This window comes from Rousettus aegyptiacus, unplaced genomic scaffold (genome assembly GCF_014176215.1).
Source record: "Rousettus aegyptiacus isolate mRouAeg1 unplaced genomic scaffold, mRouAeg1.p scaffold_m13_p_3, whole genome shotgun sequence".
Lineage (NCBI taxonomy): Eukaryota > Metazoa > Chordata > Mammalia > Chiroptera > Pteropodidae > Rousettus > Rousettus aegyptiacus.
The window spans coordinates 50,296,893-50,368,981 of NW_023416306.1; the positions used below are offsets into that span (position 1 = coordinate 50,296,893).

Genomic DNA, 72,089 nt, shown 5'->3' on the forward strand with positions numbered 1-72,089 from the left:
ACACACATTTTTACATTAATAAGATCATATCTTATCCAATTTTGTAAAGTGCTTTTTTTTTCAATGTATTGCTGTGTTAATCAAGTTTTCATGGCTCCATTATATTCTGTATTATAGATATATCATAATTCATTTATCTAATTCTCTATTAATAGACTTGCAGGCTTTTTCAAATCTTCATTTGTCATCAACAGCATTGTGATGAATGCCTTTAAGTATTTTGCACATGTCTCTGATAATCTCCTTGGGATAATTCTTTCAGGTGGAATGGCTAGGTCAAAGAGAATGTGAAATATAAACAATGAAAATTTGAACACATTTTGAAGACATTTAATATCAGTTAAAATTCTTAGCTATATAAATATACTACACTTTTTAAAAATACTATTTGCATAAAGAGTATGGTTCTAAGTTTCTTACTTGGAAATATACCAAAATTCAACGTTAAAATATCCATTTGAACTTCTGAAAGATTCTGGAAGTACACCTGAAATTAAGTACAGTTTGTTTAAAAAAAAAAAAAAAACTTCTGTAGATCTATTGTAAAATATATTCATATACATGAATGGCATTTTACATATTTGTTTTAGAAAAGCTTTCGATTTGATCTTGTATACTTTACATATCGTGAAATGAAATATTGACTTTTTGGAAGTGTTAGGTTTCCTGTAACCTCTCATGAAAGTATCTTATAGACTTGTTTAATTATCTTATTTATTTTTAAAACTGTTATTTTGAAATTCTGTTTTAGAAAGTTTAGACAGTAACACTACATAAAGAGGATTAACAAGAATGAAGTTGTGAAAATTCAGAGAATTCCTAGCAGTTATTATCAAAACTAACTTTTCAGTGGGTAGGAGAAAATATATTAAAAAGTAAAAGGAGTAACGTCAGAAGCATGGCAGCATGATATCTCCCCTTGAAATTACAACAGGTTTAACAGCTATAATCCAACAAATGATTCCCAGCCTAACACACAAACACTTCTGAGAGATCTGAACGTTGAAATATCTGAAGGTGGGTGAATCAGGTGAATAGAGATGGATGAAAGAGAGAACAGAAACAATTACTGTAGATGAAGCCCGCAGTCCAGAGCTCAATGCAGGACTTGGTGAGAGGGGAAGAATCAGGTTGCTGCATGCACTCTCTGGAGCTACTAGCATTTCTACCTGAGTTATCAGCATATAATGTGGCTGAACCCAGTAATTTATTGGGGCAGAGACCATAATACAAGGGCAAAGAAACAATGAAGACACAGAGCTACCAGAAAACAAAAGATAAAATGGCTATAGGATAACCTAGTATATCAATAATTACCCTAAATAATCACTCCACGCCACCCTGAACAAGCCTTATCCTTTCTGATCTCAGAAGCTAAGCAGGGTCGGGCCTGGTTAGTACTTGGATAGGAGACCACCTAAGAAGACCAGGTGCTGTAGGCATAAAAAATAAAAAATAAGGGATTGTAAGCTGACAAGATCCTTGCAATCTGTGAGGTCAACCAAGGGTTGCCTAACTCCCCAAAAATAAAAAATAAAAAAAAGAAGATGTGGTATATTTATACAATGGAATATTACTAAGCCCCAAGAAAAGATGAAATATTGCCATTTACGACAACATGGATAGACTTTGAGATAATTGTGCTAAGTAAATAAGTCAGAAAAAATTGAGAACCATATGATTTCACTCATATGTGGGATATAAAACTGAAAGCAACAAACAAACAAGACAAAAGAGACTCATGAATACAGAGAACAGTTTAGTGGTTACCAGAGAAAAGGTTGTAAGTGGGGAGGTAGATAAGGGTAAAGGGAGTCAAATATATGATGACGGAAGGAAATTTAACTTCGGGTGGAAACACACAAGGCAATATACATATGATGTATTATCAAATTGTACACTTGAAACCTATGTAATTTTATTAACCAATTTCACCCTTATAAACTTAATTTTAAAAAACAGTAGTAGTTGAAGATTTTAATACCTCACTTTCAATAATGTGTAGAACAAGACAGAAGGTTGATAAGAAAATATAGGGCTTGAACAACTTTATAAACCAACTAAAGCTAACAGATATCTATAGAACTTCACCCAACAACAGCAGATACATATTCTTTTCTCAAGCGTACGTGGAACAGTCTCCAGGAGAGACACAGATTAGGCCACAAAACAAGATTAAAATCACCAAAGTTCCTTCTCTGAGAACAGTGGAATAAAACCAGAACTCAATATCAAAAGGAAAACTGGAAAATTCACAAATATGGAGAACTTACTTTCATGCAACTAATGAGTCAAAGAAATTACAAGTGAAATTAGAAAATAATTTGAAATGAATGAAAATGAAAATGCAGCATACCAAAACTCATGAGATATAGGGAAAGCAGAGTTCAGAGGAAAGTTTATAGTTATAAATGCCTATATACAAAAAAAAAAAAGATGAAAGATCTCAAAGCAATAATTTAACTTTAAACATTTAAGAGCCAAAAAGAAGAACAAAAATACTAAAGCTAGCAAGAGGAAGGAAATAATAGATACAAGCAGAAGTAATAAAATAGAGAATAGAAAAACAATAGAAGGAATCATTGGAACCAAAAGTTGATTCTTTGACAGTATGAACAAAATTGGCAAAATTATAGCTTGATTGAACAAAAGAGAGAGAGGACTCAAATTACTGAAACCAGAAATAAAAATGGATATATTACTATAGTCCTTATAGAAGTAAAAAGGGTTAAAAAGAATACCACGAATAATTATATGTCAATAAAATAAAGAACCTAGATGAAATGAACAAATTCCTATAAATACACAGATTACTCAAAGTGCCACAGAAAGAAGTTAAAAATCTGAACATTCCTATAATAGCAAAGAAAAGCCCAGGATAAAATGGTTTTACTGGTGAATTCACTAATCATTTAAAGAGAATCCTTCTCAAACACTTCCAAAATACAGAAGAGGCAGGAACACATCCTAAATCATTCTATGGGGCAAGAATTATTTTATTGTCAATGACAGATAAAAATATCACACAAAAACTTTAGACCAATATCCTTTATGGATACAGATGCAAAAATCCTCAACAAAATACTAGCAAAACAAATCCAGCAATATATTAAGAAGATTCTACATCATGACTAAGTGCAATTTATGTCAGGAATACAGGAGTAGTTATACAAAAATCAAACTAAAAAAAAAAGTGAGAGAACACATGATCACCTTGATCTATGCCAAAAATTTTTTTTTGACAAAACTCATTATCATTTAATGATAAAAATACTCAACAAAATAGGAATAGAAGGAAACTTCCTCAACGTGACAAAGGGCATTTATAAAAAAAGCTCACAATTAGCATTATATTCAATGGTGAAAGACTGAAAGCTTTTCCCCTAAGATCAGGAACAAGACAGCGATGCTTGCTTTCACCACTGCTGGTCAACATTGTACTGAAAGTTCTAGCCAGTGCAACTAAGCAAGAAAAAGAAATAAAAGACATCCAAATTGGAAAAGAGAGGAGTTAAATTATCTTAATTTGCAGATACATGATCTTATATGTAGAAAATTTCAAAAAATACACAAAGAAAATGATTAGAGTTAATAAATTAGAAAAGTGGTAGGTTACAAGATCAACACATACAAATCAGTTGTATTCTATACCATAACAATAAGTTAAAAAAATAAAATGAAGAAAACAATTATTTTTACAATAGTGTCATAAAGAATAAAATACTTAGGAATAAATTTCATTAAGGAGTGTAAGAATTGTACACTTAAAACTACAAAACATTGTTGAAAGAAATTAAAGATCTTAATGAATCAAAAGACATTCCATGTTTGTGAATCAAAAGGCTTAACATTGTTAAGATGGCATACTCCCTAAGTTGACCTACAGATTCAACACAATCCCTGTCAGAATTCCAGCTAACTTCTTTGTAGAAATTGACAAATCGATTCTAAAATGTATTTATAATTGCAAGGGACCCAAGATACCCAAACAATCTTACAAAGAACAAAATTGGAGGATGTAAGTGAGGTCAAAGACTTTTGGCCTAAGGAAGAGCTAGAAAGAAAGGGTGGTGATAAGGAAGCAGAATGCTTGAAATAGAGATTTTGTTAATGGTATAATGATTGATCTCAAACATGACTTTGAGAGTGAATAACTTCAGTGGGTTGGAAGAAAAGTTCACTGGAGGTAAAAAGGGAAAGAAGTTATGATTTCGATGTTGCTTGGATTACCTTCGTGAATATTAGAATCATCAGTAATGGTGACAAGATGACTGGTGAAAAAAAAGATTATAAGCCAGGTAATCAAACATTTAATGAAGAAGGATCAACCGAGATGAAAGTCTTTTATTTTAGTGTATAAATTACCATTGTCTCTATAATCATCTTAGTTGACCCTCTCCTTTACCTCCATTATGCCATTAAATATATAATGGTTAGAAATTCTGGTATGAAATGGTATGAGGCCCTCCCTGGTGAAACAACTATAAGTAGTAAAAACAATTTATTTTAAATTAATGTCTCTGCAAATTTTCCTAAGGGTATAGTACAAATGAAGAAACATTTATTTAAGAACATCTAGATTTCAAAAAGTACTCTGAGAGTCTGTGGAGCTTGAGCCACATTCTTCTCTCTCCTCCTCCCCACCCCACCTCACAGCTCAGCATAATGGAAGCTCACTCCAGGTATATGCGGCCAAGAAGACAGGACTCCCTTTCCCTCCATTTCCCTTGGTTTTTGTATTTCTCTGTAAGGGGCAGGCTGCCAGCACTCTTCATCCTTCCATCTTTTGTGTTGCAGAGTCTAAATTCCAGGAGAGTATGGCCAAAAAGTTGGGATCTCCCTTCCTCCACTTAGCTCCCATTCATAAGACAGGGACCATTCTCTAGACATGGCAGGCTAAGAATTATGGGACCAAAAATACCCTCTTAATAGCTCACTAGTGGGGTAGAGGTTTCCAAATTAGAGAAGGAAACTTCGAAGACCAGAGGCTGCCACGCCACCCCTCCCCAGCACTCTCCTCATAAAGCAAAGATGCCACTCTAAGAGAAGTGGACCACTGTGCCGGTCCTCAGCTCTGGAGCAGAGGCACATAGATATTGCCTAGAGAGAGAGGCAGGTGCTAAGAACAGAGTTTCAAAGTCCTCAGAGAACTGACTTTATCTAGAACAGAGGATGGAGAAGTTGAAGCCGAAGGTTACTCTTGAAAACAATGGAGATTTTGGTGGTGTGTTAGTAAAAGGAAGACAGTACCTCCATGAAAACAACAACTAAACTGTAGGCCAGGTAGTCTACCAGAGAGAACCAGGAAATGAAATAGCTAATAAGAGATTTCCTAGATTTAGAACAATCTTTCTAGAAAGGACTCAAGGGATACCCCTGCTAAGAGGTCTGAATTTAATTGGATAAGACTGTGGAGCAATTTATGCTCCAGAGACTTGTCAAAAATAGTGGAGCAATCAGCTAACAATTAGTGGAGCTAACAGCTGAGTGTGATATCAAATGAAGCATATAGTTTAATAGAGAGGACAGGAAAAGAGACAAAGAGAGCCCTACTAAAAATCTCTGTCATCCCTGGGAGACTGCATACATGCCGAAGACTGAGGTTTCTTAAGAGTACCATCAAGAATTTCATTAAAATAGTCCTCCCGAATCACTGAACAAATAAACAAACAAACAACAATAACAAGCTCAGGGGAGGGAATACAGTATACAAAATTAATATATTACCTGTAATTTCCAATTTTCAATAAAAAAATATGAAGCATTAAATGAAACAGGAAAGTGTGATATAGAGGAAAATAGTAGGCAACAAAAACTGTGAAAGGACCCAAATGAACTTGGCAGAAAAAAACTTCGAAGAAGGTATTAAATAAAGGAAACCATGCTTAAAGAAGTACGATGCCTCATAAAATAGAGAATATCAATAGAGAGATACACATTACAAACTAATGGAAATTCTGAAGGTGAAAAGTACAATAACTGAAAGAAAAATTAACTAGAGAGACTCGATAGTAGATCTGAATAGGCAGAAGAAAGAACCAGTGAATTTAAAGATATCAATTATGTGATCCTAAGAACAGAGAGAAAAAATAAAAAATGAACAGAGTGGGAGGGAAATGTGGGACATTATTAAGTGTGCAAACATTAATGGGAGTAACATAAGGAGAGGAGAGAGAGAAAGGAGCAGAAAAATGCTGAAAAAATGGTTGAAAACTTCCCAAATTTCCCGAAAAGCATTAATCCATACTTCTAACAATCTCAATGAACTCCAAGTGAGATAAATACAAAGAGATCCACACAACATATCAGAGTAAAATGTTGTAAGCCAAAGCAAAAATCTCAAAGGCATAAGAGAAAAACAACTGATCATGTACAATAGAATCCAATTGGATTGGCAGCTAAATTTTCATAACAAACAATGGGTGCCAGAAAGCAGTGAGATTACATTTGAAAATGCTGAAAGAAAAAGTTGTCAATAGAAAAATTTATATCCTGCAATACTATCTTTCAAAAAAAGATAGTTTCTCAATGAAAATAAACAAATGGTCAATAAAACACATGGGAAGACTCAACATCATTATCCATTAAGAAATGGAAATCAAAACAGGGAGATACCACTTCATACACACACTAGGACGGCTAAAATAATGAGACATCATAACAAGTATTGGAAATGATATGGATAATTGGAACCATAAGAGCCTGCTGGTAGAATGTAAAATGGCTGAGCCATTTAGGAAAACTGTCTAAAAATACCTCAAAAGGTTAAATGCAGAGTTCTCATATGACCTAGGAATTTCACTTCCAGGTATATACTCAAGAGATGTGAAAGCATATGTTCTTGTAAAAACTCATATTCATAATAGTGACAGTATTCATAATAGGAAAAAAGGGGAAACAACCTAAATGTCCATCAATGAGTGAATGGCTAAACAAAATATGGTATATCTGTATAATGGAACATTATTTAGCAATATAAAGGAACCAAAGTACTGATACATGCTATAAAATAGATGAATGTATGAGCGATCTTTTGTGTGAGTCCATCTGTATGAAAGGTTCAGATTAGACAACGCTATAGAGGCGAATGTCAATTAGTAATTGCTAGGGTCTGGGATGGATGAGGGAAGGAATGGGTAGTGACTGCTAAAGGGTGCAGGGTTTCATTTGGGGGTAATGAAAATGTTCTAAAATTGAGTGTAGTGATAGTCCCACAACTCTGTAAATATAAAACATTGATTTGTACCCTTTTAAGTGGGTAAATTCTTTTATGTGAATTATATTTCAATAAAGTTGTTTCATTTTAAACGTGATGGTTAGAAACAGCAATGACTCAAAATGTCTGATTTCTTAAGTTAATTGCTAATGCTGTATCTTCTCTTTCCTTTCCTTTCTCTTGGGCTAGATCCTGTGGTGATGACTTCTCAACATTACTTTTCATCACTTTCAAAGAACAATGAGAGCTAACTTTATTTTCTGGCTATCTCTTTATCCCTCAAATTGTCAAGCTTATTTTTCAAGCTCTCCAGAAGAAGTAGTAATTCTATAATAATCCTTAGAAATCATTAGTGTAATATTAAAATATTTACTTTAAATCCTTCTGCTGTGCCTGCATAGTTTCTCTATTTCCATCCACCATAATTTATACTAAATGACAGGAAATGTGAAATATTTATACAAATAGGTAAAAAAATAATAATTGATTCCATCTTCCAAGTGAGATTATAAAATATCCACAATAGAATTAGCAGCCACTTTTTCTCTTCCAGATGAATATCTAATTTTCATGTTTATGTAGGAAAATCATTTTCTGAGTACAGGTCTATTTTTATGATTTGAATTACATTATCATGTAGTGTGGACTTAAATTATTATTATTATTATTATTATTATTATTATTATTATTATTATTTTGCATCATATTTCTCTTCTAAGAAGTATCCTCTCTGGAAATCCCACTTATCACTCCCTGTCAGCTACTACTTAATTTCCCCTCCATATCTTACTTTCTCTTATAATCCATCTCTATTCTACTCTAGTTCTTGAGATAACCTTGACAGAGGCACAAATCTCTGGAATGTGTTTATGTTCATGTACCCAAACCATGATCAGGCAAGTGCTGGGAGAGGAATACATAGGAAGCCAAAATTTGTTCAGCGCCTACTAAGTGCTAGGTACTTTATATATATCATTATAAATGCAACATTACATCTTTAATCTACATAATGTTCCCATGAGGTATCCTGTTACCTCCATTTTAAAGATAAGAAAACTGAGACATAGTTAAACTACTTGCCCAAGATAACACTGCTAATAGGCGGTAGAGCCAGGTTTAAACACATCTGTCTGACTGCACTACACCTTGCTGATTCTACTTGTGTTTTAACATTCCCACCAAAAGTTTGATATTAAATCAGTTCTTGGGCAGAAAATAAACCAAACAAACCTACAAACAAATAAAACCAGCTACCTTTGCAGTCCCTATTGCCAGGTATTTTCTCCAGTGTCCTCCCTCTACTCTGAATCAATTCTAGATTTCTTTAGGAAACTGATATCCATTCCTCCTCCTTAAGAATTTCAGCACCCTCTCTTAGTGGAAATTTCTTCACAGGAATTTTGCTTGAATGCAAATAGAAGTTTTAATAAACTTAAACTCTTTTTTTTTCTTGACCTGATGAAACCTTCTATAATTCTCTGTATCCAGGACAACTCTCAAAGTGACCCTCCCATCCTCATGGTTTTTTCCAATTTCCCTGAGAAGTGAATAAAAAGCCATGACATTCTTTTTCTGCTCCGGCTACTACCCCTCCTTCTTTCTTTCTGTCTTCCTCCTGACTGGTCTAAGCTTCATTATAAATATCATCATGATTGCCCATATATTGGGCACTTACTATGTACCTGGGTCCTTATATACATTATTTTATTTAATTGACATCAGAACCCCAATGAAGTTCTCATTACAAGAGTAGAAAAATTAAGGCTCAGAGAGGTTAAGTGGCTGATCTAAGGTCACATATCTGGTTAGTGAAGCTCATATTTGGACCCAAGTCTACATGATTCCAAAACTTGTGCTTTTTTTTCATTGAACTATGAGATCTGTGCTACCTCCCACAGGGGATGGAAGAGAAATAAGAGAGCCTATTCAGGCTTCTTGCCAGGATTTTGTTTCAAAAGAGTATTTTAAATAAAACAAAGGGATATGACAATATAAACAGAAATAGAAATTTAAGAGATCCCCATCATTATCATATTGCTTTAATATCAACATTTAAGGCTAAAGTTTTTACACAGTGACCAGATACTTGGGAATTTAGTCTTTTGCCCATTTCAGCTTGACAATAGAAAATATAAAATGAAAATTTAAAAGATTAAAAAAATTACTCTGCAGTACCCTTGTGTAAGATGTTAGTCAGGTTTGATTTAGAGGTAGTACCTTTGATGTTTAGGAGAGATCATTTGTGAACCAAAAGAAATAATCCTCTACACAATTGATATAAATGTACAGAACGCATAATTCCAAGAATATACCATCTGCAATTGTGATGATAACTGTTTTCATTTAAGCACAGCTTTACCATTAACCAGGTACTTTAATCAGCTCTCAGAATTCGTAACACAATCCTGAGAGAGATTTCATAAGAAAGGGTGTTCCCATTTACTGAGTATCTGCAATATTGTAAGCTCTGTCATGGGTGTTTGTTTTACTTTATCTACATTAGATAATTTAACACAGAATGTTATGTACTAAGTGCTATTACTAACTCTGTCTTCAGATTTAATAAACCTCAACATTAAACTCTAAATTTTGGCTGTTCTCTTCCTCAAAAGGAAGGAGGTCAGAATGATGTGATTCCATGGAAATGTAGCAGAAGAGATGGCCTGGTTGGGTCCATAATCCTCCAGCTTGTTGGGGTGGAGGGAAGGAATGTGGAAGCCAGAGAAGAAGAATGATAGGGCTGACTCTAAATGTTGGCTCTCCATTATAACCTACTATCTTTATTTTACTTAGTAATTTTAAGAAGGGGTTTGATAGTCACAGAAAAATACATCATAAGAAAATTATCTTGAGAACCTCAAGAGGTCACCTGTAAGAAGAGACCATGGTGGGCCTTAGTCTTAGGCCATTCTACATATTCTCCCAGGGCCATCTGATCCATGCTCATAGCTACAGTGACCTTTTATAAACCGAGGTCTCAAATCTATATCACAATCCAGACCTCTCTCCTAAATATCTTTTCACATATCCAACTGTTTACTGAACATGTTACTTGGATTACCCACAGACCTCAAATGGAAGTATCTCCCTTGTTGTAGAAAAACATCCCCAAAGCTCCAAAACCCAGTCCAACGAAATATCAAGCAGTAACTCGGAGAGAAGGAGAATTCAGATTTATTACGTGCAGTCCTAGATGAGCGAGTGCTCTAAAGATCTGGGCAGTGGGCTCAGTTGAAAAATTGCTTATATACCAGAATTTTTACACAAGCTAATTGGTCAGTTTGAACTCATACCTTTACAAATGACGGGAATTGCTACGGAGACTACAAGTAGTAACATTGGTAAGGCTGGGAGTTGTCAAGGGTTGCTAACAGATACAAATTGTTACAGAAAGAAGGAGCTGCTAGGGTACAAACAGTTACATTCATGGAGCAAAGTCACAGACAGTTGCAAGTCGAGAAAACTGCACGAGAGCTTTTGCAGGAGCCCTTGCATGCAGTAAGCTTATTTGCATAAAGCAAGTATATTTACAGAAGCAGAAAGCTGATTAGTTTTTAATGAAATTCCTCACATTTTCTCTTCACTCTCATGCTCTGCTCCTGTTTCTCGTTTCACGTTCCAGTGAATGGACACATCATCCACTCAGTTGCACAAATAAGAAACCTAGGCAGCTTCCTTGGATTCTTATCTTCCCTAACTATTCTCTATCCATTTCACTCTGAACCTAAATAATAGCCAACTCATCAATTCTAATATCTCTGAACTCTACATGCTTCTCTCTGTCAGGAGCTCTGCTGTGCTGGAGAGAGCAGAGCTGTCATGTATTGGAGTAGCTGTTAAAAATAAGCCAAAATGAAAGTAGCAGTCAAGTTTTTAATCACTTGCTACAGTAGTACAAGGAAGAGGTTAAAACCGTAGAAAATGTAAGCTCCCTCCATTTCATCTTCTGCCATAGAACGGTTGCAGGAAGCAACACCTGACGGAGGAAATTGGACGCTCAGACAACTTTGTTAGAGGAAGGAGAATTTAATGCTGGCGGAGAGCATGGGGCATTCAACAGACCCAAAGCATGATCTCCCCTTGGTTAGATTTCTTACAGCTTATAATACCCTTGCAGTGTACATGCATGAGATTCCTTGGAGCATGAGATTCCTTTGTCTGAGGTTTCATATGTGCTTCATGACTCAGGATGGGAGTGGGAGCTTCAGGTGGGGGACTGCAAGGGGGGAGGAATTTCTAGACCACTGGTACTTTTACAGGCCATTTTGCTTCGTAGAACCTAAAATCTTGGTGCTATCAACACAGAATTCTCGGAGAGACGAGACACTGAGGCTATATACAGAAAGTAGCACTTACCGATGCCGGCACCAGCTCAGCCTAACATAACACCCAGTTTTACGCAGTCTTGTTATTTCTACACAGTTACAGAGATAAGAACATTAATTGGATAGTAAGCTATGAATCAACAGATGTGAACTGGAGAGTCCTTGAGGTGGGGAAAGTAGCTATGGGAAAACATGGTAGCTGGAGAGCCCTGGGTAGCATGGGGGAGAGAGTAGTTTTAATTGGCTGAGTGGGTTACTTCTGCAGGCCCTTTCCTTTGTATTTTTTTCAGATGCCTCCTCTCCTCTCTCAGAACAGTGTGAGGGTTTGGTTGGCTCACTGTTGAGGGAGCCCCGAACAAAAGGCTCCTACAGTTTTATGGACTTAAGGGTCAAAAGAAAGAAAGAAGGGGGAAGGATTAGGAGTAGAAAAATCCTGAATACTATGTCACAGTGAGAAAAGTAATTCCAGGTCCCTGATAAGGAGTCCCCAAAAGGATAGGAATGAGGATGTAAGTAAGAGAATGGCTGGTCAGGGGGTCCCAAGTCCTTGACTGCAACTCCCTTTAGAGAATGCAATGCATTAGCACACCAGCTGCACACCAAGACTGGGAGGGCAGCTTTTCCCCATGAGGCCTCCCTTTATAATTGTTTGTGGTTGGGCCTGAAAAAAAATCACATTTTGGAAGCCTTTTGTTTCTTTCTCTTGCCTGAGTGCTCCAAGCTTGGACTCCCAATACTATATTGAGTAAAAGTGGTGACAGTAAATAGCCTTGTCTTGTCCTGATCCTAGATGGAAGGGTTTTAGTTTTTCACCATTAAGTATGTTGGCTGAGGGTTTGTCGTATATGGATGGCCTTTATTATGTTGAGGTACTGTCCTTCTATACCCATTTTATTAAGTGTTTTAATAAAAAATGGATGCTGTATTTTGTCAGATGCTTTTTTCTGCATCTATTGATATAATCACATAATTTTTATCCTTTATTTTGTTTATGTGGTGTATCACATTGATCGATTTGCATACGTTGAACCATCCTTGTGCCCCTGGAATAAATCCCACTTGATCATGATGTATAATTTTTTTAATGTACTGTATTCAATTTGCTAATATTTCATTTAGCATTTTTGCTTTGTGTTCATCAGAGACACTGGTCTGCGATTTTCTTTTTTGTGTTTTGTCCTTACAAGGTTTTGGTAATATTGGCCTCATAAAATGAGTTAGGATGTATTGCCTTTCTTCAATTGTTTGGAAGAGTTTCAGAAAAATAGGTATTAAATCATCTTTGAATGTTTGGTAGAATTCATTACTGAAAACTTCTGTTCTTGGACTTTTACTTTTTGGGAAATTTTTGATAATTGTTTCATTTTCCTTACTGTTGAATGGTCTATTTAGATTTTCCAGTTCTTTGTAATTCAGTTTAGAAAGGTTCTATATTTCTAAGAACTTGTCCATTTCTTCTAGGTTATTGAATTTGCTGGTATATAATCTTTCATAGTGTTCTTTTATGATACTTCGAATTTCTGTGGTACCTGTCATAACTTCTCTTTCATTTCTGATTTTGTTTTTTGTCTTTTCTCTTTTTTCTTTAATGAATCTAGCTAGGAGTTTGGCAGTTTTATTGATCCTTTTGTAGAAACAGGTCTTTATTACATTATTTTTTTCCCATTTTTATTCTCAATTTCATTTAATTCTGCTTTAATTTTTATTATTTCCTTCCCTCTGCAGACTTTTGGTCTCATTTGTTCTTCTTTTCCTAGTTTTTAAAGATGTAATGTTAGGTTGTTTATTTGGGATTTTTCTTTTTGCTTGAGACAGGCCTGTAATGATATGAACTTTTCTCTTATTAATGCTTTTGCTATATCACAAAAGTTTTAACATGTATTTTCATGTTCATTGGTTTCTACATATCTTCTAATCTCTCCTTTTATTTCTTCTTTGACTCTTTCATTCCTTAACAGCATATTGTTTAATCTCCAAATATTTGTGGTTTTTCTACTTTCTTTTTGCAGTTGATCTCCAGTTTCCAAGCATCATGATTTGAAAATACACTTGGTCTGATTTTGACCTTCTTAAATTTGTTGAGGCTAGTTTTGTGTACCAATATGTGGTTTAGCTTTAAGAATGTTCCATCTGCACAAAGAAGAATGTATAATCTTGTATTTTGAGATGAAAGGCTCAGTAAACATCATTTATTTCCGATTAGTCTAATGAGTCATTCAAAGCTGACATTTTCTTATTGATTTACTGTTTGGACGATCTATCCATAGCTGTCAATGAGGTATTTATGTCTCCTATGATAATTTTGTTTTAGTCAGCTTCTCCCTTTAATTCTGTGAGTAGTCGCTTATATATATTTTGCAGCTCCATGATTGGGAGCATAGATAGGTGATAGATAGATGATAGATAGATAGATAGATAGATAGATAGATAGATAATAGATAAATGTTATGTCTTCTTGATTTATGGTCCCCTTTATCATTATATAGTGTTCGTTGTCTCTTGTTACTTTTTTTTTTTTATCTTGAAGTCTATTTTGTCAGATATAAGTATAGCTACACCTGCTTTTCTCTGGATGCCATTTGTTTGGGGTATCATTTTCCATCCTTTAACTTTGAGTCTATATTTGACTTTGCAGCTGAAATGTATCTCTTGAAGGCAGCATGATAGCTGGGTTTTGTTTTTTAATCCAATGTGCTACTCCATGCCTTTTTATTGGTGAGTGATCCATTTACAGTCAGGGTGATTATTGATATATGAGGTTACCCTATAGTCATTTTATCTTTTGTTTTCTTGTAGTTCTGTGTCTCCATTGTTTCTTTGCCCTTGTGTTTCTGTCTGCTATTTTAGTTTGGTAGCATTCTATGATTTTTCCTCTGTTCTCTCTTGTTTTATGTTATGTGCCTTAGTTCTAGTATTTTTGTGTGTGGTTACCATTAAGTTTCTGTGAAAGAAAATTTCACATATATAGTAGTCCTTTTTCTTCTGTGCGCATGTTATCTCCATTTACCTTTGCCAATTTGGACCTGTACTCCCTCTCATTTTGGGGTTGTTGTTGTTTTGTCTCAAATTATCCCTATTTATGTGAGTACATTTTTAATATGCAGTCCAACTATTATTATTGAATTGTCTATTTCTTCCTTTAATTATGTCAGTTTTTGCTTCACATATTTTTGGGCTCTGTTGTTTGGTGTGTATTTGTTTGTAATTGTTAATTTTCTCAATGAATTGACCCTTTAATCAATATATAATGTCCTTTATCTCTTGCAACAATTTTTATCTTAAAATCTACTTTGTCTGATATTGGCACAGCCGCACCAGCTCTCTTTTGGTTACTATTTACATAAAATACCTTTTACCATCCTCTTGCTTTCAACCTATTTGTGTCTTTGGATCTATACTTTTTTAGGCAGCATATAGTTGGATCATGTTTTTTTATCCATTCTGTGCTTGCATTGGAAAATTTAATACATTAACATAAGGTAACCATTCATAAGAAAGGACTTACTTCTGCCATTTTACTATTTGTTTTCTATGTTTTTTGTCCTTTTTGTTTCTCATTTCCTCCATCACTACCTTCTTTTTTGATTGATTTTTTCTCTTCGTACCATGTCGATTTCTTTCATCTCTTTTTCTGTATATTTTTGTTTTCTTCTTAGTGGTTGCCCTGGGGAATACAATAAATACTAACTTATTTTCAATATTATACAAAAACTCTTCCCCTTACTATCTTCCTCTCTAATGTTTTTGTCACAAATTCCATGATTTTACATTGTGCGCTCATCAACATAGATTGACAGTTATTGTTTTATGCATTTTTCTTTTAAATTATATAGAAAAAAGAGAAGAGTTACAAACCAAAAAGATAAAATATTGGTTTTTATAAATACCAATGTAGTTATTTTTTAACATTGTCCTTTATTTCTTCATATGACTTCAAGTTACTGTCTAGTGTCCTTTCATTTCAGAGTAAAAGACTCAGCTTAGCATTTCTTGCAGGATTGATTTACTAGTGATGAACTCCCTATCTTGTATATCTGAGAATGTCTTAATTTCTTCCAGATATAGAATTTTTGATTGACAATGGTTTTCTTTCTTTTAAATATGTCATTCCACTGACATCGAGTCTCCATGGTTTCTGAAGAGAAACCGACTATTAAATCTTACTGAGGATACCCCTTACATATGGTGAAAAATTTTGCTGCTTTTGAGATTCTTTCTTTATCTTTGACCTTTGACAGTTTAGCTATAATGTGTCTCAGTGTGAATCTCTGAGTTTATCCTGCTTGGATGTTATTGAGTATATTGGATGTATGGATGCTTATCTTTCATCAAACTTATGATGTTTTTAACCATTATTTTTAAAAATATTCTGTCTCTTTCTCTCTGGGACTCATATCATATATCTGTGTCTCACAGGTCTCTTAGTCTCTCACCATTGTTCTTCATTCTTTTGTCTTTCTGCTTCTCAGACTGGACAATCACAATTGACCCATCACTGATTCTTCTCACTGCTCAAATTTGCTATTGGACTCCTCTAGTGAACTTTTCATTCCAGTTATTTTACTTTTTAACTCCAGAATTTCTACTTTTTATAATTTCATTCTTTTTATTGATATTCTCTATTTGGTGAGACATCATTATTCTGGTTTCCTATAACTGAAAATATTTAAGGCATCTGATTTAAAGTCTTCATCTAGTAAGTCCTATGTCTGGTTTTCCTCAAGGATGGCTTCCGATCATTTCTTTTTATCCTATGAATGGGTCATACTTTATTATTTCTTTGCTTGCTTCACAATTTTGTGTTGAAAACATATAAACATTTTGAATATTATAATGTGGAAACTATGGAAATTTAATTCTCAACATTCTTAGAGTTTATTGCTTCTGCTTATTGTGTATTGTTGTTCTCTCTTTAGTAATTTTTCTAAAGTATTTTTCTAGTCAGTATACTTTGTTGTGTGTGGCCACCGAAACATATGTTCCTTTAACTTAGTGGTTAGCTAGTGCTATGATAGTGATTTCATTAAATAACTACAGTCAAAATTAGAAGAATAAAATTACTCTCCCATTTTTTATAGATTATCTCTGTGTTGGGCATGCCTTCAATGCTTAGCCAGGCCATTAATAATTATACTGTAGCCTTCACTTTGTGCCAGCATGGAGCTGGAAGGTCAGCTAGAGGTAAAAGTATAAGGGCTTCTCAGATGTGTTCCTAATGGATGTCCAGACTTGGGTATGAGCTTTAGCTTCTTCATTCCCAAGTACACATGACAAGTTTTAAAAGCCAGTACTTTCCCATGTATTTCCTTTCAACTTCTTCCTTCCCAGACATTTTTTTGTTTTTATTTGTCTATTGTTTATTCTGATTATTTTATCTCTTGCTCCATTCTGCGGTAGCCAATACTTTTGCCTTTAAGCACTTTTAGAAAACCCTGCCTGGGAAGCCACTCTAGCCCTGGGAACGCTTTAAATCAGATAAAACAAAGAAAAGCCCTTCAACTATTCTTTAGGGCCAAAACATGAGACCACAGATTTTTGAGAATAAGATCCATATTGCTCCCTCTGGCACTAGCACTTGAATCAGGTGTGCAGGTTGCCATCTTCATGGCTGCCATTGATCTGGGAGATGAGGGATGGCATGTGAGCAATTTAAAATACCACAGTACTCTCTTACTGCAATGCATCAGCTTCTTTCTTCATTAACCTTTCAATGGTGGTTGTGTTTATACGAGATTGCAATGTTACATGAAATTTGATTCTAACAGTTTTTGCCAGCTTATTAGTTGCTGTAGTGGAGGGATGGAATCTTGGAATCCCTGCTCTGGTATATTCAGTGATATCAATTGAAAGTTCTGCAACTTAATGAACGAGAATATGTTTAATTTTGTAAATGTTCTACATGTGCTTAAAAATAGTATGTAATCTCCACTCTTAGATGAAATACCATTTATATATACATATGATCCAATTTATTGATTCTACCATCCCAAATTTCTATATTCTTACTTTTTCTTTGTTTGTTTGTTTGTTTGCTTAACAATTAATTGGTAAGATATATGTATTCAATTTCTCACTGGAATAACAGATATGTGTGTTTCCCCCTGTAATTCTATTCATCTTTGTTTTATATACTTTGGACTGTGTTAATAGATGTTCGTTAATTTAGATATATTTCTCCCCAGTGAATTGAACATTTTGTCATTATTCAATAATATTCTTTATCTTTAAGTATACTTTTTATTTTAAAGCATAACAGGAATGAAGCAATATCAGCTTTCTATTGATTAGGATTTTCCAGCATATATTTTTCTATCTTTTAATTTTAATTTACAGATTTTGTATATGTCTCCTAAAAACAGCATATAGATAGATCTTTTTTTTTCAAGTCTAATAATATTAGTTCTTGGATAGAAGCATTTAATTCATGTAATTAAATTAGTGATATATTTAGATTAAATTTATTATATTTTTTCTTGCCTTTCCTATGTTCTATTTTCTCTCTTTTCTTGATTTCTACTGTATAGAGTTATTTTTTTCTCATTCTATTTTTCTCCTCTTATATTTTGGAAATTAGTTATGTGCTCAATATTTATTATTTTGAAAATCCTTCTGGAAAATATAATGTATACTTAATGCATCAGAGCTTAAATTCAAGAATAATTTTATCCCCTTCTTGACTAATGCGTGGTCTTTTGGAACTCTCATTCCTATTATCACTTTTCCAGACTTATGGGCTATTTTTGTCATGTATTTAGTTCTTGCCTATTTTTTTTTTTTTTGTATTGGAAGATGTTGTTATAATTATTTATAGTTAATATTTGTTAGAATTACCTTCATGTTTATCATACTCTTTGCTCTTCAATTCCACTTGAATCTCTGTTTGAAGTATACCCTTTACAATTTTATGTTTAGTCTATTGGTAGCAAACCCTCAGTTTTAGATTTCTTTCTTTTTTTTTTTAGGAACAAAGTAATATCACCAGATCTAATATGTGTTTGTAAGCCAGCAAAATCTCAGTCACCTGTATACTTTGCATCTACCCTGAAAGGAGGCAGTTGGTAGGGCAGATTTGGAATTTGAGAAGGAACAGAGGAGCAGGAAGAACTATATAAAAGTCATAAAGCCTGGCATGACCATATCTCAGTGTTCACCTATTACTATGGCCTAATTATTAATAACAATCTTCAGTCTCAAAAGTTTTATGATTTAGATAATAAATTCTATGGTCACTTGAAAAAGGTCCAAATGATTTGTAGCACACCTGGCTTCTGGAGCCATGCTTTCATTTATATTTAACTAAAAAAGATTGGGACTTTCGCCTCTAGCTGAAATGGAGCAAAATGATAAAATGGAGTAGTTTGTGGCAGTCCAAAGTTGTCACTTGAAAATAAGCAGAAAAGGTATATAAAGTACAAAAGCAAAAAGAAAAAAATATAGAGAAAGTTGGAGAAAGCTGCTAAAGCATTGAGAATGAGAAATCAAGATTCCAAAGGGAGATGAGCTGACAGTCACAGCTGCTTTTCCCCTGAAGGTGTGTGTCAATACTGCATGTGCAGCAGGAGGCAGGGAATTTAAATTTTGTCTGGGAAGAAGGCCGCTGTTAGGAGACAGAGAAATAAGCAAAGCCTCTGGTTGCCTTCCAGGGCTCGATAGACAAAACTGGAAGCTAAAAGGGCCAAGAATTCAGTGGAAAGAAAATGCTGAGCCTGACAAACAAAGAGTTTCCTTTTTGAAACATTTGCCAAATTATGCAACTGCGTGCGGAGAGGCAATTAAAAAAATAAATAATAAATAAAATAAAGTTAAATAAAATCAGGAAGTCTCTTAAAAGCAGGATTGAAGTTCGTGTAGTTTTTTTCATTTGTTTTTTTGTTTTGTTTTTTGTTTTCTAGTTTTACTCTACTAAGGAAACAGGAGTTATGGTGCATGGCTGCTAGGGGGAAATTTTATAGTTTTAAAAATTGACCAATCCAAAAGAAAAGCAAGAAAATGAGACATAAACTGGTGGGCAAAGGGGACAAAAGAAAAAAAAAATAAGATAGTAAAAATAAATCCAAATATATCAGTAATTACAATAAAGGTAAATAGATTACTCCAATTCAAAGACAATGGTAGCCAAACCGGTTTAAAAAACAACCACCACCATATATTGCTTATAACAGACGCTTCCTAAATAAAGAGGGACATTTTATAATAATGAAGAGTTCAGCGTACATGATGAAGTCACTCTATTTATCCCTTGCAATCTCAATATTTGTAAGAATTCCCAGAGTAAAGCACGCCAACATTCCCTTGGTTTCTTCTACTTGTCAACTCTCCTTCCCACTTACTGCACACAGTTCAATTCCCTATCAGCACTGTCATCTTGGCTTTCTGCCTGCTTGTCTACTATCTTCACTGCTTTACCCCAAGAGTGAACACACCCTTCTTTCTTTATTCCTCACAAACACAATACTATGGCTTATAGTAGATAATTGCTCAGGTTTAGGGATGACAAAAGACATTAACACACAGAACAGGAAACAGCTTTAAACTGGATTACAGATTTCAGTGTGCCCCAGATTCCTCGGTTGTTTTTTCCAAAGAGGACTCTACCACAATCATAAATTTCTCAAGCCCTGGCCAGCTGCCTGTTGCCATCTCACCTTCACTTTCCTCTGGATTCCAGAACCCTAAAGCTCTATTCCTCAGTATGCCAAGAATAATACGAAAAGATTCCTTTTATTTAATTTTACAGAACTTTTTATTCTGCCCTTTGTTTCAAGTTCACCCTTTTAAAGTTGTGGGTTGGGTGGTTGTGAGGGCTTGCTAGGCCTGCATGTATATAACAAGCAGCCCCATCACAGCATCTCTCAGGACAACAGTACCCTTTCTTCTAATGTATAATCTTAGGTTGTAGAAGCAGCCCGAGTTTTTAAAAAGCATCTCTTCATCCCTTTGTTTCGTGCTGTGGTTATATTATAAATGCCAAAAGAGAGGGAGAGAGGGGATGCAGGAGCAAAATTTCTCATGAGGTAAGAAGACCTGGAATCTATAGTTTGGGATTCGTTTTTTCAACAAAAAGTAATATCTTCTGTGAAATTTTGGGGACGAATGGAAGGATAGATGGAGAATGGGGAGCAGAGAAGCAGGTCAGTTATGCTGAGATGTATGGAGTATCTAAGAGCTTTTATTTGCACATATGCTGCATGTTACTGATATACAGTAGGGGTTGATCTAATGTATAAAGGAGTTTAGAAGAATAGACTGACCTCTTAGTGAAGGCTGTAAATGAAGAATCAATTGGCCAAAAAGTGAAAATATAAATGGCAGGAGTTTCAAAATAAACAGTGCTGGAGGTGAAGTTCAACTCCGAAGAGAGCCAAGTTGAAATGTGTGGGGGCAGAGGAAAGATTGTGAATTGGAAATGGGGCGGCAGTGCATGTGAAGTGATTCTGATGTAAATCAGAAGGTTTGTTGTTGTTGTTGTTGTTGTTGTTGTTTTAAAAAAAGAAAGAACATAAAATCCAGAATTGCTGGGTTAATTTTAAGATGGAGATAGGGAGAGGCAGGAAGCAAAGGATCTTAGATGTTGACAGAAGGATTGTAACTCTACTGGCTCTTCACATGCAATTAAAAAACTAAATTTTCACCCATTTATATCTTCCTTCCACGGTAGTTTGGTTCTCTGCCAAACTCTGGGTAATAAAAGGAGTCTGCAAGATCTCTAAATACAGAGCTGCAGCTTTACAGGGGAGAAGTCAAATCAAGATAACAAGGTAAGAATGAAACCACTGTTCTGATAGATTTTTGTCAGATTTTGCAGAGTTAGATCTTGGGAACCATGATGTATTTTTATTTGTATAAAATAAAGAATTAGGCTGATTTGCTATTGTTGCCAATAACAGTATAAGTTGATATGATAAATGCTACTAACTTATAATTCTATTTTAATTTACTTTGAGGGATTTAGAAAATTATTAATTGCTAAAATAGATTGTAATAGTCTTTCTAGACTATTACAACTTCTTGAAGGAAGTTGATAATTCTACTTCATACTCCTAATGCTTATCCAAGACAGACTAAAAATTGTTTAGCTGCCATCTCCTCAAAATCATCTGCTCAAAAATAAACCTTTTGTGAAAAAAAATAAGGAACCAACATCCTAAATGGGTAAGTTCAAAAGCTCATTAGTTTTGCTGCTCTTCTTCATTTAGATTTTCCTTTAAAGTTTGTCTCATTCTGTTTATTTCTTGCTGTCTTCCTTGTGGCAATTTTTTGCTCCTCGCCCTTTTCTCTGTCTTGTATTTCCATGCATGAATATACGCCTACAGACCATTTTAATAAAGAAAATGGTGCAAAATCCAAAAGTATTGTGGCTGCACACAAAATGATTCTAGAAAGTTTTTGGAGACTTGAGAACAAAGTGTCTGGGACTAGAACTAGATCTTCTTGACTCCCCCTCCTCATCACTGTGCTTCTTTAGCTCGCGTCAGCCCCGTTTGCCACCGTGGTCCTATGCTGTTCCCAACATTTTCCCTATTGCTTCTCACATGTGTCTTTCAAATCCTTGATGTTTCTCTTTTAATTTTATCCCTGAAAAGGCACAGCTCTGTGTTCGGAAAAATTCAGAATTCTCTATTTCTCAGAGTTTGGGGTGCTTGTGCTGAATAATATAGCTGGGTAGTGTCTTTTAAACAGTTAAGAACTCTGCACGGGCTTCGCTTTCTGTAATTCAAATTTCACAATTTCTGCATTCTTCTTTGAAAGAGTCTTGGATTTCCTACTAATCCTTGGCTGGTGCCTGAAAAATTCATTTTCTCAGATACTCATTGACATTTCCCAACACTGTTTAACTCACAATATCTACAGCTAAAATGTTCCTCTTTCTCCTTCCTATTTATACAGAGGAAAGAATTCTGAGGGGGAACTTTCACTTAGGAATTGAAAAAGGGCTAAAGGTAAGGAAAGAGATTGAGAGATGGGAGCTGCCACTCCTGGCCAGGGTCTGTAGAGGGTTAAAGAAACAGTTTGTAACTAATTGCAGGGAAATACTTCAGGGGTGGGGTGGTTGGCGTGGAGCGGGGAAAGGCAGGGTGGGAAGGAATGGGGGAGTTGGCAAGCAGCATTGGGGAAGAAAAAATATACATTTGGAGAATTTTTATGCCAGTTTATCTGATAATATGATATCTTTTTTGGAGATTTGAGTGTGACTGTGTCAAAATCAATGTATCTTTCATTCAACAAGTTGAAACGTTGGCAAAAACAGTAGGAACTGAGCGTCAGAATTCTTCTTCACATTATTTTACAGCAGGAACATTTAGAAATATTAAGACCAAAAATAATGTCCTTGAACAGCAGAAAGAAACCTTAATTCTATCAAAAACCAAAAGGATGCTTGGTTCAAGGACATCAGGAAATCGTGGTAGAACCCACAAACCCCTTTAGGTTTCCTTCTGAGTTCTCTGGTGCTGACATCGGCATGCAAAAGGAACTTTTAAAAGGACACAGCCTTAGAGCACAGGCAAAGTTCATTGTGGGGTGGGGGGTGGTAATGGGGAGTAAAGAATTTGGGATACTTCTCCCTGTAGCAGACTCATAGCACAGGCTCACATACTGGCCTTATAATTATTGGTAGATCATGCCATAACTGTGATGGTTTTATTTTTGTTTTTGCTTTAAGTAAAGAGTACAATATAGCATAACAGTCAAACACAGATGTTTAGAGTCCGACAGACCTCAAATCCATCATCTATCAGTGACTAGTTGGGTGATTTTGGATCTTACTTGATTTTCCTGAGCCTGACTTTTTTCTCTCTGGTACAAAATGTAAAGCAAACAAACAGACAACAACAACAACAAACCACCTTACACACGTGAGGTGTTGTGATGGTAAAGCAAGACAGAAGCACTCATTAAAGGTAACTGTTATTAATGTCTGAACATGTATTAAATGTGAGATATGTTTCACTTATTATCTCATGTAATTCTTACAGCACTTCTGCGAGGTAAACATTGTTTTCTCCACTTATAAAATTAAGCAGGTGAGATTTGGAAAGATTGTACTAACCCAAGATGGCATATTCAGTGAATTTCAGACAGAGATTAAAACCCTGAGTCAATTCCTATGAAGAAAAAAAAAAAAGAACCATGAAAGAAAACAAATTCCAAACAACTTTATTTAGTGCATCTCTAATCTTTTTTGTGAAGCCATTTTTTATTCAAAGTTCCCATCATTTTCAAAAATAAAAATATTAATGAAGTAACATTAAAGCCTGATACCTATTTTCTTTAGGGCTACATTCATTACCAGCTGAGGGAAAAGGTACCGGCCAGCCACTATTTTCTTAGTTTACTTTCATTTGCCATTTCTATCAGTATTGCCAGAACCAAAAGGAGTCCACCCACAAACTTGGCTGCCTGCTTCACTTTTAATGAGCACACTAGTCCACATCCAACTTTCCTTCACTTTGAATACCTCATAAATTGGATGATTGTCACAATTTTCCCTAGCAATACTAGTGTGTCTGAGACATTTGCAATTGTAAGAATGTTTTGCTCATTACTTCTCTTGAGTTTCTTAGCAAGATCCAATATTTTCTTAAAGAATTTGACAGAATTTCATAGTTTTCCACAACCGCCATGTTCGAATTTCAAGCACACTAACTTCTTAGCCCACTAGCTCTATCAATGGCAATTATTTAAGAAATGCTATTTAAGCAGTTTCTATTCTCTTTATAAAGAGATTATGTGCCTTTTCCCATGTCCACATAAGAGTACTCAAACCTGTGGAGAATGTTTATGAGTTTATTTGAGCTAAACTGGTAACAATGCCAGGAAACAAGCTATCAAATGCTCCAGAGAATGACAGTTTTGTGGTTTCCTTTATACCTTTGGAGTTAAGAAGAGAATATAGAAAAGATTACATGAAGGTGGGACAAAGCAGGCAGGGGTTGGGTTACAGGACAGTTAATAAGATTACATGCTTTCTTGAAGGTAGTCATACCTGTCAAGAGGTATTACTTCTGGCGTTTCAAAGGTATGTTAACCTAGATGCGTGAGAACAATGGATGGGGCTGTCTTAGAAACCTTTCTCTAAAGAATTTATATGACTGGGACAAAACTATCCACTATAACCTGCCCAGTTAGGAATTTATAATCAGATTACCCTGTGAGGTTACTTTAGGTTAGATTTATTACATCGTCTTTTTTTCTTCCACACCCCATGTTATTTCTTTTGGCTGCTTATTACACCCAAACATGAATTTTCCTCTAACCTGAATTTATTAGTTCCAAAGTTTTTCCTCCCGAGGTTTTTTTTTTCCATCATTTTTTTACACATATATTATGTATTACTTGTCCACATTCCTTGGCAATCTTGTTTAAACAATATTTTATCAGTAGTTGGCATGATTGCTTCATATTGGTAAATTAGTATTAGTATTAAGTTCCCTTGAGTAATATTTCTTTCTAATAAGAAATATTAAAAAGAAAAAAGTTCTGCCATAGATATAGGCACCAACATTCACTCTAATGTAATTTGGTGGCTATTGTCAGCTTCTCTTTTTAAAAAATTTACTATAACTTGCATAAAATTCATATTACCTGAATATATATGTAGCATTACTTTATCAAAGAGGATGCATATTGTTTCTTCACTGACTTATTCAAGAGCCATATGGTTTGTGAAACCATATTGTAATTGTCACTACCTGATGGTTGTTTAATAGAATAAATTGGATGTTATTAGCTCAAACAAATTTTGGAGGGTCCTATGCCTAGGACATGACATGTAATGCTTACATCTGGCTGTCCAATTATTAGTACCTTATATTATGTCAAGTGAAAGGATTTCTCCTCAGTACTATGAAGTCCATTAGAGTAGCATTTAGAAGCATTAATTTATTTGCATTGTGATTGCCAGTGTGGAAAATTATTGTTTATAAATCCTTGTACCTTTTAATTCATAAAAGTATAAAAATTAGATAGAAGTCCATTCCTTAGCAGCAGCCAATTTTTTTTTTCTGGTTATGTGTGGCAGATGCTCCTAAAAGAATATCTGGGTTTAGATTCATTGGTTCCCCTATTATCTAGGCTGAACCTTGCAGTGACTAGTATAACCTCTAGGTTTGTGGTTCATTGTTAGGTCCAAATAACTTTTGTATGTATTCTTTGCAAGACCTCTTCTTGGCAAGGAGACATCGTTTACATTCTTTTGCTCTGTATCATTGGATAAACTCAGGAAGAGATAGTATCTGTCCAGAGGAGGAAAATGGTTAAGTTTTATCTTGGAGAAGAATAAGACTCAGAAGACTGTGTTTAGTACAGTTTTTCCACTTTCATAGTTTTTACCTCAAACCCAGCTACCAGGTAACCAGGGCTGAGCCTACTACTTAGAATGAAGAGCCCATGTAAAGGATGAAGTCAGCAATTTGGAGAAACAACTGAAGCAGCCCAGGAAGCAGGCAAGGTGGGAGACAAAGGCTTCTCATACTGTGGTGAACAAGTTTCCAGACCTCTGAGCTGTATTTTTTTTTTTATCATTAATAAAGCAGTTTAGTTTAAACTTTTATGGGAATTAAGCATCCACATCAATGGCAGGCTTCTATACTCTTAATTTTAAAAGTCTTCTAATAACCAAATTTAATATCATCTAATACATAATGCAGTGAATTACTGGATGGTGATCACATTTTTGGTTGTGAAAAAAAATCTCATGATCTATCCAGTAGTAATATTCAAAACGTTTAATAGCTGGTATGGCATGTGCATAGGTAAATGAGGAAGGAACCAGTCACATGGAACATGCGTCCACTTCCTCTCTGACCATTTTCAAAGTGGTTGTAGCAATTTATGCTCTCATCTGTCATGTATAAAAATTCCAGTTGTCCTAAATCCTTGCAAATAGTAGGGATTTTCTGTCTTTGTCATTTTGGCCATTCTGCTGGGTAGACACTGTGGTTCTCCTTTAACTTTAATGCATACATTTTCTTTACCTTTCCTAAAAATATGTTATGTTAGTCTGGGACAACTAGTATTTTTCCCCAGACTTGAGTTAGCTAGCAAACACTTTAGGAAAAAAAAAATTCCCTTAGAATTGTAATTTTGGAGCTGAGGCACTCCTCTGTTGTGTCCCAGGTGTGAGGCAACATTAATTAGGGAAGAAAACAAACCATGATACTGTATTTACATTTCAGAAAAAAAATAGAAATCACTTTTTAAAAATGTTATACTATAGTAGGAAAAGAAGGATTTTTCTCTTAATCTCATGGTCACAAATTAAGTTTTTATAGCCTTAGAATGCAATATACATTAAGAAAATTTAGTCAAGTTATTGTTAAATTATTACAAGCTAATAATAATCCACCCTCATTAATTTTCTTAATTAAAGTTTTGTTCAAATAACATATAATTTAACAAAGTATCTGTTTTGTGTAATTTATCACAAGTATTTGATAAACCTTATCATATAGAAGTTCTACATGTGACCATAAAAGTACTAAAGGCTGATTGGTTGACTGTTGTTGTTTTTTTTTTTTTTTTTAGCATAAGGACAATTCTTATCTTCTAATTGGGTGTTAGGAGACTTAAAATAGAAAGTTCAAGGAAAGCAAAGTGCATTTTTGAAAGCAAGCACTTTACTAACTAGTAGTTGACTTCCATTCTTAAGGAGAAAACTTTTTTTAAAAAAATATTTTTAAAAGTGGGGGCGGCACACTTTTATCTTTTACTATTGTATTGTAAAGTTTTGCTACCTCAACTAGGGCTTTGGGCTCCCTTCTCTAGGTCTTAGATTTTAGAGACCGGAGTCCTTCTTTCCCCATTCCATAAACATCCACTATATCCTTGTAGAATCTCCTCTTATTCTTTAGTTTTCCAAAGCTGCCTTCAGATGAAGCTTTCTAGTTCCCAGGGTCAATTACAGAAGTATATAGTGGCACCTCTATGCACTGGGAATGGAAATTAGGTGTACTTTCACTGGCCTTAAATATACATGTGTGGAATCTGGAATAAATTTTTTCTTATTCGTGTTTTATGTAATTGAAAAATATACCTTACCCAAATCAACCTGCTTCCTAGCCAAATGAGCCAATTTAAATCTAAAGTTTTACCTGTCCAAAAACTTTATGCTTCTCTTAAAAACTAAATGGAAAGTCACATGATAGAATTTAGAATAACACCCACAGAACTGTATCCTTGTTAGGATTTGGAATTGTGCAAATACTAAACCACTTTATGCGTTGGAATACAGGCACTATTCCCAGAGTCAAAGCTGACATTAATGGACAAGTTTTCATCTTCAGTTAAGTGATCTGTTTTGATTGTACTGTTGCCAGTTCCAGATGCCCTCACACTTGGTGGCATATATTTGCAGAGAATAGGCAAGATCCAAAAATAATTCTTCTATACATATATACATATGTACATACGTATATACAGAGGCAATTACTCTCTTTTCATGAATAAACAGAGATGGTACATTTTGATACACCAGTATTTCCTGCCCTTGCAAGCTGTCTTCTTTTGTGGACTAGGTATTAAGTTTTTAGAAAGCAGAATGAGTCAAGTCTAAAGCAGTGAACTTAATTAAAACATTAGATTTTATCTCTAGTTTGAGTAATGATTTATGACCTATGACTCAGATATATACACATGCTGCGGCATAGCATCTGCTTTTTCCTTATTTATTTCTCAGCAAAGCTTTTGTCCAGGCTGGATTTTGCACCCACTCCTTCCTCCTGACACCTTCTACAGAATGTTGTGCCAGAATTATTTGCTGTGACTCAGTTTTAATCATATCTTCTAAAACCTTTTTCTACCCTCCTGACGTCTTACAAGCTAAAATGAAACAAATCAAGGACTGCATCCTCTTACCCCCATCCAAAACAAATGAGTAGTTTCATTGGTTTCTGGAGATGGGACATTGCACTGTATAAGAATATATTCAACTAGTTATTAAATTTCATACATGAGACATAAGGACAACACCAAAAAGTTCCCTGATAAACTGGAACTTTTCTCTGTGCTTTCTTCACACTTTGTTTCTCTTTGCTGTTGTTAATATTTTAAAGAAACAGCAGCAAGATACAGAGGAAAACGCAGTTGCAGGTACCACTCTGTGAGTTGGGAGACCTGAGTTCTGTTACCCACTCACTAGCTGTGTGACTTTGAGTAAGATCTGTTCTGAATATCACTTCCCTCATCTGTGTAATAGGGAGTTCTAGGCCAACTCCCAACTCTGCAGTTGTTAATGGTACTCAGTGGACTACAGAGGTGGTTCAGCAAATATCTGACATTAATTTCACAGGTTCTGGAGCTCTAAAGCATCCATCCATACGCCTAATCAAAATGTCCTTTTGCTCATTTAAATAGTTTTATTGTCCTCAGTGACCGACATTACAATCTTCTCTTTTAAAAAATTTTTTGCAATTTCATAATTAACATATCAAGTTGTGATTTTTTTCTTCTTCTTTTTTTAACCTGCTTGGGATTCATTGGGATTTTTGGATCTGAGGATTGGAGTCTTTCAATAATTCTAGAAAGTTATCAGCCTTTATATCTTTAAATATCATTCCTTTCCTATTCTATCATCTCCTTCTAAAATTCCAAATAGATAATCATTAGGCCATTTTATTCTGTTCTCCAAGTCTCTTACTCCTTTTAACATATTTTCCACTTATATCTCTCTCTGGATAATATTCCAAATAATGTCTTCAGATATATTTTCTAGTTCACCAGCTCTCTTAATCTGTTTCTAATCTGCTGTTTAATCAACCCACAGATCTTTAATTTCGATTAGATATTTTTCATTTCTAGATAGTCTATTTGGATCTTTTTCAAATCTATTCTTTTCTCATGTTTTACTCTTTTTTAGAACTCTACTCATATTAAAGTCAGTTAATTTATATGCCATTTCTGATCGTTCTAATATAAGAAGCCTTTGCAGGTTGTTTCCTAATGTCTGTTCCTTCTATAGGCTCTCATCGTGGTGCTTGCTATTCCTATTGCTTTATAAATCTTGACTGAAAACGATTCATTTGCTCTGGAAATTTTTCCGTGTGAATACTTTGTGGCTTCGGCTACAGCTGAGTTTGTTGAGATAAGATTTGTGTTTGCCCTTCCCATTTGTCTTGGAACACTACCAACTTAAAACCATTTTATGTTAAATTCTCTGTTTCAGGCTTTTAAAAGCACACAGGTAGTATAATTTCAGACTGCAAACCAACATGAGGGACAACTTTTCCTGAAGAAATAATGTCTCAAAGAAATGTTTTTTTCATCTAGTGCCAGAGTTGAGACAAATAAGCTTCCTAGCTGGCCCCTTCTGCAGATGGGGTTTATTTATCTCAATCATCCTAATACTGTGAATATTTCCCTTTGGGTATGCAGGTTTATGCAGCAATTTCCTATTAGAATTCTCACCGTAGGCATATCCTGGGTTTTATCTCCTGGCCCCTGCACTTCATATAGTTTGTCTGTCCTGTCTCTTCATTTACATAAAACTTTAGGAAAAAGCCAAAATTGCTTGACTCCCAGTGTTTTGAACATTATACCTTTATTACTTTCATACCAGCTCAACAATAAGTTTGGAAAGATTTTTTAAAAATATTTCTTTCGGCACTTTAGTTTTTGTCAGGAGGGTTAGTCATGGTAACTAATGGTTATGCTGAAAATACGAGTCTCTGATTAATTAACTTTGTAATGAGCAATGTTATAAATTTAAACATATAAACCATATTTATATTAATAAATTAACAATTTTCTATATTTTAATCTCTCAGAGTTTTATGTAATATTTCTTATTCAGAAAAGGATTCCACGCCTTTAAAATTTTTGAAAATTCCCTCTTCCAACTGTAAAGTGTAATAGCTTTTCTTTATAATGCTGCTAAATCTATTTGCTAGCTAACTAGACCACTACTGATGGTATATAAATTGGGCTTCTGTCTCCCTTATGGGGTCATGGACTCATATTTTCAAACTTTTAATTTTGTTTTCTTAGTAGCAAAATCTTTCTGACCTAGAAAACTTTTAAGCAGAAGCTCAGTATGGATAAGGGGTTTCTGCTCTGGGTGTGGGATAGGAAGGAGGATCTGAAATCCAACAAGTTTGAATTCCTTCAGTCCTTTCCTGGAGCACCTCATGAATTTTGAAAATGTTTGCTTGAGGTTTGAGTAATAGGACCTTGGGCAAGTTACTCAGTCTTGCTGTGTCTCAGTTTTCTCATCTGCAAAATAGGGAAAATAAGAGTACACCTTGACAAAGTTGCTATGATGATTGAATGAATTAAGTATATAAATCACATAATACAGTACTTGGTATATAGTCAACACTATATAAACATTAATTTTAAAAAACACAGGAGAACTTTTAACTCTGCATACGCCTATTGAATATTTAATATTCATACTCTTATTTTTTTACAAAATTCATTACTTGTAAATGTCCAATTTTACTTAAAAAGAATTTTAAAAGAAAAAGAAAAAATGATTTCAACTTTAAACCTCAGAGTTAAACTAAAACATGTTCCATGTTATTTCTTTCCCATGTGCTGATTTCTTTTAGCATTTAGAACTTTCTGAATCCACACACAAAAAATTTTATAGACTTTTCTTTTTATTGTAATTTTTCCTAAGACAAAATGTAGCCATGTCCATGGCTTACTCGGATTTCAGATCTATCTCCACATAAAACATGACTCCAGGTTAATTCCCTTGTCTGCTTGCCTCATCCTACCTGCTGTCAGGTTAGTGAAAGGAGAGGAGGAGGACACAGGGCTGAGGCAGAACTTGTGCATTTTTCCACGGGTGGCATCTTTTGGGTGGGCAAGGGGCTTGTGCCACTTTGTATAGAAGTGAGCCCAAGGAGAGAGGAAGGAAGGAGCCAAACTGGGAGCTTGTACAGGATCACAGGAAAGAGAGCCGAAGGGATAGGAAGACTCTGGCTTTCTTTCACTCTCTTCATTTTTTGAGATAAGGAGACTGAGACCTGGAGAGATCCTGGATCTAAGCTTGGAAATGGGAGGTCATTCTACCTCCAAGTCTTCAAAAATCACTAAAGATTTGGTCTAACACAGCTTGGTCTCTAAAGTATGTGAAGCATGAGGAAGGGTGCTGGAGGAGAATGCAACAACACATTGAACTAAATAATTTAAAAATTTTCAGTCACACTGAAACCATAGGGCCTAAGGCCAAACAGAAATTCATTTTCTTTAATGCTTTAGAAAGAGCAGACCCAAAAACAAGAATACCTGGGTTTTATTAGACTAAGTCATATAAAACTGTTATTTTTGTAGGTCAAAATGAAGTAGTGCCAATTATACAATTCAGCTCCATCACTCTGTAGATCTTTGGGATTTGGACAGGGTCTCTACATCTGTCCAGTAGGTGATGCCTGCCTTATATAGTTTGTAGGGTCAAAAGTACAAAAACATTTACTGAGTGCCTGCTATGGATACTTGCTCGGGAAACAAAGATTACTAAAGTACAACCTTTGTTTCCAAGGAACTAGCAGTCCAGCAGAGGAAATAGAGACACAGAGTTAGATATGATAAGAAGCTAAGAAAGGAAGCATTAAATTCTACTGGAATATGGGTAGTTAGAGAGACATAGGTATTTGAATTGGGCTCTAAGGGATAAACAGAAGTTTCCCAGGCAAAGGGAGGAACAGCTTGAGCAAAGGCAGGGTGGTGTTAAAGTGTATGACGAATTAAGGAACAGTCACCAGTCCAATGGGTCTGAAATGTACAGGTATAGAGGGAAAGGCTGCATGAGGCCAGAAAGATTGAAGGGGCAGTTAGCACCAGTGTATAAAAATGATTAGATACGACTGTATCTAGGAAAACTGCGGAAAAACATAGAAGTGGTTTACAAAGTTTAAATATTTTTCGCCTTGAAGCTATAAAAGGAGTTTTCCCTAAAAACTCATATTATCCCTCTCCTCCTTTCACAAGGGGTTTGGCTTGAGTTGTAGATTAATTTGCGAAGAGAGAAATGTTCTCTCTTGGGTCCAGGTAAGTGATTTATAGGAACTTGCAGAGTGGTGAAGAGTGGGAGGACAGGAAGTGATTCAGTTTGGGTAAGGAGAGTGCTATCTCATTGTTCCCCAAACTTCAACCTCCCCTTCATCCGTGTCACTTATTCTGATCTCCCTCTGCAAGAAAGAAGTGAAACCATTACATCCAAGGGAGCAGAGGAGTAGTGTGAGAACCCTCCTTTCTCACCCTCTTCTTTCTGCTTTCCTGCAAAATCTCCCAGAATGAAGTCATATGGTGTTGCCAAGCTTAGTCATATACCCTATTTTCCTCCCCTTCTACAAGCCAGGACCAGTTTGAGGGCACTGTCTTCTTCTAGTAATTTGATAGTACCCACACAATGGGTTTCTACAACCCCACCATACCCTCACAGATCCTCTGCCCATGAAAGAACATGCAAGCTTGACAAAGGCAGTGAATGGAATTTAAGGCGCAGGAATTTAATTTCAACTCATTCTACCAAGACCTCCACAGAATAAAAGAAAACCAGATGGGCTTGATTTCAGATTCTGGCTTTGCTACTTATTAGCTATGTGGCCTTTTGCAAAACACTTAATCTCTCTCAGCTTCTATTTCCTGACCTCATAAAGGGAGACAATCATATTCAAATACCAGAATCATAGTGACAGTTAGAGATAACGTATATAAAGCATCTGGCCCACAGAGGAGGCCCAAGACACTGTAACTGCTATCACCATTATCATCATCACCACCACCACCATTATTAAGAGCTTGAACTAATGCAGGCTCCTTGCTGGTTTTATTTCTTCCCTTTTACTGCCTTCTATTTATTCCTCACATAGCGGCCAGAGTACTCTTTAAAAAACGTCCCACATTACTTAAAACCCTTCTTTGGCTTGCCTTTGCACTTTGAATAAGATTCGAGATCCTTCTCTAACCCTCCAAGACACAGCCTCTTCCTGCTCCCCATCTCCCTCCCTGCCCCCATGTCTGTCCCCTTCCATCTCCACTCTCATTACATTAGAGTCTCCTCATTGACCACTCTGCTCCAAACACACTGGCCCACTTAGTTCTCTAAACATTACAAGTTTTGTCAGGACCTTTGCCCCTGAGGTTTTGCCTGCCTAGAAGCCACCCTCTCCCTCCTCCCTTCCATACATTCTTCACACCCTTTGGGTACACCTTAAATGCCACCTTCTGCAACCGTACTACCTTAACATCCATCTGCTCTTTTATCTTCTTTAGCAGACTAATTCTTATTTATGACTTTATTTCATAATGATTTATTTGTATAATTATTTACCTATTATCTTACCTTCCCCAAAGGGAATGAATTCTAGAAGGGCAAAAAAGAGTTTGCTTTGTTCAGTACTGTATCCCCAGCACCTAGCTCAGCACAGGTGTTTGATTTATTATTGTTGTGATTATGAAGCAGCACTCTGTGCTGTAGTACAAAGAGATACAAATCCAGCATCATTTGTGATCAGGATCTCAGGGAGATAGGATTTCCTTACGATGATTACTAGCCACAGTTCTTTTCAAAGCACTTAACTATTTACTAGGACATCAAAGTTTGAACTTCTAATTTTCTATAATTTTCATATTTTCAAATTTTCCATAACGAAAATGTAATTTTAATAAAAAATTTCTTGTAACTCTGTATTTTAACAAGACCCTCCTCACAGGCAATCAATCTGATTAAATAAATTTGTTTTAAATGTAAAATTCACAATAAGGTGAGCAAAACCAACATTCTTAACATTCTTATGGGTATTGGTATTTTAAAAGAGGGGAATTGCTAATCACAGAGCACAGTCTGACATATAAGAGAATAAAATGATTCAATAAGTGATTTTCCAGTTGGTCAAATATAGATAATATGACAAAGTAAAATGCAAATTTTCAGGCAGAGTCCCATGGGTTAATGCTGATGACATACATAGTTCAATATGGAATACATGGCAAATAACTCGGCACTTGTCGAATATAAGTTCCTGGAAGTCTTCTCCAGCCAAAGAGGCAATTACACATATTTCAACTTTGGAAAGGACTACATATGTACCATACATTTTTGTTGTTGTTGCTCAAAAAGAAATTACCAACTAATGAATTTCTATTTAAGATACTATTTCTTGATAGATTAAATTTTTTTTTCAGATTTAAAAAAATAATAATTAAATAGATGTCATTTCCTCTGGAATGTCCCCCCCCACCCCCCACCCCACACACACATGGACACTTCTTACCCACTCCTTCCTTTTTTCTTAAAAAAACTCTATTTCCTTTTCTTATCTAAAATGTGGCTTTCCCCACATGACATCCCAATTATCAAAACCCACTCCTTTTCCTTGTGTGCCCATCTTCCAGGGACAACAGAAAAAGTAACACATTTTTCATTTTCCATTGCTCTTGCTAACACCAGCCCTGGGTCCAACTTTTTATCTTAATTTCTTTTCATTCTGGCCACCAGGGATCCTGACGTTCTTTTCCATTCCATGTTGCTTCACTGTCATCCGTCTTGATGACTCAAGTGCCCGCTCTGATGATTCTTTAGTATTCTTCTCCAGTAGTTCATCCAAAAAGCCTTGTTTTGATTACATCATCAGAGTATCTCAACCTCTGGAATGGGGAACATTGGAATTTCTTATATGCAAACAACCTCCTGTAATGTCTTTCTACTTCTCCCACTCCCATTCTTTAAAATCTTTTTTAAAATAATTCTCAACATTGTGGTAAAATATACACCACAAAATTTACTATTTTAACCATTTTAGGTATACAGTGCATTCGCATGAATTACTTTCACATTGTTGAGCAATCATCACCATAGTCCAGCCCTAAAACTTCTTTCAGCTTACAAAAGTGAAACTCAATATCCATGAACAATTAGCTCTTCATTCCCTAGTTAATTCTTTTATACAGTCTCCAAAAAACTGTTACAGACTTTTCCCACTTATCCTCAAAAAATTTAAACTCATATGTTTCTCTTAATCTCTATAACTTTTCTCACAGTCTATGAAGAAGATTCAGACCATTTACAAAACCCTCAAGTTCATGTTCATAGACCTTGAAATTCCATATCGCTCTCATTTTCTCACTTTTCCTCCTTTCCTACAGAAAGAAGTATGCCTCTTCCTTTTGAAAGCTGACCCTGCCACTAAAGTCCTTTCCTCTCTTTTTTCTCTTTCTCCTCTGGGACTTTGTTATATCAGTTTTCTCGTTTACATTGGTTCCTCTATCTCTGCATTAAAACATCCCCAAGAGTCCCACATCACAATAAAAAACATCAATAACAATAATAATTTTTAAAAACATGTATTATGTTCCTACTATGTGCCAACAACTGCGATGAGTGCTTAAAATATATCCTCTCATATATTTTTCACAAACCCAATGAGTTCAAATTATTATGAGGAAAATTATGGTTGTGAGGAAACAGACTTTAGAGTCATCAAATAACTTGCCCAAGACCACCTAACTAGTAAGTAGCATCTTCCTTTCTCCATACTACTCTATCAAAATACCATTATCTTTGTTTTCCTTTTATAACGGTACTTAAAAAAAAAAAGTCTCACTTCCTCCTTCCAGAGATTATACACCCACATCCAAAAAAATAAGAAATTAAAAATTAAAAAAGCTGTGGAGGCTCTGTGGCAGACGCAACCCTGAACTGGGAGTGAACCTTGTGTTCTAATCCTGACTCAGTGGCTAGGGGCGATGTGACTTAGTGGAGCCAGAACTGGGATCTTTGGGGCTCTCTCTCATGCTAATATTAAAGGACTATACGAAATGCCTGCAGCACTCATCACCTTCCATCCCCTCCTTACTGTCTCACTAACAGTACTCTGTCCTCACTGCTTTTTGCTTAGGCTATTTTAATTGGCCTCCTAACTGGCCACCTTTCCTGTCTCTTCCTTTTTCCCTTCCTTCAGATGGTCCTTCACACATGTAATTTTTATAAAATTACATTTATAAAACATTTTTGATGATATTTTGCTTGCTTAGAAAATGTTCAAAAGATTCCTGTTGGCTATAGGATAAAAATTCAAACTTCTTACTGTTGTACTCACAGCTCTTTGCATGCTAGTCCCAACATAACATATAAAACTTCACTTTGTCTAAACTGGATTATATGTATGGTTGAGATAAGCACTTGGGGAGAGGGGGGTCTCTAAATTATTCTTTATACTAAATGTAAAAGTAAATCAAACATTTAGGTATTAAATAGTAACAATAAAACTTTTAGAATATGACATAATAAATTTATTTATAATCTTGGAAGAGGGAAGTTCTTTTGAAGCAGGACGCAAAACCTAGAAGTTCTACAAGAAAAGACTGATTACTTTTTAGCATATAATACTCGAAAAATTATGTATGGCAAAAAAAATGCCATTAGCAAAGTCTTAAGATACGTGTTACTAAGGAAAAATTTTCAATACATATCACGGACAAGGGTTTCATGTCTTAATTTAATAAGAATTCATATAAATCAATAACAGAAATTGGCAACGAATGTTTTTTAAAAGATGCTCAATCTCGCTAAATAATCAAGTGAGATGCTGTCAACTCTTTAGAAAAACAAACATTTTAAAGGTGATGACACTCACAGTTGCTCAGGAAATGGAGAAAAAGGCATGAACCAGGATTGTTGAAAAAACAATAAATGAATACAAACTATTAGAAGTGGATTGGGTAATATCTGTTAAAATAGAAGATGCATGTACCTTTGATTGAGCAATTTCTCTGCTAGGAATTTATTCTATCAATGAATTTACAAAGGTTTACCAAAAATCACAATCACACATAGCTGTCAGTTGCAGCATTGGTGATATTAGAAAAAAGGAAAGAAAGAAAAAACTGGAAGCAGCCTAAGTGTTAATCAATAAAAGATTAGTTATGGATATTGATATGATTGACTGCTATTTATAATGTTTCCTATAAAAGATGTTTCTGACATGGCAAGTGTTCATGATAATATTAATTGGAAAATTTAAAAAGCAGCTTACAAAATAACATTTGCAGTATGATTCTATTTTTAGAAAAAATAGATATACGTAGTATTTCTGCATGGAAAAAAGTCAGAACCTAAAATATATATGCTTTCCTGTAATTTGTACATTTTCTAAGTGCATATACATCATTTTTATAAACAGAAAAATTACTTAAAAAGTTTTTAACTTTTCATAGAAAAGAAAAAGGCAATCAAATAATCTGTGCCCTTGTATGCTCTATACTGAGCAATAAACACTAACTAGAGTCCATGTCATAGAGGTTTTATAAAAATTAATGATTAACTGAATATAACTCATTGAAAGGCTACAGCTAAAATAATGAAAGAGCTCTGTTTAGGATTTGGCTGTGGTAATAAGATATACTCCTACTCATTCCAACCCATTCAGCTAGCTCTATTTGCATTGCTCCATTCATCAAATGCTGTCACTCAATGTTGCTTAATCCAAGTGTGTGTATATATAGAGAGAGTTAGAATATAACTGCACCAACTACTACCAGTGTTAACAACGGGAAACCTCATCAGCTAAGACAAGCCTTTCACATTTACAACTTAGGTGAGTATCATAACCAGTGTGCAAGAATATTTACCATAAGTTATTGGAAAAGCAGCACAATAGAACCAATGATGTTTATATTGTCATATATTCTGAACTATTTCTGATTTAAAAGTAGAAGAGAAAAGAGTAAATTTTAAGTCTGAAAAAATGGTGAAAGGAATAATCATATTTTTCAACGTAAAAGATTTGTGTGTTGTTTAAAGTGAATGCTTTGCTTTCTAGAATAGGATTTGAAAATATTTCCTGACTATGCTTTTGACTCTTTATGTGATTCTTAAAAAATAGCTGACTTTCTCTGCATCAATGACTCCATTGTGAATGTTTCAGTTTCTTATCTACTTTGCCTAACCCTTCAAGCTAATGTCGATTTAGAGCAGAGTTCCTCCAAGTGTGTTCTCTTAAACTAGTCCATAGGGGTGTTGATATAGAGGAGGTAGGGGAGGTTATGATATCAAATAATTACTGATAATAGTTAAACGAAGGTACCCACGATTCTTCAATGAAGGACTGTCAACACCTCTGCTATGCTACCGTGAGTTTTCACTTTCTAAGAGGTAGAATGTGGATTGGAACATTTCCCAGATTTATTTGAAAAGGCAACTTTGTTTGTTTAAAGTCCATCAAGGAGAATTTTCTTCTAGAACATAAGATTCTTTGAATAAAAGAGAAAACAAACAAACAAAAAATCCAGCAATGCAATTTTCATGTTATCAGTAAAGTACTACCTGAACACCTACTGTGTGCAGGGTACTATTTGAATTGTTTTCTGTACAATTTAAAATTTAACTACAGTAAGGTTAACTAACTGTATTATTCTGCATGTTATTACAAATTAACTACCATATTAAAAAATTCATTATTTCAAAAATAGTTGGACAACTGGCTGAGCACGTGAAGTTTAATTCCCAGTTCTGATTATTTTTTGCCTACATTTAGATGGGAGAGGAGAGGAAATAGGGGTGAGGAAGCTCTGGCATGCAGATGAAAGTCAAGAGACTAAATTCTGTTCCCAGTTCTACTTTTGTGATCCTGAGCAAGGCACGTAATCTTTCAGTCTTTGCCTGCTCAGCTTTAAAGTTAGGAGCTCAGTAAAATGATGTCTAAGGTTCTCTGCTTCTAAGTGTTCTTGATCGGTAAATGTGGAAGAATTAGAGGAAGACTGTAAGGAATAACGTGACATCCTTAAGCTCTGTGAGGATAATATTCACTCCTAGGGGCAGAAGAGGGAGTCTTCAACTGTTTTACCATTGAAGGATTTTGCTCCTGAGACTGTCTGTACATAGGATGGCTGCATGTAAAATTCCAGTTCAATCTAAAAAAAGAAAATTTGGTATCTTAGCCTATTTAGGGTTGTCCAGGGACAAAAATAAAAATACATGAAGTTTATCTTCCAGTGAGTCCTCTAACCTAGGAACTCAAAGCTCATTCCTTACCCTGCTAGAAGAACTGATCAATGTGAAGTTAATAAGATAGTTCATCCATTTCTCGTTTAGAAAAAAAAGTGCAGCTTGCTGCCAGTATTAATTTAATTTTATATAAACATGCTCTTGGAGGCTAAAGTAAATCTAACTAGTTTTCAATGTGAAATTAAATACAAAAATGTTCTTGGAGTTATTTCTCAACAACAATTTGTCTCTAATTCTAATATAACAGAAAGGCATATATAAATCAGATTTATCAAATGAATTTTCGGCTAACAACTGTTCGAGAACAATGTTAAATTAACTTCATGTGTAGGAATGCTACATTTTCTAGGATTTGATGTTTTCTGTGATAGAGAATTGCTATATTTTATAAATGGAAATACCACTATTAAAAACAGAATGCTGTAAATACAATGATGTCATTAGTTTCTAAAGACTATCAATATACTAGAGCGATGTGAAAATAATATTAAGTGAGATCTTTCGTGGCAGACTTTGGGGGTAAGTTTTCTTGGGATAAATGCTGCAGCTGCAAGCGCTACCATCGAGATTCTTGGGGCAAACGGGAAATGTGTTAAATCAGTGGTCCCAGCCTTTTTGGCACTGAGGACCGGTGCTCCTTTGAGAATCTAATGCCCAATGATCTGAGGTGGAGCCGAGAAGGTGCTGCTAGCGCTGGGGAGCGGCTGCAAATATAGATGAAGCTTTGTTCACTTGCCTGCCACTGGTCTCCTGCTGTGTGGCCTGATTCCTAACAGGCCATGGACTAGTACAGGTCTGTGGCCCGGAGGTTGGGGACTCCTGGGTTAAATGGTAACCACTCCTGGGGTGATTTGGATTTTATTTTTTTAAGCATGCCCGGAGGTTGGGGACTCCTGGGTTAAATGGCCCGGAGGTTGGGGACTCCTGGGTTAAATGGTAACCACTCCTGGGGTGATTTGGATTTTATTTTTTTAAGCATGCAAAAAGAAGGCAATGCTTAATAAAAGAAGTAGTAACCACTAGTAGAATTTCAGGCAATGTCAGAGAGAATTACTGCTTTCTGGCACATTTACTTCTATTTTACCAGTGTATACCTAGAGTTCTGGTTCTTTTTAGTGGAGACAGTATTTTGAAACTAAGATAAAGACACACCGATACTGCTGATTCACATTTAACATTACAGGGATTTCCCTTGGTTTCTTTTATTTTACATTTCTATGTCCATTCCCCTACAGTGAAAATCCTATAACATCGATACATCTATTTATTTGCTCTATCTTATAGTATAACAAAACAGTCTCAGAATTCCAATACCAATATTATCACTAACAATAAGCCCACTGAGGAACATTTAAAATTTCTTTGCAGTTCTTTTTATCCTGTGACTATACTCCAGAACAGATATATATTCAAAATACTATGTTCAAATTTTACTAAAACAATTATTTTCTCTAAGTGCTTATATTTTCAGTTTTATATTGAGTTAACCACAGTTGTTTCTGTTTCTTTTCAAGTTGAGACAATTGAATTAATATTACATTAATCTAACAGAAGACTGGAAAAGGAAGCTTGAAATGAAATATTCAACCACCAAAATTTCCCCAGCAAAGATAAACAGCTCAGCAGGCCACGCCCTGATAAAATCTCCTGGGTTGAGAAGTAAGGACTTAAGCATTTCTGATCTTTTTTTTTTTATTATTGTTTATCACATTTTTATTATTCCAATGTTGGTAATTGATGCCTTACCAAAAGTTACTAAGGTTACATGAACTGCAATAAAAAGAGATGGCTCATAAGTATGTAGTCATCAGCCTTTAGTTTTAAATACTACATACAGCCAGATTTTGCTTATTTGATGCATCACAGGACAGGAATGGCTCAGATAATTTAAAACTGCTAATAGAGATAAACATAATGATAGCCCTTTATGTCAATCACTTCTTTCTACCCACATCTCCTGCCGCCAAATCCCAAAAACTTTTCCTAGATTAACTAACAAAATTAAACTGATCCACTTTCATTCAAAAAACATTTATTAAGATGTTTAGTGTATCAAGTTTATAGTCTTAACTTGTAATTTCTGATAAAGGAGAGAATAACAAATGAAGATATTTGAATAATCCAGCCCCCAAATAAAGCAAAATTGACTAAATGATGCTCAAATCAATCCAGCTGGAAACTCAAAGGGTTTGGAGTAAGTTGAAAGGTAAATAAAGTCTGACTATCTATAGCTTTAAGATGAAAGGGCTATCTACCCCTTTGATCTTTATATTATCTATCCTAGGAAATACTTATGCAAATTTATACTCATGTTTTAATACAGGAGCAGTTGCACAAAAGAGTTAACAGATCCCTGGTGGACTAGAGCAAAAACAGAAGATAGGGAATGATGGTGGGAACTGCATGTCCTTGTCCTATGAGCTCCTTTTCATTTCCTGGAACGTCTTTAAGGCTAAAGGAGAAAATAGTGTTAAAGTGTATTATTTCTGTTCTCCTTAAGTCTCCAGGCCACTCACGCTGTTTGTTAGTAACCAGGGAAAACAATAATTTGCCTGTGGTTTCTGAATGGCCAGGAAATCACAGTTAAGTTAGTCTTTTTATCTGAGTCTGATTCAAAATGCTCTATGCAAAAACAATGAATAAGTAGAAGTGACTCTGCAGTCTCGAATTCTCTCTTAATAAAGGATGTACTTTCTTTGTTCCTCTGGAAATGTGGGCTTTCTAAGATTCTGGAATAGGGAGCAGGCTGGCGCTTATACCAGTAAACTGGCATTGATGCAAAAATTAAAATGTAACTCCTCTTTTAAGGGTATAGTGATTTATTGATATCATTTAGAAAAATAGTGATAAAGATAACCCCCAAATCACTAATATGACTTTGGAATGCATCACAGTATTTTTATTGTCCCTTAGCAGATCTCCCTTTTCAATACTATTGGCTCAGTTTAATACTAAAATTGTCATTATTTAAACAGTCCTGGCCAAAAATTTAATGGTTAACTGTGAGATGTGTGACTTCTTAAAACTCAAAGTGCAAGAAATGTCACTTCATATTTTTCTAAATAAACTATTCTGAGCCCCCAGAAAAGAAAATGAGAAAGCTCATTGGGCTAGCAGTATTGGACACAATCCACAGCTCACAAAGCCACAAAACTCACTATCTAACCACTACAGGTGTCCATATAGTCAAGGACCCCTATGAGTTTTGGTCACCACCAAGGCATTTTACCTTTTGTACCAACAGGGTACACAGAACTTCGTGAACTAGAGAAAAGCACAATCCCAAACTCACCCCCTTCCCAGTTTCTAGGAAGCTACTCCCCAGGGATAGGCCATTCTCCCCTGCTACTTCCTCTCTCCCACATCCATCGACCCTTTCTCTTCCCTCACAATCCATCTTCCTTACACATATATAGCCAGAGATCACAATTTGGGAGACTTGAGAAGGATCCATCTAGCAGAAGTATTTGGCCTGAACAGTGTTATTAATAATGTTTTTTAAATTGAAGCCACGATTGAAAATTAGGAGATTTTGCATAAAAATCTGAATGTCAGATTTTTCTAAAAAAATCTGAAGATCTAGCAACACTGGGCTCATATCCCTGCATGGCAAGAGTTAGGGATTGAAGTGAGTAGAGATCACACCCTTCAGTTTGGGCCTGTCCATGGAAAGTCTTCTGTTATAGTAAAGGAGATTTGACTTTATCCTGTGGACAGTAGGAAACCATTGAAAATGTTTAATTGGGGGAATTACATGATATTTTTATTTTAAAGAGATCACATCGATGATGATGTAAAGAGAGTGAGGCAGCAAAAGTAGAAACAGAAACTGGTCAGAAGTCTACTACATTTATCTAGGGGACGGATAATGAGGGCATGACCTAAGACAACAGAAAGGAAAGGAAAGCCTAAATTTCAGATACATTCAGAAGGTGAAATTATTCAGATTTAATGACAGATTGAATAAATTCAGGGATGGAGAAAGAGGAAAAATGGATGACTCTCAACTTTCTGATTTAAGAATTGAATAGACGATGGTAGATAGTGGTACTGTTTTTCAAGAGAGGGAATTTGGGAAGAATATATTAGTGGTAAGAAAAGAGAAAGTTTTTAAATTTTAAGTACATTTGAATTTGGAGGAGGTGTGGGTCATCCAGGTAAAGATGCCCAGAATTCAGGAGGCTCTACAGAGACAGAGACAGAGAATTTTTAAGGTAGCTGAGTCAAAATGCTTGTGGAGAAAGAGCAACAGATATAAAGCTCAGGAAAGAGACTAAAGGTAGAGTTATAGTTTGGGGAGTCATTAGCATATAAAAGACTTAAGTCAAGCAAGATTACTCAGAAAGTCTAGAGTGAGAGGAAAAAGTAAAGGGCAAAATCCTGAGAAACATCATTTTAGGAGCAGGCAAAAGAGGAAGAACTAACGAAGGGACGGAGATTAGACAAGGGTAACCTAAGGAGACTGGCAACATGACAATAAGTGTTCAAATAAGGGTGTGGTCTCCAAAACCAAATGTCACAGATAGGTCAAGGGTAGTAAGCAGTGAGAAGACACCTTGGTGAAATAAGTGTTTGGGGAGAGATTGAGCAGCAAGGCCCAGCTCCCTGAAAGAACAGTAACCAACCCCTGTGGCTCATCACCATGCCCTATGACTTGGCCCAGAAGAAGTCAAAAAGAAGGAAGCTGCCAAAGCACAAGAGGGCCCAGAAAGAGACGTGAAGAAGACAGAGATGCTGTCACAGAACCCCAGGTTGCAGGGGAGAAAAATGACGCAATCAATGGCCAAGACCAGAGAAGTAGATTTGCTGACCAAGGAGCTAGAGGACTTTGAGATGAAGAAAGCTTCCGCTCTAGCTGTCACTGGCATTCTTGTCTCTCACTCCAGTAGTACTGATGTCCACATTTTCAACCTCTCCCTCATCTTTCTTGGTGAAGAGCTGCTCAGTGACACCAAACTGTAAGTACATTCAGACCATCATTATGGCCTCATTGGCCTAAACGGAATTAGAAGTCAATGCTGCTCTCTGTCTGCTACTAGGTAACATGAAGTACCCATCCCTAAGCACATTGACATCTACCACCTGACTCAGGGATGCCCCCTAGTGACAAGACACCCTTGCAGTATGTGATGGAAGTAGACACAGAGTGTGCCATGCTGGAGAGGGAGGCTGAGCAGCTGGCTCATGAGGATGCCAACTGTGAGAAGCTCAGAGAACTCTAAGAGCATCTGAAGGAGCTGGATGATGACAAGGCAAAGATAAAAGCCTCAGGGATCTTGCATGATGGGGTTGCACACTTGCTATGCAGCACGGAAATGAAAAGAATGGTGTCTGTACCAACATCTTTCGCATGCACAAGAAACCGAAGTATTATATGGATAATTATGATCAGTATGCGAAGACATGGCTAGAGCTGGAGAAGAACCAGATGAAGAGGTTTCACTGGGAACAAGATCATATCACACACGAAGAATTACATTGCTAGGCTTGGTCATGGCAATGCTAAGCTGTCGCAGCAGGTCCAGAGCAAGAGAAGATACTACAGAAAATGATGGCATCAGGACTGACAGAGAGGGACATGAATGATAAGACACTGTCATTTTATTTCCCACCGTGTGACTAGATCCCTCTACTTGTCATTAATGTGAGCTTCAAGTATCTACAACAAACTAGAATTTGGTATCGATCTTCACACACGAATGGCTTAATGGAGCCCAATGGAGCAGAGAATTTGACTCTTCTGAAGCTGCTAACTGGAGAGCTACTACCCATAAATGGGATAATCTGAAAACACTCTCATGTCAAGATCGGGCATTACAATTAGCACTTATAAGAGCAGCTAGACTTAGACCTTTCACCTTTGGAGCACATGATAGAGTGCCACTCAGAGATCAAGGAGACGGAAGAAATGAGGAAGATCATGAGTAATATGTTCTCACTGGGAAACAGAGGTGAGCCCAATCTGAAACCTAACTGATGTGCAGAAGTGCCAAGTATATCTACCCTGGCTGGCCTGGCAGAACCCCCATGTAGTCTTCCTGGACAAGCCTGCCAATCACCTGGATATTAAGACCATTGACACCTTGGCAGATACCATCAGTGAGTTTGAGGGTGGTATGATGCTGGTCAGCCATAATTTCAGACTTTGTACTTTCCTCCTAAGAATACGATCCTCACGCCACACTTCCAGTTGTCCTGAATACCAAAGTGTTTTTTCTTCCAAATACTCCCATTGTAAAGTATCTTTAATATTTCAACTACATACAACCCTTAATGAATTATACCCAGTCTTTGTCCCACTAGATGCTAGCCTGTATATCCATATTTTAGCCCATTTCTTCTTTTACATTCATGATTCTTCCTCACTATCACGACACTCACTTTTAACTCATCAAGACTCATATCCTACTCCCCACAGAGCCCAGTCTCAATATTAGACATGTCTGTCATGTCCCCATGGGATACTGATAAGCAGCATATAAGGTATGAGCATGCTTACAGTATTGTCTTATGCCTTTTAGCTCTGAAGAGAGAATGTGACACAGTTAATAAAATATTGTAGTAGTTGTCAGGAGACCAAGTTCAATGCTGGCTCTGGCACAGCTTTGTAATTATCTTTGTAACTATAAAAGCACTATATAAACGTGAGATACCATAGTTAACATTTCTGAATGGTGAAGCAATGTTAGAAAGTTCCAAGATAGATGTAAGTATAATTAAGTGGTCTTGCCCCGTTCAAATAATTGAAGATACTTAAAGGTAGATGCTCATCTAAATTGGAGTTACAATATAGATAATTAAAAATAGCTTACAAATGTTTATTCCACTTGACTTTGAAAAGCACACTAGAAATCTTCTGGAGAAAAAAGAAGATATAGAATGGATCCAAAAGTCATAAGTAATTATTTTTATTTTCTGAATTACTGTGAACAATTGAAATTTGGCTATACAAATTGCTTGATAATTCATTTACTATAATGTTGAAAGTTGAGATCTTATGACTCAGTGTTACAACTTTCTTTTCTATTTGATTCTGAAAAATTTTTTATGATTTCCAAGTAGCAAATTTAATTTCTTACCTGAGACTTTAGTTTTTCTTTGGCTAAATGAAATTAGAATTACTGAATAATTGATTAAATTTTTTATTTCAACTGATTTGAGTTTGCATTTTGTTAGTTCCTAAAATTACACTTTAGTATTTTCTTAGATGGAGGTAGATGGGAAAAGTAGCTATGATGTTAGACACACTCAAGTCACAACTTCTCATCAGACTTGTAACCTTGGGCAAATGACTATTAAGAGCCTCAGATCATCAACTGTAAAGTGAGATTAAGTCCTTCCTTGCTATATTATTATGAAGAATTAAGTGAAATAGTATGTAAAATTATCAGCATAGTGGTTGGCCCACTGTAAATGACAGCTATTTTTAAAATTGATAACCTTTATAGACTACAGCTATCCCTCCAAAATTAATAAAACTGTATTCTAGATAAGTAGAAAAGATTACAGACTTCGTGTGACCATAAGAGTTGCCCCTCGGTTAGGCAAAGATTGATATATATTAGATGTAGATCCACACTCCCTTACATGGAGTTCTAAAAACCAAAAAATTTTCTAAAGATATAAAGTTTTTTATAACCTTTAGCAGCATATGCTCTACATGACAATTCTAAAATCTAAAAAACTGAATTTTGTAACACAACTGGCTCCAAGGTTTCTGATAAGATACTGTGAACTTATAATTGCTTTCTTAGTCTTCTACACTCAGGGTTTTTTTTTAAAGGATAATGATGGATGGAATTAAATGGTATTGCAATTTTTTTTATTGTTTAGAATTCCAACAGAAGCCTGAAGAAGCTTGCACGATGTACTTTATGCAGCTCCGCTCTGGCCTTATCATAGAAAAGAAGGCCTGTTACTTTAAGAAAGAAATCACCCGAAGACATTCACTAAAAACAAGTAAGGGGAAAATATATTTCTTGGCAATTCTTCAATATAGTGATGGGTATTTATTTGCTTTCAGTTACCACATCTAGGTATATAATTTTTTTCCCTCACCCAAATTTTCCTTCTGGAAAAGAGTAAAGATGATAAACTATTTTAGCCTTTTTAAAAAAGGCATATAAAGAGTTTTTAATAGCATAGGAGAATGGTTATATTATAATGCTAATTAGAAACAGAGGATATACCACTGCAATAAAGCAAGTATCACAATAAAGTGAGTCAATCTTTTTGCTAGTGGAGGGTCTTGCCATCAGTTTGTAAAAAATGCAACATCTGTGAAACACAATAAAGCAAAGTATAATAAAGTGAGGTATGCCTGTATATTTACAATGTCTTTTCAGTGATTATTTTTTCATTTAAAGGAAGTAAACTAAAATGTTAATAGTGGTTGCCTTTTGTTTGCTGAAACCATAGGGTGACTACTTTTCTTTCACCTGGACTCTAATGGGTGTGCCTTTCTCGGGTGTAAGTGTGCCAGGGGGTGGCCAAAGCCCTGGGGCCAGTCATCACTGTTAGCAAGCAGCCTTGACTGGGAATACTCAAAGCAGGGGTGGGGATGGCATGTGGGGATGGGGTCTAGGCAGAGTAGGAAATGACAGTTCACTCCTACCTCCACCCCTGTCCTGCAGCTAGAAAGTACCAAAAGCAACATTTGGTATTCACCGCCTGTGCACAGCGCCTAAATCACCTTAAACGGTCTGCAGAAGACTTCGCCTGTGTTATACCTGGACAGGCCCAGCAATGTGCTACAGCAATCAATCGTTCAATTATCCAAGGTATGACTGGTCACAGGGGTGGCGTGGGGGTAAAAAGAGAGGTTAGACACAGGACCCTGGCAAGTGCCACTCCAGGAAGCAACCATAAGTCTGTGTCTTCCTGTATATCCGAAACTTCTGTCCATTTGCTGCTGATATGCCCATTTGGTGGTTGCCAAAATATGTGCAAGGTAGCTACTCTAATAATGATTGTGCATTCTAAAGTTAATACATCATCATTATTCCGAAATGCTTGCTATGGATTGGACACATTGTTTCTGAGGAAAATACATTATATTTTCATTTGACAATGAAAGAAAAGGAAGAGCTATTATATTTTTAAAGTATAATTTGACTCAAACATCTTAAATAGTTGTTAAACTGATTTTAAATTGCAACACCTACTTGTGCAAATAAAGTACAAGTTGATGATGACTATCAACAAGTGAAGAGATCATAAAGAAAACTTCACCGGGAGTTGCATGTTGTCATTATTTCTGATATAAATGTCTTAGGTCCCCAGAAGCATACTGAAATTCCTAAGTATTTTTAAATCATTTTATTTTAGAATTTCATATACAAATTCAGTATTTCTCATTCTCCTTAATATTTATATATTTTTCTTAGCATAATTCTAAAATATAAAGAAATTTTTTTTTCTCCAGGACTCAGCAAAGCAGTCCCTAAATCTACTCTAGTTTACCCCTGCATGCCATAGAAATATTATTATCTTCAATGCGTGCCAGGAAATTTTTTAAAAAGTTGGGAGTACTGCTTTTAAGTGTCTGTTATTTAGCCAGAGGACAGAATGGGGCTCACACCTGTATTCTCTAGGAATGCTGAAAGTTCTGAGTAACTCCGCACCTTACAGATGGGTATTCATTTATGTATGTCTATTTAAATACAGTTTTTTTTCTTACCCACAATCCCCACAATAGTTCAGAAGTTTCCTCAGGCAATAATTGTCACTTTTCCAGCTTTATTTTCCCCACCAAAACCTCCCATAAACACACTAACATGGCCTCCTTTGGCTTTCGTGTAGAAAACTAGCTTCTTTAATCCCATTCAGGTGGCATACTTCAGCCTTTGAGCTATGTTACATCTCTACAACAGTGATGAACAAAGTGCAACTCAATTGAAAAAAAAAGATAAAAGAAAAAAACCTTTGAGAAGGCACTTTTTAAAAATTGTTAAAAGATTGTTCATGAGAACAAGTTTTTGAATTCTTAATGACAAGATTCTCACTTGTTACAGAACGTTCTTTTTCCCTGAGCACGTATAATGATCAATCCGTTATTTTTGCTGTTGTGGCTGGAGGTTATGAGATCTCTGTTGAAGATATGGGAGAGAAACAAAATAAAGGTAAAATATTTCCTTTTGTCTATAATAATATAATGATGACTAGTAAGTAAAAAACAGATTTACCAAATCATAAATAATGGATTAACTCAGACATGGCAAATAATTTTAATGTGTGTGCTAACTGATGCATTGGCAATGGATGCCTGAATATGCCTGTTGAGGGTGATTCAGAAGCTTACTTAGGGTTCATCAGGGAGGAATGCTGATATGGGGAAGTGGTATCTGTTGTGAAAGATGGAAGAGGGGGCCATATTAGATATTGCTAAATTACCTATTAGATCTTCCCGGCCTTATCAACGTCACCAAAGTAAAACCTATAGTAAAAGAATATACCAGTGATATAAACAGTATTTTAAATATTTTAATAACAATTATACTGGAAAATTCATTAGGCCATATTTATACATTTTATGACCTTTCTCAAAACCACAAAAGTTTTGCTTTTATTGCCATATAAGAGGGCATTTTCTCATAATATGTATAGGTTGGAACTGAATAAATCACCAAAAGCATTTTATGCACTCTCTTTCAGGCAAGGTGTTATTTCACTTCTATGCTTCGCAAGTCTCCACAAGTAATAAAGGTAATTTGGAGGTCTGGGTAGCTGTAATACTTGAACTTTTAAATTTGGGTGAAGGCATACAAAAACGCTCCATGGGAAAGAAAGGTAGTCTCAGAAGTTTCTCTCCAGCCCTAGCTCTTAGAGGATTTGCTCCATATCATCCATTTTGCAATTTAATAGGATAAAGATTTGGCTACATTTAACAGAGATCCAGAATAATAGGGCCTCGAACTACAGAAAACTATTTTTTAGTCAGGGCTGGAATGGCAGCTCTGTTCAACAAGTTGTCAAGTAACCCACCTCCTCTTTCTGTGGCTCTGCCAACATGTATATGGTTCAAGATTACTTACCACCATGACAATGTCCAATTGGCAGGACAGAGGAAGATGGGTACATGAATTCTCTTTCCTTTTAGGCTATAACCTGTAAGTTGTACCTGACACTTCTACTTGCCTCATATTGGGCATATTGCTACAATTAGCTGCAAAAAAAGGGGGGGGGGGGGTGGGCGGTGGGGGGAAGCAGGGTGGGAAATATTCTATGATTACACAAGAAGAGGAGTTGGATACAAGGGACAACTATCAGTGGCTTTACATGCAGACAGAGAAGCTGACACTCAGAGAAATATTCATTAGAGCCACAATTCTACAGGTAGAAAGCATATAAGAAAAACTACCCTCTCTTCTTCAAGGAGCTTAGAATTATCTTCTGCTTGTCGAATGACTCTTTAGTTTCATTTGAGTGCAAATATTTCTAAGAGACATATTGCCGAATGTAGTGACTATTTTATATGACTTCTTAGATTCTTTCCTTGAGTGTTAAATTCATTTAAATGAAAATATGAGACAGTTCTTAACTTTACAATGTATATATCTGTAATTTCAAGGTGATGATGTCGATGGTCAAGGATTAATGGTAAGCCTGAGTCCTACAAAAGACAAAGACTTCTTGCTACGTGCCAACAACGAGGAGTTCTCTGTGGAGGTAACAGGAATATGTACTTAACTGTCACGATTAATGCCACTCATTTGTGCAGATTGGGGTGAAGAAGTAGTTTTGTTTCTGTTATTGTGCGTAAAACACAACCAGTAATTACTAAAAATTTGCTTCTGGAGTAGGAAAGGGAGGAAAATGGCATGTATAGCCTTGCTACTTAAAGTCTGGTCTCTTCCAGCGGTACAGCATTACCAGGGAGCTTGTTAAAAATGCAGAATTTCAGGCTCCCTCACAACTGAATTAGAATCATCATTTTAACAAATCTCCAGGAGACTCATATGCACATTAAAGTTTGAGAAGCACTGCTATATAGAATGAATCTCAAATCCTTCCTATTTCTCTTTAGGAATGACTCCATTATTCCATAAGAATTTCTTTGTAAAACATAGTTTTCTTAGGCAAATACAAAAATATCTTTACACTCTGAATCTGCTAAAGGGAAGGTCATTAATGTTTCCATATGTCAAGATTTATAGATAGCATAATAATCTACATTCTAATCATAGGATTTACTTCATAGTCTTCGTCAGTTAGTAAGTGACAATATTATATTGGTCATGATAAAGAATTATAAACATCCTGAGGAACAGAGAAGTCAAAGGTGGAGATGAGGAAGAAAACAAGAGAATATAATATGGGAGATAAATAATATAAATACACAAACTTATAAAGCTAACTCATACAGCCATGCAAGGTATTAACATAAACACTGGATGGTAATAACCAGTATCTCCCTTAACAAAACATTTCTAAGTGTATGTAACAGTGCTTGGTATATATAAGTACTCAATAATAAGAACTAATCCATACTGAGCTCTATTATATACCAAGCATTGTGCTAAATATTTTATAAGGACTATCATTTAACCCTCAAAATAACTATAATGAAGTTATTGTATTGCTCAGATAGATATTGCTGTGTAACAAACAATCCTCAACACTTACTGGCTTAAAATAATAATCATTTATATCACTCACATGTCTTTGGGTAAGTTGAGGGTTGACTGATTAGAAAGCTGGTTAGACTAAAATCTTGAGGCTTGAGAGGTAAAGCAATGTGCCCAGGTCTCAGAGATAACACATGGCAAAAGAGAGGCACAGATCCAGAACTGCTGCATCCAGATCCAGTCATTATAAGCTATAATATCTCTCAAAGTATACTACCAGTGAATCAAATCAAATCCTCCCACTTTGACCCTCCACTTACTTTCTCCTACCACCCCCTTCCACCCTCTACTTAGTAGGCAGACTTGCTAGAAACATCAAGTTATAGTTTTTCCCTTTTAGTGTCTAATACAGGAATGCGAAGTTGACTTTGGCCTTCCCACTTACATTTTGGTTGCTTTTTCCTCTTGTTTCCTCAGCTACAAAAATGTGAAAACCCACAGCCAGACCAGATCTTTCTCCTTCGCAATGTGCCCTCATCTTCTGAATGTGTTTCATTTGAATGTAAGAGCAATCCTGGGGTGTTTATAGGAGTAAAGGGTAACGAGCTTGTTCTAATTAAAGATGAGGGTTTAGATAAAGAGAATATCATATTCAAGCTCTCTTAAACTTAATGCGATAGAAAGCTGTGGATCCTGGATTGGGTAACCTGAAGAAGGGAGGAGAGATTTAAAAAAAGAGGGACAGATAACATTTAAGGGAAATAGAGAGTTCTTAGCATACTGTGGAATGTTTTCCTTCTTATGTGTAAAAACATTTTTTTGTAATCCTTCATTTCTGTTTTTTATTTCCCTCTGTATTGCTCCATATTCAATACGAGTATTAGTATATTAAATATGGTATTGGTAAAGAGACATGCCAGCATCTGAAGAGATACAAACCTTTGCTTTTTTCTGCTTTCGGTCCAGAAAGAACTTACTGTTTAGAGCTGAGACTTCTGGAGAAAAAGCAAGGGCCTTAACCCAAGTTTTATTTTAGATAGGAATCCATTTTTAAGAACTACATAGGAACATAATTTTCCCTGGTTCCAAACAATGGGCTCAAACACTAGAGCTGCTAGAGAAAACATGACCAGATCAGGTGCCTACATGGCTAGGCAGGTAATATAAATATGTGGAGAAGGCAAGGATAATATTAAAATTAAGAGAAATAAATACAGTATTTATAAATTGAATGATTTCACCTCTAATTTTTTAAATTCTGATTTTTATAGACTGAGTTAACTATAAGCAAGGCATTCTTACTTTAGGAAGTGAAATAAATTTTAGTGCAGATATAGATTAGAATCATTAGAAATATCTAACAAACTAAAACATTTTTCAAAAAAGTACTAAGCCACAACATAAGTTAGAGCACCCAAGTACCCTAGTGGAGCCAAAAGTCCTCTAACCCACTAGATCTAGTTGGGACGCAGTCCCAATAACTGGCTTTCCCTCATGTTTGTGGCATACCATGTACTTCTGACCCAGCTTCCAGAGATTAGTGGCTTTTGATATACTTGTCACCTTGGACAAAATTTCTGCTAATCCTTCTTCCTATGTGCACAAGTCTTTTCATTGGCCAGCTTCCCAATGACCCTGCTTACTATAAAATATTTGTTTGATTTCTGTTCCTTCTTTATTTCTTTTAACCAACCATGTCCTTGATATACCTTTGGCACCCCGAGTTTCATTTCCATGTCACCTGACATCTGGATGCCAACACCTTATTTCGGTTTTGTCTACCTGATGTTGTAAAATTTTACATAAACCTATCGATGGCAAAATTTTTATTAAAAATCTTTGTGTTTTACTGTTACTAAGGTAGTAAAATTCATACTCAACCATGTAACATTTTTGACTACTAATGGAATAGTTTTGCTTCCTTTAAGGCCTTAGTAATTTATACTATACTTTTTCATAGGCTTAACACTGACAATAAATGGTAAGCATAATAATAGAATACTTATGAAGTGACTTTTTGTGAAAGTATAAGCCTTTTGATTTCTAATCTGTTGAGATCTATATATAATTACTGGTGGAACTTAAAAGAGGCTGAAAATTACTGTATAAGGGCAAACAATGGTATAACAATATGTCTTTGTTTCATTATTTTGTCAATGATTTTTTTCTAGAGACAAAAAAGCAGAATTGATATCTTTGAAAAAACACTAAATGTTGACCATGTGTATCTGTATGACATACTTAAAATTATTATTAAGTAACTATTACATTGTTTATATTCTTTAATAAACTATTTTTCAAAAGTATGTGAAGCCATAATGATTTTATCATAAAATAATTCAACATTCTGAAATTCTAAAGCGAAAATAAGCGTATCTCAATACACCAATATTGATATTTGCAGTAGCTCATTCGTCTGAAATTTTTGGTGTTTCAAAACTAAGTAAGATTTTCGACAACAGGGATTGCATCCTTTTCACCTTTGTACTCTCCGTGCCCTCTATGATGACAAACACACAGGAAGTACTTTAACTCAAGATCAAATAGCAAACGTGCACCTATATTAGAACTATAACCTGAGACTTCTGACTCCTTATTTAGTTACCTTTCAACCTCGCTTATTTTCTAAGTTTAATTTCCCTCTTTTTTTTTTTTAAATACTCTCCACCACAACTATAGTCAGTATTGTTTGATTAAAATATTCAAATATGTGGTGGTTTTTTGTCACTTACTTGAATATGTTTTGATGGTCCATAACACACATTACTGGAAGGAATTTTTCCATTTTATTGTATCAGAAATGACAAATATGTCAAAACTTATTTTCCCTTATTTTATTTATATTCTCTAGATTTTTATTGAATACCTAAAAATATTGTCAAGAAAATTTTACTTGAATAAGTAAAGTTACTTAAAACTGGAAAAGAAAACTGAGATTTGAAATTTGGGAAATTTGGAAAGAAAACTGCTAATTTAATTAAAATGCAACAGCTGGTTAAAGTTTAAAAAGACTGACTTATAAGTCTTGCATCTGTGGAACAAAGTAAACCAAAAGAAAAAAAATTTTTGACCTTGGTGCCTCATGCTCAGAAATGGTGTGGTGGATAGAAAAATCTTAAGCTAGAGTACTCTAGTGAGGGTCGAGACAGGTTTGTCTCAAGATTCATTCTCCCCTCATACTATCGCCTATACAGCCCAGAAATATCCTAGCAGTTAGTCCTTAAATACATGCCATGTCTACTGGGCTCTGCTAGGCACTAGGAAAACAAAAAAGAAACCTAAACTATGTTCTTTGTCTGCATGGAACTTAAAACATGTACCATATGTATTCAAACTCCAGCTCTGCAGTACACATTTGCACAACAGTGAGAGAGATCGGTCTGAGTTTTTCATTAGGAAAATAAACAGAACCGAATTTTCTATCCCCATTCCCTAGTACCCACCCCTGATTTATTCATATATCCATTTTCAAGGTCATGTTAAACAGGTTCCTTCTATAGGCCTCAGTTAAATAGGGTAAATTCAGCTGTACCAAATCTCTTAATAGTCAGAGTTGGTGGTAGGGGTCTTAAGAATCTAAGGAATAGATGCAGGAGATGAAGGTGAAAGGTAATTGGTAGAGACAGAATCAATGATCTCTTTCCTGTTGAAGTGCCAAGATAATGAAACACTTACCCAAGTCCAATAATCCCTAACCAGAAGACACTTCCATAAAGAGAATGCATGAATCACTGCCCAGCATATTAAGAACATAAGCGTGGTTTGTTGCTTACAGTCTATGCAACTTTGGGAAACTGTACCCTCTCTCAATCTCTATCCTTTGTAAACTGAGGAGGTGCCGAATAGTTTCTTACCTAATGTCCATCACCAGCACACCTACTCCCTTACCAACAGAACCTCATTTTGTATTGGGATGGAATATATCCAACTAAAATATACTCTATCCCAGACTCCCATGCAATTGAGGTGATAACCGCTGGATGTTGTTCTGGACAATAAAATACAGGCAAGATAATGGTTTTAGAAAAACTTTTTTGAAGGTGCCATATTTAACTAGCATGGCCTTTTTCAGTCTTTCACACTCTCCCTTTCTTTCTACCCAGATCATAGATTGTGGCTGAATGTAGAGCAGTCAACTTCTGACCATGAGGTGATAAGTAGGGGGACAGAAGCCTAGACATTAAAAATCAAAAAATGTGAAAGAATTCTCGTGTAGTTAACAATATTGGTGTTATGCCTAAATCCCCTTGGGTTCCTTTATACTGGCTCCTTTGATATATTTCCATGTGTGCCATATACCCACACCACCACCAACCCTACCATCTTCTGGGTGCTTTCAATATCTAGCACTTACAGGTCTTCTCATGAGGATTGCTCTTATGATACTGATAATGCTTTGCCTTCTTGCACAGAGACATTCAAGTTTTTCTGACTTTGCATTCTTCCTATCAGCCTCACAAAGTTTCTGAAAGCCCAGCTCCCTTGTCTTGAGTGAAATAACTCTTTAATTTCACTCAAAAATTCCCCTATAGAGTTCATGCTGAAGCTACCCTCTTTTAGACTTCAGCAGATTACATTCTTACTTAGTTGCTTGTCCATTCCTGCCCTGCTCAACTCCTTTAGCAGTCTTTCTTGATAACATTTCTTTAGTAAATCACATGCACATAAATCCCTAATTCAGGGTCTGCTCCTAGGGAATCTAATGTAAGACACCATGTCATATGTGACATTGTTTTCTGCCTTCCTTAGTCGTGTAGTATTAACTACAAACTTTTCTGTTGAGAGAAAAAAATAAACCTATGTGTGCTTAAGTTGGTGTTGTGTTTGCTGTTGAATGTGGTTTAAAGCAAACTTTACCCATAGAAGAGATAATGGTTAATACCTGCTTATTAAGACACTGATAACAATTGCCTTGCATGTTACAGGCATTCAGTGAATGTTAGCTTGGAAAGACAGGCAAACCTGATTGATATTAACTGAGAACATTTTTTCTCAGGTGCAATTAGAAAGTAGAAAGACATAGTCAAACCCCTCCATGACTTTAAGAGACATTACCTGTAAGAGATAAAGTAGGGGTGTGTGGAGGGAATCAAAATAGATGAGATATAACATGTGTAGAAATAATCCACCAAGTTCATAGGTGTTTACCTGATTATACTTCTTAACCTATAAATAAGTTATATATAGCTTTTCATGTCTGTCAAATATTATAAATATAAAATGATTTAATAGTAAAAATTTAAAAAATGAACCATATTCCTTCAAAAGATCATTCTATAATATAAAAATAGTCATGGGGATGTAAAGCACAGCATAGGGAATATAGTCAATAATACTCTAATAACTATATGTGGTGTCAGATGGATACTAAACATATCAGGATGATCACTTAATAAGGTATATAAATGTATAATCACTATGTTGCACACCTTAAACAACTATAGTATTTTATGTCAACTCTAAAAATAAGTTTTAAAAAATCATTGGAGAAAAGTACAGATGTTCCAAGATATAGAAATGGGTTAACTAAAAACTTATGTAATAATTCATTACTATTTAATAGGTCAAAAAGCACAGAGAAATCAATGAAACCAAAAAACATAGAGAAATCAATGAAACCTAGGTATTAGATAAAAATCAATAAAATTGATAAACCTTTAGCCAGACTGGTCAGGAAAAAAAAGAGATGACATAGGTTACCGATATTAATAATAAGAGAGTTTGCATCATTATAGATTCTAAAGATATTAAAAAGATTAAAAAGGGACTATTATGAACAATGGTTTGGCAATTTTAATGAAGATAGATAGACAAATTCCTTAAAAGGTACAAACTATCAAGAATTTGCTCAAGAAAAACACAATATGAATAGCCCTATATCCAATTTTTTAAAAGTGAACTTGTTATTTAAAATCTTATTTAAAAAAACCTCCAGTCTTTATTGGTGAATTCTTGTAAACATTTAAGGAAGAAATAATATCAATTTTAAACAAATTCTATCAAAACATTGAAGAGAAGTGAATTCTATTGAGCTTCTTCTGCAAGACAAGAATCACACTGATATTAAAACCAAAGATATTAGAAGAAAACTAAAGACCAAAAATTTCCTGAACATAGACACAAGAATTCTAAATAAAATTTTAGCAAATGAAACCCAACAAAGGATATATAATATGTATAAAAGATATATACATTAAAAGGATATAAAAATACATCATGATCAAGTGGGGTTTATCTGAGGAATGCAAGATTGATCTAATATTCAAGAATCAATGCAATATAACATTTTAACAAACTAAAATAGAAAAACATTACCATCTCTATAGATGCAGAAACGGCAGTTGACAAATCTTACATCCATTCCTGATTTAAAAAAAAAAAATACTCAATAAACTAGGAATAGAAAGGAACTTCTTGAGCCTGATAAAGGGCATGGCCAAAAGCAAACTTACAGCTAACATCATAATTAACTGTGAAAGACAAATTAGAAAAGCTAAATAAGATCAAGAACAATAAAAGAATGTCTACTCTCACTGCTTCTATCTAGCATTTTACTGGAGGTTCTAGTCATTGCAATATGGCAAGACAAAGAAATAAATAATTCAGATTGTAAAAGAAAAAGTACAACTATCTTTATTTCGAAGCAACATGATTATCTATGTAGAAAATTCAATGGAATCTACAAAGCTAATAAAACTAATAAATGAATTTAGCGAGAATGCAGGAGGCCACAAGATCAATGCACAAAAATTAATTGTGTTTCTATATAATAACAAAAGGCAATTGGAAGTTGAAATTTTTAAAACACCATTTATAGTACAATTTAAAATTTTTTAATATTTAGGGATAAATCTGACAAAAACATGCAAGACCTCTACATGGAAAACTACTAAACACTACTTACAGAAATTAATTAACTAAATAAATGGAGAGACATACCTTATTCTTGGGTCAGAAGATCCAATATGGTTAACACGTCCATATTCCCCAAGTTTATATATACGTTTGGTACAATCCCAATCAAAAGCCCAAGCTGATTTTAAAATTTATATAGAAATGAAGAGGACTTAGAATAGCCAAAGCAATTTTTAAAAAGAACAACACTAGAAGTCTCTCCTACTTGCTTTTAAAACTTACTATAAAATTACATTCATGTAGTCAGTGAGGTATTTACATAAAGATAGACAAATACATCAGTGGAACAATATAGAGTTCAGAAATAGATTCAATCATTTATTACTAACTATTTACAAAGGTGTAAAGGCAATTCAATGAAAAAGGGATAGTTTTTCAACAAATGATAATGGAATAATTCGATATCCACATGCAAAAAACAAAACAAAAACAAACAAAACAAAAACCGACCCTCATTCCATACCTTGCTCTATATGTAAAAATTAACCCAAGATGGATCACAGACCTAAAAAGTAAAACCTAAAGCTATAAATCTTCTATATGAAAACATAGGAGAAAATTTTTGTGACACTTGATTGAGCAAAGATATTAATATCATGATATAAAAATATGATCCATAAAAGAAAAACATTAATAAATTGGAGTTCATTAAAATTAAAAACTTCTGCTTTTAGAAAGACACTGTTAAAAGAGTAAAAAGACAAGTTACAGACTGTGAGAAAATATTTGCAAAACATATATCTGATGGTATTCAGAATATATAAAGAACTCTCAAAACTCAATAATAAGAAAACAAATAAGCCAACTTATTAAACTGAACAAAATATTTGAATAGACACCTCATCAAAAAAGATATGTGGATGACAACCTCATGAAAAAATGCTCATCATCATAAGTCATTAAGGAAATGTTAGTTAAGACCACAATGAAAAACGACTTCACATCCACTAGAATGTCTATAGTTGAAAGACAAATAACAAGTACCAGTAAGGATACAGAGGAACTGAAACTCTCACACGTTGTTGGTGGGAATGTAAACTTGTACAACTGCTTTGGAAAATAGTCTGGCATTTCTTTGAAAAAGTTCCTTAAAGAGTTAAAAGTAAATTCACCTTACAACCCAACAATTCAACTTCTAAGAATCTATGCAAGAGAAATTAAATATAAGCCATATAAAGACTTGTACACAGATGTTCATAGGAGCATTATTTATAATATACAACTACTGTAAACAATCTAAGAGTCAATCAACTGATAAATGGATTAACAAAATGTGGTATATCCATACAATGAAATACTATTCATCAGTAAAAAGGAAAAAAGTACTGATACATACTATAACATACATGAATCTCAGAAACAGTATACAAAATGAGAAAAGCCAGATGCAAAAATTATGTATTTTATGATTTTATTTACATGAAATATCCAGAAATAGCAAATTCTATAGAAATAGTAGATTAGTGGTTGCCTGGAGCTAAGGGTAGGATCTGGGAGTGACTACAAATAGAGACAAGAATCTTCTTAAGGTGATGGATTAGAGTTACAGAACTCTGTAAATTAACTGAAAATTCATTGAATTGTATACTAAGAATGGATGGATTTTAAGCTATGTAAATGATATCTCAATAACTTTGTGTTTTAAAAAGATTTTAAAATAACTGAACATGCATCTACAATATAATCTAGCCATTCCTCTCTTAGATCTTTTTATCTGAGTGAAATGAAAGTATATCATCATACAAAAACTTGTACATGAATGTTTATACTTGTGTTCTTTGTAATACACTGATGAATTGTTAAACAAATTACAGCATAACTATACAATGTAATTACTCCTCACCAATAAAAAGGAACAAACTACTGAGATACACTACGACATGGATGACTCACAAAATAACTAAGCTAAGTGAAAGCCAAATTAAATAGGGTGCATACTAAATGATTCTATACATAAAAACTTTAGAACATGCAAACTGATTAATAGTGATAAAAAGCATATCAGTGGTTGTTTGGGGATGGGAATGTATAGGGATGGGGAAGAAAGAAGTAATCACAAGGGGGAATGAGGAACCTTCTGGGCATGATTAATTTGTTCAATGGCTTGACTACTGTAATGGTTTATCAAGTGTATTTTTATTTCAAAACTTATCAAATTATCCATCTTAAATATTTGTAGTTTATTGGCTGTCTATTATTCTTCAATAAACTGTTAGAATTTAAAAGATATTTAATAGGTCTACATTAGCAATCGTTAATAACTGTATTTTTGAAACGTGTTTTCTCTTATTCAATTCCTTATTGAATCATTCTTATAGTTATTCACCACTAACTGATTAAAGTACATGATTTACTGAATTAATAAAAACTGTAATAGAATAAAGAAATAACTCACCGACTAATGTTGCATATTGAAATTTAAAAAACAAAACAAAACAGTTTTTCAGTTGCCAGACTTGGGTTGGCAAATCATGACCTTAGTTTTATTAGTAAGCTATTTTAACATCTTTCAGACTCCCATTTCAGTTTGTGGAGTGGAATGATAATAAGACCATTCTCAAAGAGCTGTTTTGAATTAAATAAGGTACTACTGTGCCTGGCATCTCATAGGAGCTCAATCAATGGTTCTTTTTCTCATGTCTAAGACATACTCTGTATGGCAAAAGCGTTTGACTAAATAAAACTGTTTTGAAGCAATTATCTGAGGATTGTGTAAATAGGAGGTAAGAAGTGAGAAGGGTGGGCATTTTCCAAGAATGTCCCTCCAAACAAATGCCTTCCTCCAAAAATTAACAGTGGCTATCACTGGGTGGATGGAGTTATGGGTAATTTTCATTTCATCTGCACAGTTGTCTGTATTACCTGAATGCATTATAATAAGCAAAGATAGAATAATAATAGTTGTTTTCATTTTGAAAATAAAATTACTTGAAAAGAATATTAACAAAAACCACAATGAGATACCAATTCGCACCTGCCAGAAAGGATATAATTTTTAAATAAAAGAAAAACAACAGGTGTTGTCAAGGATGTGAAGACGTTTAAAACTGTATATAATGCTAGTGAGAAGGTGAAAGGGTACAATCAATGTAGAAAACAGTTGGCTGGTTTCTCAAAAAGTTAAACATGTAGTTATTTAACTCCGAAATTCTGCTCTTAGGTATATACCGAAGAGAAATGAAACCCTACATTTACACAAAAACTTGTACATAAATGTTCATAGCAGCATTATTTATAATAGCCAAAATAGAAATGACTAAATGTCCATCATCTGAAAACATTCATACAATGGAATATTATTGTCTTAAAAAAGAATAAAATACTGATACGTGCTACAACATAGATGAATTTCGAAAGCATTATGCTAAGTGAAAGAAGCCAGACACAAAAGGCCACGTGCTGTTTGGTCTATTTTTTATGAAATATCCAGAAATCCATTGAGACAGTAAGTAAATTAGTGGTTTCTAGTGATGAGGAGAGAAGAGAATGAGAAGTGATTGCTAATAGGTATGGAGTTTCTTTCTGGGGTGATGAAAATGTTCCGCAGTTAATGGTGATGGTTGCACGATCTTGTGGGTATGATAAAAACATCTGAATTGTAAAGTTTAAAATGGTGAATTTTATGGTTTATGAATTAAATCTCGACTTTTTAAAATTACACTGCTTAGAAGTAGTAAGTTGCCTAGAATGGCACTACTGGTAAATGGCTTATAATGTCACTACTAGTTGTAGAATATAAATTAAATGTTACAAACATAAAGATTAAGGCTAAGGGGGATTAAACATTGAATCTGTTCCCTTCAGAGCTGCTTTGGTCAATAAGAATAAAAACCTCAAAACGGTAAAAAAAAAAATAGTATTGGTTCATATTCATGAGAAGGAATAGGATTGTTCCAGTATATCTACTTATCAAACTGTTCTTGATTGCTGGGTCCAGTCAGCTGTGGCCATGGGGTCAAGTTCACATAGTATAAACATGAATATCTTCATTCACAGGCTACCAGTGGAAACAGCGTAAAAGTGGTTTGTAGGCATGCTAGAACACATATCCTACGTTGTGCTAAGCAACCACAGTCAGTGAGTGGTAGAGCCAAGTAATCTAATGTGAAGGAAAAACCAACAGACTTGATGCCTGAAGAATCTCAATTAACTTCTACATGGCTTGCTCAAATAGCTGTATTCAAATTATCGGACAATTACGTTTTTGTTTCCAGCAATGGGGCCTTGGCGACAACTCAGGGTGAAATAGGAAAAATCCTGCAAAACGAATTGTACTTGCATGGAACTGAACTACTAAATCGGTTCATACTGTTCTCAAAACTCTTTGCTATTATTCTCAAGACTTCCAAGGAAAGACATTTTAGGCCAGACAGGTGAGGCTCAGTCCAAAATTCCCAAGTGCTTACTTACAAAATGTTTCAAGTAATCTTTCTTTAAATAAAAGCAAAGGCCGGTATTGTGCAAGGGAAGTACCCCCAAGTTATCAGCAGCCGAAAGTAGAAACATATTTACTTTTTCTAGTTTCTGTGTTTAACTTGACAAAACACCACTTTGTGAGGGGCCCAATCAGCTGCAACATGTTGAGACTGCAACATGTTGAGACTCCGACCTGAGGTGGAAGTTCCTTTTAGTCTAAGCAACAGTAATTGAGCTGTTTTTGCTTGTTTTCCTTGAGTATAGTTCTTTGAGAAGTAGACCACCACTGGGGAAAAAGAAGAAGTCCTATTGGGTATTAAATTACAAGTGCATGAGGAGGGAGAAAAACAGGATGAACTTGGGTTGATCCTAATACAGGCCAGGCACATTTCCTTATTCCTTCTTCTCAAGAGCCCAGTTTGGGAGATATATTAGCCCCCTTGTCCAGGCAATGAGACTGAGGTACAGAACAGTATGAGGTTCTGTACCCAGCATAAACTAATGTCAGAACCAGGATCTCTCTGGTACCAAAATTCATGCTCTTTTCTATCCATCATGCTTCCATTAATATGGATGGATGTCTGACACAAAAGTAGCACACAGCCTATGGCTGTTTTTATAACGATTATTTCTGCGGTTCCAAAATAGTCTTACACAAATATCGTTGGCAGCTGAGTCCATAAAATGCTGTCTTTCTCTTTAGATGCGTTGTATTAGGAAAGCTTTGATCACACCATCTACCTTAAGCAGAACCTGGATATTTTGTTCTTCGGTACATTTGGCATCTCACAACACTGACATCTCTTTAGACTTCAGCCTTTGCAAAGGTTAGGCTTGATGTCAGGACTGAGAGAGTAGCATAGAGCCTTTAGTCTAAATGAGGAGGGAGGACTAGAAAAGTTCAAAGGTTGTAGCAAAGTTAATTGTCCAGCAGAAAATAAGAAAGCTGGCAAGCAGACAGGCAACTACAAGTGTCAGAATTCAGTGTAAAACAGATATCAGAGGCCCAAAAGGATTTGCTGTAAGAGAATAATCATGCAGAGAAGTAATGCAAAGTACTGGTCATCAGTGGCCATGCACTTGTATGAACTGGAACATTGATTCATAGATCATTATCCCTTGGCCAGCAGCATTACCAGCACTTAGTAGCTTGTTAGAAATCCAAATTCATGGATTCTATCTCGGTCTACCGAATCAAAATCTCTGTGGTCGGGGCCCAGGAAACTGTTAACAAACTTCCTAGATGATCCTTATTCATGTTAGTTTTCGAGAACCTTTGAATTATAGGAAAAGAATAGTAAGTAGCAGGAAGGAGCAGACCAGAGTTATAGAAGTTTGATTGCATTACATATTTAATAAAAACTTATTGAAAGTGCTGGGCATGGTGTTAGGTGCTGGTAATATAGAGATGAAGAGATGGACTGCCTTTAGTGTTGGAGTATTTAAATAACGTAATTTTTTTTTCATGAATGCTTCAGTATCCATTCCCTCTGAACTCACTGTTACATGGTTTTAACTATCTTTCTCCTACCCCTCACCTACCATTTCCCCACATACATCTATACACACATACTCACAACCACAGTCTATCAAAACTGCTCTTACAAGGTAGCAGGAATACTTCCTCAATGACAATCCAATACTCACTTTTCAGTCTGCTTCTTCTGGAGCTCCCATTTGTATGTGTCCTTCTCAACCACACAATTCTTATTGGATATCTCTTTTACTTTGGTTTCCATGATACAACTCCCCTGCTTCTCTTTCAATTTCTCTTAACATTCTTCTTGGCTGCCTTCCCAGGCTCTCTTTTTCTTTCTGCCTTCTCAAATATTTGTGTTCCTATATACATATAGTTGGCCCACTTTCTCAGACAAGCAAGGGCTTAGGGCTCCAGATTCAAGCTGGGAATGCCAAGTCTTAGTACACAGCGTACTTGCCTCTATAGCCTAAGGCCTGGGGTGCTTATCTGACTATCAGCTAAATTCACAGCCAGGAAACTGTCCAAATCTGTTGTCAATACAAAAGGACCTCTGTGTGCGTGTGTGTGTGTGTGTGTGTGTGTGTGTGTATTTGTGAGAGAGAGAAAGAGAGAGAGAGAGAGAGAGAGAGAAGGAAAAAGTGAAGAAAGAAAAGAGGGAGGGGTGAAATATCAGTCTGTAGGATGAAAAGCAAAACTAACTTGCCTAGCATCTGGACCAGCTATGGCCCACCTGGTCCACAATCTAACAGGTTTCATCTCTCTGCCAGCCCTAACAAGCTTGTTAACAGTTTCCTGGGCCCCGACCACAGAGATTTTGATTCGGTAGACCGAGATAGAATCCATGAATTTGGATTTCTAACAAGCTACTAAGTGCTGGTAATGCTGCTGGCCAAGGGATAATGATCTATGAATCAATGTTCCAGTTCATACAAGTGCATGGCCACTGATGACCAGTACTTTGCATTACTTCTCTGCATGATTATTCTCTTACAGCAAATCCTTTTGGGCCTCTGATATCTGTTTTACACTGAATTCTGACACTTGTAGTTGCCTGTCTGCTTGCCAGCTTTCTTATTTTCTGCTGGACAATTAACTTTGCTACAACCTTTGAACTTTTCTAGTCCTCCCTCCTCATTTAGACTAAAGGCTCTATGCTACGCTCTCAGTCCTGACATCAAGCCTAACCTTTGCAAAGGCTGAAGTCTAAAGAGATGTCAGTGTTGTGAGATGCCAAATGTACCGAAGAACAAAATATCCAGGTTCTGCTTAAGGTAGATGGTGTGATCAAAGCTTTCCTAATACAATGCATCTAAAGAGAAAGACAGCATTTTATGGACTCAGCTGCCAACGATATTTGTGTAAGACTATTTTGGAACCGCAGAAGTAATCATTATAAAAACAGCCATAGGCTGTGTGCTACTTTTGTGTCAGACATCCATCCATATTAATGGAAGCATGATGGATAGAAAAGAGCATGAATTTTGGTACCAGAGAGATCCTGGTTCTGACATTAGTTTTTGCTGGGTACAGAACCTCATACTGTTCTGTACCTCAGTCTCATTGCCTGGACAAGGGGGCTAATATATCTCCCAAACTGGGCTCTTGAGAAGAAGGAATAAGGAAATGTGCCTGGCCTGTTTTAGGATCAACCCAAGTTCATCCTGTTTTTCTCCCTCCTCATGCACTTGTAATTTAATACCCAATAGGACTTCTTCTTTTTCCCCAGTGGTGGTCTACTTCTCAAAGAACTATACTCAAGGAAAACAAACAAAAACAGCTCAATTACTGTTGCTTAGAGGAAAAGGAACTTCCACCTCAGGTCGGAGTCTCAACATGTTGCAGTCTCAACATGTTGCAGCTGATTGGGCCCCTCACAAAGTGGTGTTTTGTCAAGTTAAACACAGGAACTAGAAAAAGTAAATATGTTTCTACTTTCGGCTGCTGATAACTTTGGGGGTACTTCCCTTGCACAATACCGGCCTTTGCTTTTATTTAAAGAAAGATTACTTGAAACATTTTGTAAGTAAGCCCTCGGGAATTTTGGACTGAGCCTCACCTGTTTGGCCTAAAATGTCTTTCCTCGGAAGTCTTGAGAATAATAGCAAAGAGTTTTGAGAACAGTATGAACCGATTTAGTAGTTCAGTTCCATGCAAGTACAATTCGTTTTGCAGGATTTTTCCTATTTCACCCTGAGTTGTCGCCAAGGCCCCATTGCTGGAAACAAAAACATATTTATCCAATATTTGAAATACAGACATTTGAGCAAGCCATTTTACCCATAATATGCCTCTCTCCTTCATTGCAAAAGAGGACTTGGAGGTTATGGAAAAATCATCTCTTTGAGGAATGCTAAACTTATAAAGATAAACACTTTCTTCCCGTCATCTGTTAGAAACCAAAAGTGAACATTTTCCATAAATCAATGATAAATTTGGGGAGCCAGTGAGAAAAGGAGACACATTTGATTGACTGGCTGTTGTGTGCTGTACTGTAGGCCCTGCCTTGGTACTACTGAGCCAAAGAAGGCATATTCATGAAAGAAAGGTCACAATCACAGTTGGAAACTTTAAGATTACTTTCTCATTATTTGACAGAGCAAGTAGACAAAAATCAGAAAAGGAAAGAAAACAAAAATAAAAACATCACTAGATATAGAAGACTTTGACAACACTATCAGCCAAACTGACCTAATTCACCACTATAGAAAACTCCATCCAACAACAGCAGAATAGACTTTATTTTCAAGGCATATAGTATATTCACTAAGAAAGAAATACAAAGTATGTTCTCTGACCACATTAGAATTAAATTAAAAATCAACAAGAGAAGAGATACCTGGAAAATCCCCAAATATTTGTAAATTAATCATACTCTTGTAAATAACTATAGGTCAAATAAAAAATCACATTGGAAATTAGAAAATATTTTATTTGAATGAAAATAAAAACATATCAGAATTGGTGGGACATTGCTAAAACAATGCTTAGAGGATCATTTACAACATCAAATACTTATTTTTAAAAAACCTTAAATCAATGCTCTAGGTCTCTACCTTAAAAACAAGTAAAACAAGAGAAAATTAAACCTAAAGTATGTAGAAGAAAAGATATAATAAAGGGAAGAAATCGGTGGAGAAAACAAAAAAAAGAAAAAAAAATCAAAGAAACTAAAAACTGGTTCTTTGAGTAGCTCAGTAAAACCAATACACCTGTCATCAGACTGATTAAGAAAAAAAGATATGAATTATCAATACTGTAAATCACAGAAGGGACTATAGATATAGATATCACTATAGATCCTGTAGGATGAGAGAATAGTTTTATGTATTAGATGAATATATAGAACATCTGAGCTCAGATGAAATGGACACATTCCTTGAAATAACTTAATTACCAAAGTTCACTTAAGAAAAATATATAATCTGAATAACCATATATGTATTTAAAAAAAGAAACTGAATTTATACTCAAAAACATTGCCCCCCGACACACACATACATACTTCCCAGCCCAAATGGTTTCACTAGTGAATTTAACAAACAAGAAAGACATCATACCAATTTTACACTTATTTTTTTCAGAAAACAAAAGAGGAGGTAATACTTACCAATTCATTTTACAGTAACAGCATTACTCCCAGTAGCGAAACCGGACAAAAGAAAAAAATATATACCAACCAATATCCCTCCTGGACTTCAACTCAGAAATCTCTAACAAAATATTGATAAATTCAAATCAATAATATATAAAAATTAATACATCATGAAGTGTGTTATCCCAGGTATGTAATGTTGGTTCTACTTTTGAAAGTCAATTGTTGTAACTTAACCATATGAACAGAATGAAAAAATCAAATCATATCATAATCTCATTAGATATAGACAAGCATTCGCAAAATTCAACATCCATTCAGAATTTAAAACTCTCGGCAAACCAGATAAAAAGTATCTACACAAAACAGGTTTAATCTCATTTTTAATTCTGAAGGATTTAATGCTTTCCAAGATCAGGAATTCCATCAGGAAGGACGTCTGTTCTCACCACCTCTATTTAACATTTTACTGAAGATACTAACAAGTGAAAAAAGGCAAGAAAAATAAACAAAGGCATACATACTGGAAAATAAGAGGCAAAACTATCTTTGTTTGCAGATGACACAATCCTATACAGAAAAAATTTCATAGAATCACCAAAACACTATTAGAACTCATGAGTTTAGCAAGGTCACGAGATACAGGGTCAATATACAAAAAATTATTTCTTATATACTAGCAAAAAAACAATTATAAAGTAAAATGCAAAACAAAAACAATGTCATATACTATAAAATCAAAATCATAAAATACTTAGGAATACATTTAACAATTATTTCAAGATTTATACACTGAAAACTATAAAACTTTGCTGAGAATAGTTTTCAAAAGCTCTAAATAAATAATGAGATATGCCATCTTTATGCATATTAGGAATCAATATTATTAAGATGGAAATTATAATAATATAATTTTAATAAGTTTATCTATAGGTTTATTAAAATCTCTATCAAAACCGTAACAGAGTTTGGGAAACTGATTCTAAAATTGACAAGGTGGTTCTAAAATTTATATAGAAATTTCAAAAAAGTAGAAGAGTCAAAAAAAAGTTCAGAAGAGCACTAGAAGTCTCACACTACCTGATTTCTAGCTATAAAGCTTTAATAATAAGGACAATGTGGTATTGGCTTAAACCTAAAGATATAGATCAATGGAATAGAATAGAGTCTAGAAATAGCCTTAGGCACATATAGTCATTGCCTTTGATAAAGATATAAATCAATGAAAAAAGACTGGTTTTCAACAAATGGTACTTGAACAGTTGGACATTTATATGTAGAAGGAAGAAGGAAAGAAGGATGGAAGGAAGGGAAGAAGGGAGGGAGGAAGGAAGGAAGGAAGGAAGGAAGGAAGGAAGGAAGGAAGGAAGGAAGGAAGGAAGGAAGGAAGGAAGAAGTTGTCTCATACAATATAAAAAAATTAATTTGAAAAGACTGTAGACCTAAATGTAAGAGCTAGCTAAAAATACAAAACTTCTCTAAGAAAACATAGAAAAAAAAATCTTTGCTTAGATAGAACACAAAAAAACACAAACCATAAAAGAAAAATTGCTGTATATTATAAAAATTAAGAACCTCTTTGTCAAAAGACACTAAGAAAATGAAGAGAAAAAGAAGAAAGTAAGCCTCAGACCGGGAGAAAATATTTCTAAAACAACTATTTGCTAAAGGACTTGTATTCAGAATAACATAAAAAATTCTTATATCACAGCAATACGGATAACTCAATAAAAATGGACAAAAGATCTGAACAGACACCAAAAAAGATATATGAATGGCAACATAGCACATAAAAAGATGCCCAATATCATTAGTTATCAGGGAAATGTAAATTAAAACTACACTGATATACCACTATACAACCACTATAATAGATAAACTTTAAAACACTAGCAACATCAAATGCTGTCAAGGACAAAGAGCAACTATAACTCAACCACATTGATAGAGGAAACGCAAAATTGTTCAGCCACTTTGGAAAACAGTTTGGCAGTTTCTTATAAAATTAAAGATATACAACCCAGGAACTCCAGTCCTAAATTTAATTTACCTGAGAAAAATGAGAACATGTTTCCACATAAAGACTGCAATGTAAATGCTTATAATAGCTTTATTCATAATAGTCTCAAACTGGAAAGAACCAAAGTCTTTCAACTGCTAAATCGATAAATAAAATGTAATATATCCATATAATAGAATACTACTCTGCAATAAAAAGGAACAAACTACTAATACATGGAAAAATATGAATGAATCTCAACAGAATTATGTTAAATGAAAGAAGCCACACATAAAAGAGCACATTTTGTATGATTCTATTTATATTACATTCTGAAAAATCAAACACAATATAGACAGATATCAGATTTGTGATTGCCTAGGTTGGAGATAGATTACAAAAGGGCAGGGGAGAACTTTTTGCAGTGATGGAAATATTCATATCTTGATTGAGGTGACGATTATAGATTTTTACATACTTTGTCAAAACTCATCAAACTATATATTTAATAAGGGTGAGTTTTACTATATGAGTTTCACCAGGGAAGAGTCCACTCTTGGGTGTTAAAAGACAGCTCTGAGCCAAACATCTCAGAGCTCTTTTTTTCCCCGCACAGGATCCCTTTGGGATTATACCTATAACTTCAAACAGAATGGTTAGACTAATCCGATTTATAGGGCATCATCAACCTGGGTAAGTCTCTACTCCTCACACTCAAATTACTACAGTAAATTTCAGTCTATCAACAAGCATACAGTGAACATCAACTTGTGAAAGGCCCACATCTATAGAGGTCTCTGAAAAGGGTAGATAGGGAAGGGGGAGGATAGAAAAGTCAATTTAGGGGTCAGGGGCTTTAAGAATAATGCCATGGATATGGAACTTCTAAATAAAACAACGAATAGTATCTGAAAAGCCCTGCACTACTAATAAGTCATAATAAGTACTTGTCATAATAAGTACTACATAGGGATGGATCAAGTTAGAACAAGACCATCATAATAAGTACTACCAGGATGAGACATACAGATGGATCAAGTTAGAACAGGACCACAAGGGATTTAAAAAAAAAAAAAATCTTAATGGTTGGTGTAGAGAGGGAGAGGGATTTCACGTGGGAGGCAAAAAGTAAATGAGAGGCAGAAAAGCAAGAGGAATGGTTGGAGGCGAACTCATCCTATAAGCATATTTTGAACACTAACCATGTACCACACAGTAGACAAAATGGTTAGACTAACCCAACTTGTAGGGCACGTCTACCTGGATAAGTCGGTCTCTTTACCTCCAGCTATCTCTGTTCCCATCAACCAGAATAATGCTTTTAGGCTACTGATTCATCATGTCACTCCCATGATTCTATCCTACTCACAGACCTTCTGTAATCATCAGGAACTCTGTGACCATGAAGCTTGTGAAAAGTGCAAAGTCCAAAAGAAAGGCTAGATTCAGAATGGCCAAATCTATATGATGGAGTTAGGGCTAGTAACTAGTGTGATGAAGGAGGGCAACCAGAAGTCAGAGCCAAGAAAATAATATTTTACATCATGTTGATAAAAGGCTATAACAAGAAAACAATTTCGGGAACAACAACCAGAAAGGTCAATTGCAGAGTGTGAGATGACTGAGGCAGA

The 72,089-nt window shown here is 35.2% G+C and overlaps 1 protein-coding gene and 1 pseudogene across 3 annotated transcripts; both read left to right on the top strand.

The window, feature by feature from the left end:
* Positions 1 to 20,538: 20,538 nt before the first annotated feature.
* IL33 (interleukin 33) lies at positions 20,539 to 54,362 on the top strand. 3 transcript variants are annotated; one of them, XM_016138378.2, is made up of 9 exons: positions 20,539 to 20,555; positions 21,200 to 21,299; positions 41,005 to 41,149; positions 47,324 to 47,449; positions 48,124 to 48,270; positions 49,504 to 49,611; positions 50,144 to 50,194; positions 51,060 to 51,157; positions 52,534 to 54,362. In XM_016138378.2, exons 3-9 carry the CDS (start codon positions 41,065 to 41,067, stop codon positions 52,720 to 52,722), a joined length of 804 nt encoding a protein of 267 aa, XP_015993864.1. In that variant the 5' UTR covers positions 20,539 to 20,555; positions 21,200 to 21,299; positions 41,005 to 41,064; the 3' UTR covers positions 52,723 to 54,362. The 3 variants fall into 3 exon arrangements, with proteins under 3 accessions (XP_015993864.1, XP_015993865.1, XP_015993866.1); XM_016138379.2 differs by lacking the exons at positions 20,539 to 20,555; positions 21,200 to 21,299 and adding an exon at positions 22,448 to 22,481; XM_016138380.2 differs by lacking the exons at positions 20,539 to 20,555; positions 21,200 to 21,299 and adding an exon at positions 37,830 to 38,081.
* LOC107507307 lies at positions 41,159 to 46,568 on the top strand (annotated as a pseudogene).
* Positions 54,363 to 72,089: the final 17,727 nt, after the last annotated feature.

Excerpts from the sequence above, each read along its gene's own strand:
- IL33 (XM_016138378.2), top strand. The coding sequence starts at position 41,065 with ATGAAATATTCAACCACCAAAATTTCCCCAGCAAAGATAAACAGCTCA. Across the intron at positions 47,450-48,123 it reads AAGACATTCACTAAAAACAA|CTAGAAAGTACCAAAAGCAA; the intron begins GTAAGGGGAAAA and ends CCTGTCCTGCAG. Across the intron at positions 48,271-49,503 it reads CAATCGTTCAATTATCCAAG|AACGTTCTTTTTCCCTGAGC; the intron begins GTATGACTGGTC and ends CACTTGTTACAG.